The 71236-nt window shown below is 45.3% G+C and overlaps 4 protein-coding genes and 1 pseudogene across 4 annotated transcripts; 3 read left to right on the top strand and 2 right to left on the bottom strand.

Annotated features, from left to right (window-relative positions):
* The first annotated feature begins 17350 nt into the window (after positions 1-17350).
* Positions 17351-21619, top strand: LOC117052017 (probable G-protein coupled receptor 33). Its single transcript, XM_033158744.1, has 2 exons — positions 17351-17402; positions 20540-21619. Exons 1-2 carry the CDS (start codon positions 17364-17366, stop codon positions 21617-21619), a joined length of 1119 nt encoding a protein of 372 aa, XP_033014635.1. The 5' UTR covers positions 17351-17363.
* Positions 21620-27588: 5969 nt separating this feature from the next.
* Positions 27589-28121, top strand: LOC117052016 (annotated as a pseudogene).
* A 972-nt stretch (positions 28122-29093) lies between these two features.
* On the top strand, positions 29094-30065 carry LOC117052015 (probable G-protein coupled receptor 33). Its single transcript, XM_033158742.1, has one exon. The coding sequence runs from the start codon at positions 29094-29096 to the stop codon at positions 30063-30065; it is 972 nt and encodes a 323-aa protein (XP_033014633.1).
* An 11479-nt stretch (positions 30066-41544) lies between these two features.
* LOC117052014 (sialic acid-binding Ig-like lectin 5) lies at positions 41545-50961 on the bottom strand. The gene is made up of 7 exons (XM_033158741.1): positions 50922-50961; positions 49608-50021; positions 45550-45678; positions 44169-44420; positions 43189-43497; positions 41983-42031; positions 41545-41784 (listed from the first exon to the last, which is right to left on the bottom strand). The coding sequence occupies exons 1-7, from the start codon at positions 50959-50961 to the stop codon at positions 41685-41687; spliced, it is 1293 nt and encodes a 430-aa protein (XP_033014632.1). The 3' UTR covers positions 41545-41684.
* A 9576-nt stretch (positions 50962-60537) lies between these two features.
* Positions 60538-61667, bottom strand: LOC117052376 (chemokine-like receptor 1). Its single transcript, XM_033159251.1, has one exon. It carries the CDS (start codon positions 61628-61630, stop codon positions 60563-60565), a length of 1068 nt encoding a protein of 355 aa, XP_033015142.1. The 5' UTR covers positions 61631-61667; the 3' UTR covers positions 60538-60562.
* Between the last annotated feature and the right edge of the window lie 9569 nt (positions 61668-71236).

The following is a 71236-nucleotide window of genomic DNA, read 5'->3' as shown; positions in this document are numbered from 1 at the left end:
CGAGACAGTCAGCAGGCAGGTAGGGTCTCAGCCTGCGTACCAGATGGAGCTGGTAGACAGCTGCCCTGGACACAGAATTAACCTGCACCTCCATGGACAGCTGCGAGTTCAAAATGAAGAAGTGTGCATGCACACGAAAGCTCATACCACAAACAAACTTAGTTGGTCTCTAAGGTGCTACTGGAAGGAATTTTTTAATTTTTAATTTTGTTTTGACAATATTACAGAGATATGGTAGAACCAGTGCAAAGTTTTAAAATAGCAATAGAAGTATAGAAATGCAAAAATGCAGGGCTGGGGGAATCTCTCGCCCTCCCAATGTTGCTGAACTCCAACTCCCATCAGCCTCAGCAAGCATGGCCAATGGGCAGAGATGATGGGAATGTTAGTTCGGCATTCTTTGGAGGGTCAAAGGCTCCCCACACTGGTGAAAAAGCACATTAATAAATAATACCAAAGGAGAGAGGTTAGCTCAGGGATCAGGGAAACCCTCTGAAAAGAACCTCCAAAAGATCTCTGAAGCACATCGCAGAAAGGGCCCCGTTACAGGTTACCCAGGCCCATGCAGAGGAGGGGGCAGCAGGGTATACTTGACCCAGGCATCAGAGGGTTCAGCCAGCTGGGGTGCCCCACCAGGGGCTTGGCAGACTTATGTTGTCATGCCAAGAACCCCCCGGGCCTGCCAGCCAACAGGACTCCCACCTTGGATTAGACAAGCTATGCACAGGCTTGGGGTGACCTCAATAAAATGCATGTAAACTTCAAGAATTGCCCATATTTTTTAAGCAGAACCAGTGTTGTTGTTGTTTTAAAAATTGCCATCCAGATCAAGGAACAGGATAAAATGGGAATTAGAAAACACCTGTGCAGGTAAGCATTTGACTAAATACAGACTAGGATGGCCAGCTTACAGCACCTGGGTCTCTTTAAAACTGCTCCTGGTGCCCCTTAGCTCATAACAGGATACAAAAATAGAATAAAGGGGCTGAGAATAAGATTGGGCCTGAGCATTTGGAATGGAGCTAATTCCCATTATTCTCCTTCTTCCAGGGTTCCGTGGGCGAATAACCAACATATCAGTGATTTGACTTCAGTTTTTACAATGCATGTTGATATTTTCCATTCAATACAAGTGAGGGTCATATAAGAGGAATCAAGCATGACAAACTGTATATTATTTCATGTTTCTATTAGCGCCCCATCGATGCACAGTTTAGATTAGATGATGGAGCTGATGGAGGGTAGGGTACTTTCCACTATACTCGTAAATCAAAAGGAGAATCCATTTTTGGCTGCTGGAACCAAAGGACTGAAGGGAGAGGAAACCAAGAATGGATTATTTATCAGCGGAGGTGTCTCAGAGGAAACCTGCACCTGGCTTCTTAAATGGGTAGAGAGGCAGGACACAGCAGTTTTTCATTTTTTATTTAAGGAGGGAATGACACTCCACATATGTACAGAGGTATTTTTCCTCACTACTTAAAATGGCTCTCAGTCTCAGTTCTGTAAATCCTGCTTCTTTATTTTAAAGGTGGGGAGGGACCGTTGAAAAGCACAGTCCTGCTAAAAAGCACAGTGTGTTTTAATTGATCTGTTTTTGTATTGTTTAAATACTATAATAATTTAATCACTTTTAAACTATTGTTCTTTTCTATGTTTTCTTTATCAGCGTCGTTTTAATCTGTGTAAGCCACCTCAAGTCCCAATATTGGAAAAAGGCGGGATATAAATAGAATAATAGAATCATAGAGTTGTAGAGTTGTAGAGTTGGAAGGGACCCCGAGGGCCATCTAGTCCAACCCCCTGTTATGCAGGAATCTCAACTAAAGCATCCATGACAGATGGCCAACCAACCTCTGCTTAAAAACCTCCAAGGAGAGTCCACAACCTCCTGAGGGAGCCTGTTCCACTCTCGAAAAGCTCTTAACTGTCAGAAAGTTCTTCCTGATGTTTAGTCAGAATTGCCTTTCTTGTAACTTGAGGCGATTGGTTTGTGGCCTACCATCTGGAGCAGGAGAAAATAAGCTTGCTCCATCCCCTTTGTGCCAGCCCATTAGATGTTTGAAGATGGCTATCATATCTTCTCCTTTTCAGGCCAAACATATGCAGCTCCTTCAACCGTTCCTCATAAGGTTTGGTTTCCAGACCCTTTGATCATCTTGGTGGTCCTCCTCTGCACACATTCCAACTTGTCAATATCCTTCTTAAATTGTGGTGCTCAGAACTTGACACAGGACTCCAGGTGTGGTCTGACCAAAGCAGAATAAAGCTGGAGCATGCAGGATATAAAGGATGTTTAGAAAAGGAAAAAAGCACTGTGTGTGTCTTGAAATTCAGCCAGTGACTCTTTCCTCATCACTGCCTTTTCATCTCCATCATAAAAAGGCGTGAGTTATTTATTTATTTATTTATGTGGTTTCCTGCTTGTTTCATCCTTTATAGGCTCAGTAATGTATTAAAGCAGAAAACATTGCATGCATAGCATCATCAAATCATCAGAGCATATGCTGGATCAGGCCAATGGCCCATCTAGTCCAGCACTCTCTTCTTACAGTGGCCAATCACAAGCAGGACCCGACTGCAACAGCATTCCCCCCACTTGTGACGCCCAAATATTCAGAGGCCGACATGGTGCTTTCTCTATGCACTTGTCTAATACTAAGTACTTGAGACATACTGGATGTCTAAAGACATCCAGCTTGTTGGTCAACACTGCTTGTTGTCTTTGAAGATGCGTCAGAATTTACTGCAGAAAAACATCCCATCCTGCCCATGAGTCTGCAATGATGTGTTTCAACAAATGAATTAACACTGCCGTGTCCTGCTAAGTCCTGGCCAAATCCCAGATGCCTCCTTGTTTATACTGCAGGCCTATGTTAGGAGCAAATGCTGTACAACCAATTTGGTTGAATCCCCAAATTCCGAACCTTACTGGATTCAAATCGGAGGGTTCCCATCCAATCCTGAGCTCAAAATATTCTCTAAGAAAGCCAGGTAGCCGGCAAAGTGTTGCTGATTTGCAAAACACCACCTTAAAAGGAGAAAGACCAGGTAGGAAGTGGAAGAAGGAAAGCTGGACTTTTTGCTCTCTCAATATTAGAAAGAGTTTGGTGGCATTTGCTTAGTTTTTCGTTTGTTTATCCTTTACAGCAGTACCTGCGTGATAGCTTCCCAATCATTTCCCAATCAGTCTAGTTAGCAATGTCATTTCCCCAATCTCTCCCTGCCTACTGCATTTTGGCCTTAGATGATTGTTGTTGTTGTTGTTGCTGTTGCTGCTGCTGCTGCTGTTGTTGTTGTTATTTAGTTTTGCATTTTATTTACAATTCTATTCTGACTTATGTGTCTTGCCTTTGTTAGTACTTTGTCATGTGTGTGCAAATGCATCAGGAAGTCTTCCACAAACACACACAGCGCATTAGATTATGCACAGGAACAGCCAGCGAACGATCACCATGCAAAAAATGTGCACCTAAACCATAAAGCTTGGATTTGTTTTTTAAAATCTTCATGGAACAGACCAGACAGGCACACAAGAACAGGCAGGCTTTAGCACTCAAGCAACTGCACAATCTCTTTGTCCCTCTCACTTACATTTTGAAAAAAGAGCAATCTTTAAAGATGTCTAGCACGAAAACCTCTGGACTGACCTGTATGACATTTGGCAGGCTTAAACCCCTCTTGAGGGGCTACCATATAACCAAATTTTATGTATCCAGGTAAGGGGGGGGGAATGGCAAATGCATCTGGCAATGCAAATGAACGGAGCTACAGAAGATGTGGGTTTCTGAATTTCAGTGGGAAATAGGAAATGGAGTCCTACAACTTTTGGGGACTTAACACTGAAGAACTCTGCTCTAGCCCATATAATAGACAAGAGTTTTGCTCAATTACTATTGTTACATGCCATTCCAATCTCCAAGCAATGAGAGATTCTGTGGGGTTCTAAGCGCTTCTCCAGGGTTTGGTTTCCTTGGAATGAAGGTCAGCAGAGATTGTGGTCCCTTTAGGATGGGTCAGCAAACATTTTCAGCAAGGGGCCGGTCCAATGTCCCTCAGACCTTGTGGGGGCCCAGACTATATTTTGAAGAAAAAAATGAACGAATTCCTATGCCCCACAAATAACCCAGAGATGCATTTTAAAGAAAAGCACACATTCTACTCATGTAAAAACACACTGATTTAGAAGGCGATTGGGCCGCATCCGGCCCCCAAGCCTTAGTTTGCCTACCCATGCTTTAGGATATACAGTTTCTATATTCACATATATACAACGTGAGCATAGGATTTCTGAGAAACTCAAAAGGCGGACATTGGATCATTTGTATTTCCTCCGATGGATCTCCATGAGCTTTCTTTCTAGTTTGCTTCCTCCTGGCTTTTCCGCTTCCCTTCTTCATCATAATGGGCTTCTATTTCTGGATGGATTGGGATATGAAAAAGAAAAAGTTAGTGAGGAATGGAAAACCTTACAGAGTCCTGGTAGTTGATGTGGCATCATTCTCCATCTGTTATCTCCCTTGCCATTGCTATGAAGCTTCCAAGTTGCTCAAGGGGGTGTCTGAAGTTGTGAAAGTGTTTTTTTTGTGTGTGTGTGTGTGTTTTTTTTTACTAATTACTGCCCTTGGAGTTTTGCCCCCATTCTCTATCTCTTTGCTGGGGAGAATATTCCAGCTGGTCTTCATGATGTCTTTTCCAGCTGGTCTATCTGCTGAGGGCAGATTTTGTGGAAGATCCCAAGATACATGGAGATAATAACAGCACTGGTGAGAAGAGCAACAACAAGAGACCAACAGCAAGAGCAGATGCAATTGAAAGTGATCTGCCATCTCCCTGTAGTACAGCAAAGGGGGATCTGTGACCTTCCACGTGTTGTTGGATTCCAACTCCCATCAGCTCCAGCCATCATGACCAGTTGTCATGGATTATGGGGGTTGTAGTCCAACAACATCTGGAGTTCCACAGGTTCGCCATCCTTGATGTAGAATTTATCCTAGGCTGTATATATACAGCAATATGTAAAATGACTGGAATAATCAGAAATCAGGAAGACCAAAATTTTTAATAAGGAATGGGGCAAATTTATAATTTATCTTTTTTTTATAAGAATTTATTGACATTTTCATAAAACAACATATACCCACACCCACACCTACAAATATAAAACAAATACAAATATTGCCATGATTCTTCTTCTTATTCATATACAGAAAGAAAATTTTCTATTTCTGAATCTTGACAGTTGACTTCCCCTGCCTTTTCATCCTCGGTTTTAAATCCATAATCTACTTTGATAACAACGTCTCTCTAAAAATTAAATTCATTTTAAAAAAAACAATCATCTTAATCTATAATAGCTGATAATAAACAATCATCTTAATCTTTAATAGCTAATATTAGCTAATAATAACTAGTAATAAACAATCATCTTATTCTGTAATAATTGATAGTAAATCCTTAAATCTTAACAAATTATTCTTATAATAGATCTATACTAACTTCTTCTATCCCTTATATTGCTGCTAATAACATGAAATTCCAAATATCCCTTTTCTTATTAAAAAAAGAACAAAGTAAAACTTACAGTCCTCACCCTCCGATTTCAGATTACCATAACAGACCATTTAGATTTTACACTTAATAATTCACCCTACTCCCCCTCTGTCCATTGTCCATTTCCATCTATCACCGGAACCAATCTTCCAATTTTCCTCTTTTCTTATCCATCCACAGATCCAGACACAGTTCCCATCAATAATTTATCTTAAAAACCATTGTAAACAGCTAAAATCATTAGTAGAATTGGAGTAACACATGTAGCTTAATGGTGATTTTTGCACACAATGGAGATATAAAAGATTTGGATTGTCATAAAAGATGCAGGAGGAAATGATTTACAATAGGACCCACAAAGGGGAGGAGGGAAGTCCAGGAGATTCTTTGGAATTTTGTTTTTATGTTGTATGTTGGATATGTGGTTGTAAAATTTTAATCTGAAAAACCAAATAAATAATATATATATTGTTACACACACACACACAGCAATATGTTTCCTACAGTTTATGCAAACTTTCCCCCTTATGATCTCCTACGGGGCCATATCATTGGATGACTATTTATTTATTGAGCAAGAACTGTATAGTGTTTAAATCAAAAAGCAGTTTCCATACAACATTAATAAGAAAATACCACAGGGAGGGGGAATCACACCTAAAAACAAGCAGGCACAATAAAAAAAATCAAAATATAGAACCAGTTACAGGTAGGTAGCCGTGTTGGTCTGCCATAGTCAAAACAAAATATATATATAAAAAAATCCTTCCAGTAGCACCTTAGAGACCAACTAAGTTTGTTTTTGGTATGAGCTTTCATGTGCATGCACACTTCTTCAGATACCTAGAACAAACTTAGCTGGTCTCTAAGGTGCTACTGGAAGGATTTTTTATTTTTTATTTTGTTCAAAATATAGAAGTTCAGTTTCCAGCAATTAAGTATACTTATTATGATCAGCATTTCACTGTACGCTCTGCCCATATTAAGGTATTTTTATTCAATCTAGGTTTATATTAGAAGAAAACAATTATTAGTTGTCTGTGTAGTTATTTTTTGTACATATCTTTTTAGATGGACCTCTGATTCTTCACTACCAGTACTTGCTTCTCCCACCCTTCCTCCCCAGATTGCATCTGTTTGCTAATCTCCATCAACAAACCACTTGCCTTTGGGCGGTGGCCATCCTGTGTGTTCACAGCCCCAGGGTATTTCCCAATCTTAATCCACAGAATTTGTGCAGAGGCCACCATGTTCCCCTGTGGCAGGCTTGCAGCAAAAACAGCAAAGAGCTTTGTAAAGCCCGTTGGTGGTTCTTGACTCGTTCAGTCCCAATTCCCAGCTGCCACCTACTTCCGGGGCCCACCAAAGAGTCACAAGAACATAAGTTGAGCCTGCTGGAGCAGGCTGATGGCCCATCTAGTCCTGCATCCTGTTCTCACAGTGGCCAAATGGATGCCTGTGGGAAACCTGCAAGCAGGATTTGAGCACAAGAGCACTCAGTCCTCCTGTGGTTCCCAGCAACTGGGATTCAGAAGCATTGCTACCTCCAACTATGGAGGCAGAGGATAGCCATCATGGCTAGTAGCCGTCAATAGCCCTCTCCTCCATGGATTGGTCTAATTTGGTTTTAGCGTCATCTATTGTCTCCCTGCTTATTTAACTTAAATGCAGAATTCATGCAAAAGGATAAAAGGTAGCCACATCCTTTTATTCCAAGAGACATGGCCCCACGAAGACTTCTACTTAACAGGGTACAAGGGTTTCTATTTGAGTGTGGCAAGTCTGGGAAACCACAAGGAGGTTTGGCTACTTTTGTTTCTCTGCCCATAAAACTCCAGGCTGAAAAATTCGATATTCAGGCTTCACTCATGCTGGTTATAAAGTTGCAAGCAGCAGAGGAAGCGATAGTGGTGATCAATGTCTATCTATGCCCAATTTACAAGAAAAACTTGGTTGATCAGAGATGGAAGGAAATCCAAATGACGCTTGAAATGCTTTTTGAAAAATATTCTGAAGCCACCTTCCTGATTGCGGGAGACTTTAATGGCCACCTGTCACACACTGATCAAATCTTACCAGTATTCACTAAATATAACAAGTATCCTTCATTACACCTCATAACCACAGATCTTTTACCCAGAAACTTTAAAGACAGCGTTGCCACATATGCAGGTTTCAAATGTATGCAAGCTTTGTTGGCCCTCAACCTTCACCTGCTAAATGGGGCAGTCAGCTCGGACTACCCAGCTGAATTTACTTATTGGACAGGTTCACGCGCATCTACTATTGACTTTATATGGACCTCTTCAGATCTGATCTCTAAGATATCCAGCTTTAAGGTGGCAATGAGGCTAGAGAGCGATCATTTCCCCCTAGAACTCTCATTGACTCTGGCCGAAGAATTGGACAGGTACTCCTTTGTGCACCGAACAAATGATCAGCTGCAGATAAGACATACAGCCTTAAAATGGTCCTCCAATTCGGCTCAGCAGTTGAACAAACTCCTTTGGTCTGATCAACTGCAAATGAAAATGGATTCCCTTATGCAGGCAGAAGAGCCCCTACCAATATATGATAATTTAGTAGAAATGCTAAAACCAACACTGGCACAGGCCCCTCACAAGCCAGAGCTGTGATCTCCCAGAGACTGAGTGATATTGCTAGACAAGAGAACATAGCCCTTGTGAAACCAGGGATGTTCCTGAGGGAGCAGATCTTTCAGGTTACACCAGCTCCTTATCTTGCAGAAATCCACTATGTGGAATACCATAGACTCCTCACAGCGGCTAGATTAAATGTCCTCGAATCTGTGGTATTGTGGGGAAGGTACAGGGGAGTCCCATACACCCAGAGAACTTGTCATTGTGCCCTGGGAGAGGTAGAGTCCACTGAACATATTCTCTTGAGCTGCCCTTTCTATACAGATTTCAGGCAAAATCTTATAGCCCCACTCTTATCTCAACTTAGCTCTCTATCCAGAGAAAGACAGGTTTTATATTTGTTGAATAATGTTACGTGAAAAACAACTTCCTTGGTGGCCGAATTTCTTTTTCTAGCTCTTAAGCATCGTAAGACTAAGATTGATTGCATTAACATGCGTTTATCTGTATAGCTTCATGTTACTGCTGGCTATGTTTTATTCTAAAGTTCCTTTAGATGTTTTAATTCTGTATGGATAAATGTATCTTTTCTGACTGACGGTCGAATAAAGAATGATGATGATGATCATGTGAAAGGGTGGACTGGATGAATCCCAAACCAGAATTAAGATTGCTGGAAGAAATATCAACAACCTCAGATATGCTGATGACACAACCTTGATGGCAGAAAGTGAATTAAAGAACCTTTTAATGAGGGTGAAAGAGGAGAGCGCAAAATATGGTCAGAAGCTCAACATCAAAAAAACTAAGGTCATGACCACTGGACCCATCACCTCCTGGCAAATGGAAGGGGAAGGTCACGAAATTAAAAGATGTCTGCTTCTTGAGAGAAAAACCAATGACAAACCTAGACAGCATCTTAAAAAACAGAGACATCACCTTGCCGACAAAGGTCCGTATAGTTAAAGCTATGGTTTTCCCAGTAGTGATGTATGGAAGTGAAAGCTGGACCATAAAGAAGGCTGATCGCCGAAGAATTGATGCTTTTGAATTATGGTGCTGGAGGAGACTCTTGAGAGTCCCATGGACTGCAAGAAGATCAAACCCATCAATTCTTATGGAAATCAGCCCTGAGGACAGATCCTGAAGTTGAGGCTCCAATACTTTGGCCACCTCATGAGAAGAGAAGACTCCCTGGAAAAGACCCTGATGTTGGGAAAGGAGGACGACAGAGGACGATAGAGGACGAGATGGTCGGACAGTGTTCTTGAAGCTACCAACATGAGTCTGACCAAACTGCGGGAAGCAGTGGAAGACAGGAGTGCCTGGCGTGCTCTGGTCCATGGGGTCATGAAGAGTTGGACATGACTAAACGACTAAATAACAACAAAGTATGATGGCCAGTACTGCCTTCTATGGGGGTGAGTTCCATAACCAAACTATTCACTGACTCCTAACTCTTCTCCTTTAATGTGGCATTCAGATAGTCACAGTGAAAGCCATAACCCGGTGAAAGAGCACAGGCTCTGAGTGCAGAATGCACCAAGTTCAATCTCCATCATCTCCAAGTAGGGCCAGGAGGGACCCCTCTCTGAACGCCTGGAATGTCAGTGTAGGCAGAGCTAGATAATTTACTTACTCATAATTTACTTATAAAGTGCACATACCTAGAAAGGGAGGGGGAAATGGGGACATGTCTGATGATGTTCATTGTTGTGTCATACCACAGCCCCTGTTATGAATGAAATTAAGCATAATGTAGTTGAATATCAAGTTGAAAAGTGTGATGGGTCCTTATCCAAGAGATGTTTGCAGATGATGCAGACTTGACAGCACACTTCAAGGAAGCCCTACTGAGACTCATCAACCATTTTGCCCAAGCCTGCATGGAGTTTTCATATAATTTAACAGAAAACAACAAAACACCAGATGGAGAGGAATTTCATTCCTCACAATTTACAGGCTTATCCATTCACAGTGCTCCTCTTATCTGGACTTCCATATTTCAGTGGTGGACAGGATTGTATCTCAATCATAGTGTTTCCTCCAGCAACTAGACTTGCCCCATATTGCAATACATGCAGAATCACATTAATTTCCCTCTTTGCAGTTCACCTCCCAGTGGTTGGTGGGTTTTTTCCACAATCCAAATGGGCTGACAATGTCTCTGTTTTCGCAGAATATTATCAGAAGAAAGCACATTGCTGCTCCTGGAAGTCAGAGGAGTGAAGGAGTTCATTCAGGAAACTAAGCACGATGCAATGCTAGTAGTTACAGAGAATTCATTTTTAAGATAAATCAGCACTTCATATTTCACAACTTAAAGACATTGCACCCTACAATGCCTTTATCAGTTCATCTTTGAAAGCAGAACTGGACAGCAGAAAGCTTTGAGGACCAGCCTTTTTAGAAAAGTGGATTGATGCCGTCAGGTGATAGGGCGGTTTGTGGAGTGTTTGCAGGTCAACTCTTCTAGACTCTGTTCCCAACTTGAGATGCAGAAGAGTGGAAGAGAGGACATCAGTGTTACAGGTAATATGAGGGTCTGTTGGCTAGAGATCTGAATTGTAGGAGATTCAACATTCTAGGATTTCATCCCTCAGGGGGGGAGAAACTTTGCTACAGGGATGGGAAACTCGTGGCCCTCCAGATGTTGTGGGATGTTGTGAGATCCCACCTCCCCCCATCAGGCCCAACCAGCATGACCAGTGCAAATTCATACTGCTTTAAATAGCCATGGCTCCCCTCAAAGCACCCTGGGAAGTGTTTCCTAAGGGTGCTGAGAGTTGTTAGGAGAGCCCCCCTATATATGTAGGAGCAGGGCTCTTCATGCCCCTTGTGGACCTCCAGGCATCTTTATCGGGCCCTGTGGTGTAGTGGTTAAGAGCGGCAGACTCGTAATCTGGGGAACAGGGTTCGCGTCTCCACTCCTCCACATGCAGCTGCTGGGTGACCTTGGGCTAGTCACACTTCTTTGAAGTCTCTCAGCCCCACTCACCTCACAGAGTGTTTGTTGTGGGGGAGGAAGGGAAAGGAGAATGTTAGCCGCTTTGAGACTCCTTCGGGTAGTGAAAAGAGGGATATCAAATCCAAACTCTTCTTCTTCTTCTTCTTCTTCTTCTTCTTCTTCTTCTTCTTCTTCTTCTTGGAACTCTCCCCAGGCCACACCCCTCACTGGTCCTACTTCACACCTCAGGTATTTTTGCCTGGCTGGAATGTGTCCTTGAACTTTGCCACCCTGGTCTGCTTTGGATGAAAGGGCTGGATATAAGACCTCTTGCCTGCCTGTAAGGAGGATAGTGAAAGGTGTGTGAGTGTGTGTGCTTACTGCACAAAAGTATAATTAGCACCTGTCTTTTCACGCACTTGTGCCTTTGGCCCTGGCCACCACTCACATGGGCCTTGGAAAGTTGCCCAGAAGGGAATGCAGTCCTAAGGCTGAACAGATTCCCACACCTCTTGTTTAAGGTGTCTCAAGACTATTGGTTGGTTCTAAAGACTATCTAAATTACTATCTTATTTTGAGCTTAGAATGTTAAGTTCATTAGCTTAGAAGTGCAGTGGAACTCATTGTTTCTCCAGATCTCCCCAGAAGTTATCAGCCTCTTTGCATCTTATATTCTTTTCATTCTTGCATTTCTTCTTCCCTTCATCTGCCTCTCTCTCCCATCTTCTTCCAGGATCTCATGGAAAAAGGCAATATGGCCAGACCAACAGAAACGAACCTCAGCCAAGTTGACCCAACAGATGAACCTCCTCTGAGTTGGGGCCTTGGTAGCATCATCTTGGTATCCTTCCTGGTGGGTGCAGCCATGAATGGGCACATCTTCTGGTTACTTTGTGTGAAGATGAAGAGGACAGTGAATACCATCTGGTTCCTCCACCTCACTCTGTCCTACTTGGTTTCTTGTTCTTGTCTGCCTTTTTTTGTTGTCCAGAATGTCCTCAATTTCCGCTGGGTCTTTGGTGCATTCTTGTGCAGGGCGGTCAACTTCTGCATTGCTGTAGGTATGCTCACCCCAGTCTTTTTACTCACCATCATCAGCCTGGACCGCTACTTGATAACCTGCCATCCGGTCTGGTCCCGACGGAACCGCACAAAACCCAGAGCAAGGAGAGTGCTTGCAGGAGTATGGACCCTTTCCGTGATCATGTGCATTCCTTATCTGGTTTCCTATGTGATTCAAGATGGCAAAAACAAGGTTTGTGTGAAAATTTTTGCTTTCTTTATCAATGAGGAAAAGAATCAAGCAGAAGCCCTGCACTACAAAATTGATTTGGCAGTCTTTGTGGTTCGGCTTCTGCTAACCTTCTTGTTCCCCTTCTTCATCATTGTGGGCTGCTATCATTGTATGTGTCAGGAAATAAAGAAGAAAAAACTGGCGAGGAGGGCTGGGAAGCCTTTCCAAGTCCTTGTGGTTTCTGTGGCATGCTTCTTCATCTTCAGGCTTCCATTCTACCTCTATTATGCTCTCTCGCTGTTTCATAAAAACCAGAGAACAATAGAAGTCCTGCGGATCATTTTCAGCATTAGCCTCTGTTTGAATATCTGCCTCACCCCAATTCTCTATCTCTTCGTTGGGGAGAAATTCAAGCAAGTTTTCAGGACATCCACTGTTGTTTTGCTAAAGAAAGGTTTCATCATGCCGATAGAGGATACAAATGCTGGTGAAGACTCTGGCCACATGAATGATGGCGGCAGCACGCAGATGATGCCATCTCCATGAAGAAGCTGCCATAGAGAGAAAAGCAGCCATTTCTATGAACAGTTATACCCCCCCCAATAATTACAATAGATGAGGAGTAGCAGTGAGGTGCCCTCCCTCTAGATATTGTTGGGCTGAAGGACTGAAAGGAGCTGGAACTCAGCAACAACAACTTGGATGCACCATGTTGGCTGCTGATAAAAGATGTGGTTGTCAAGACACACTATTGCCCATACAGGCTAAGGCTGAAGGGCACTGGAGAGCAGCGACATATTGAAGTTACCACGTTGACTGTAGATAAAAGATGTGGGTGTCGACTCAGAAAATGACTGTGCTTTGCTTTCCCATTTATTCAATAAAGATAAAGATGCTCTAGTTGTTACACTGATGTTTTCCTGCTTTACACATGTAGATTTTGTTGGCAGAGTAGCTAATTTGCAGCTAGGAAACCCAATCCTGTGCAGGACTGACTATTTTCTTGAAATTAAAACAATGTCCAAACACTCGTCAAGATATTCAAAAGCTTTTACTTTAGAACATACAGCTAAATAAGAATATCTACAAAGTATTTACATTTACCGTATTGGCCTGAATATAAGCCACACTCCCCCCCCCCCCCCAATTCTGACTGTGAAAAGTTAAAGTGTGACATATTTGGAGCTGAGTGCTGGCACCGGCTTGGGGAGCGAGGCGCTGAACACCGGCGCCCCCACCCCTCTTTCCAGTACTTGAACTCATTCTTCTGGGTATGTTACCCAGCTTGGCCATGTAGTTCCCTCTGAGAGGTTTCCACTTTTTCCTTCCAGCACTCCTGACTGGACTTCTGGACTTCTTTCTGTCACATACTGTTATGTATTGAAGTTCTCACCCCAGGCCACTAGGGGTGTGTGTATATAGTTCATTCTGCTGCAGTTTTCACTCAGGTCAGCATATGCAAATGAAGGATTGTAAACTGACGCTCAGGGATTGGGTAGCTGCAGAAAGTTGTTACTGTTGCTTTGTAGCTGAGTTCTATATAAGCAGGTTGCTGAGCCCTTCAGCTCAGTCCTGTTCCAGCCTGAGAATAAACAAGAGCTGTTTGGAAATCACTGTGTCGTCTGCTGTGTCCACCCACGACTTAACACATACATTCACAGAGAAACATTAGCACTCAGCTTTATTATGTTTAGACTCGTAACACTGTCTCTTCTTTGGTGTTTGGTGTTCTTGGCGATGCAACCATTACAAGTCACTTACACACAAAACAAAATGGAGAATGTAATAAGATACCTCCCATGTGACTAAAGTTAACCAAACACACAAGAGTTACTTGGGAACATTTCAGAATTAAACGCACAGTAATGCATTTAAACAATCCCAATTTCAGTAAATCAAATCTCTATATGTAAGAGTTTTGCACTCCTCTGCACATTCATTCATTGTAAAATTTTGTGGCACCTGCATTCATTATTACTAAGAACAAGAGTTTATAAAGCACATATAGTTTTTCAGTGCTATACAATTTTTTTTTAAGGCAGTCCTAATCAACAGGCTTAACAATCACAACACAAGAGTGGTTGAGGAGGAAATTCTACTTCCACTCTACAGTAAATCCCTCCAAAAGATGACTCAAGTGGTTTGTCCTGGGGAGGAGCTAGGGGTGGCATGGGTAAATTCTTGGCCAACTGTCAATGGGGATGGCTTGGTTTATAAGTCTGCTCCTCCCCAACCTTTTCCCTCTTTTTCCTTGTGGTGCCCTCCCTCCCTCCATAAACAGTATGGGCTCTGTTAGCCACCTGTTAAAGGGGCCGTGTAGGAATATCTTGGATAACCCCCCATTGGCTTGGGACTCTTCATTTTTCCCTTCTTCATGGAATCATAGAATCTTAGAGTTGGAAGGGACTCCAAGGGTCATCTAGTCCAACCCCCTGCAATGCAGGAATCCCAGCTAAAGCATCCATGACAGATGGCCATCCTCATGTCGTAGAAAGCATTATGTTCAGAGTGGCAGTTTCATTTGGTTTAATCTGTCTTCTAGTCTGAGCAGCAGAAGATCTTGTGGGGAGATTCTTGTGGCTTTACAGGGTAACAACACTGTTTGTCATCCTACATCACATTTGTTTTGTGCGTTATTTGGGGTGCCCTGTGGTTGGAACATGCATGTCATGCTAAATGCTGAACAGGTGAGGTGACAACACACACAGTGGCGGAACTTCATTCTCCGGCACCAGGGGCAGGGAGCAGGCAAGGGTGGGGTGGGCATGCATCCCAGGGGCCGGGCGCGCCGCCTGCAGGGGCGTGGTGTGCATTCTGGGGGTGTGGCGCGCTGCCCGCGGAGGTGGGGTGCGCATTCTGGGGGCGGGATGCACAGCGCGAGCAGGGGGCAGCCGCGATGGAACCCTACCGGGATCGTGCCAATGGGGGTGGGGCGCACCCATCGCCCCCACCTTCCTCTGCCACTGAACACACGTCTCATTCACAGACCCAAGGCCCTGAGAGCAGGGAGGAAGACTTTGTTCCCATCTTTGCTGTGGGGACACAAAACAAGCTAGTCACTCTGACCATTTTTAAGGGTATTTAGGAGGTAGTCCAAGTAGAGAGGAACAGCTATTTTCATGGAGTTAGAATAGCAATTTGCACAATTTTTCTGCAGAGATAAAAAGTGGTTTTCACACCTCAGACATGAACGGGTATTTCTTAAGTAGATGCTGGTGCTGAGGGAGGAAATGCAGAACCAACATAGCAAGCTGATCTCAAAATCTGAAAAAAGAAGGAAATAAGCAAAATACAATTAAAACCTCCATTAATATGTAGAATGTGAATGCCCATCACCAGGGAACATTGAATGCTCTGCTCAAGACATGTTGATATTTATGGAGATTGGTAAAGACAGATGTGAAACACAAGCCTTAGTTTATTTCAAAATATGTTTATGTCCAAAGGTGTGAAATTAGTTGTTGTGGTCTGAGGTCATAAAAAAAGGCTTAGAGAATTGCTCCTCTGGCTCATCTTCTCTGAATCAGCCTGAAAGAAGGACTCACTACCTCTCTGGGAGAGTATGTATCACATCTGGTGACTATAACCTGTCTTGGCTAAGAAAACTATTTTTGTTGTTGTGTATTTTAAAATAAATCCACTGTGTGACATCCAACTAAGTTTTACTCAGAGTAGACTCATTGAACTTAATCATGCCCATTAACTTCAGTAGTCTATTCCGATCATGTCCATTAATTTAAATGAGTCTATTCTGAGTATGACTATTTTTGAACTGTAATCGTAAGATTGCAAAGGGGGAAAGGTCCCAAAGGAGTTCATGTATCATATTCTGTGCCTTTCTGGGCTCAAGGCAGCATGGTAGAAGTGAAGACAGTGCTCATCCATTTCCTGTTTTTTTGGTTTTTTTTTACAATTTGGAAACTTGGGGAGGGGGACATGATTGTGGGTACATGACTAAATTGAAGGACTGTTGCTCAGTGTTCAAACATCTGTTTTGCAGGTAGAATGTTCTATCCTCGGCACCTCCTAGTAGGACTGGGACTGTTTCCTTGTCTAAGACACTGGCAGTCAGTGTAGACCACTGGTGCTCCACACTCTGAGCATTCATTTTCTTTCTTTTTTGTAGTGTAAGTATTTAGCTCTCCTAGAAAGGAAGTTATGAGACAAAATGTGCAGCTAACTTCTAAGTGATCTCCGTGAGTTGAGAGTAAGCATGGTTTGACGACCTTGTATATTTTTCCTGGTACTGAGGAATGTTACCTGTTGTTATTAGACAGCAACAGCATCAGTATGTTTATATGTGCTTGTGTCTATGCCCCATAGCAGTTATTTTGGGGCTGGTTGCCTCAAGCACATGTAGCAAATCTTTAGAAGTCTGCTATAAGGAACTGAAAACAAGGAAATGCAGTTTGCAGAGTCTATTCGCACGGAGAATTCACGAGAAGTTCAGGCCTTGCGTTCCCACCACCCAACCCTCAACCTATACTAAAAAATACATCACACTCTATTTCTTCACATTTGTTTATATGTATCCACATGAGCCTGGAAAACAGAAGCAAATCATAGAACGCTTGGAGGACAGCCTTTTCTAGACAAGAGGATCAAAGTCACTCAGTGAGTGGGATGTTCCTCAAGGACTTGCTGTGGAGAGGTGGGAGGAAGAGAAGAGCTGGTCAGAAGCCAACTGGCTATGGCTCTATTTGTCACTGTAGACAGGTAAGGTCTCATGCTTGAGAAAATTGGGGAAGGCAAGGATCCGTGTCTGGGGTGGCAAAGTGATTGGACCTCTCAGAAGAGAGTTCTTCCATCCTCACAAGAAATGTTGTGTTTTTATGCAATCTCTTATCACTCAGGGAAGTGGAGCAGGCATGACAGATTCTGCATAATTTGCTAAAAGGAAATGAGACTAAGGAAGTGGGTTTTACAGAAAATCTATTTGGAGAAGTCAAGGTGTTTAATTTGCACCAATACTGAAATACCCCATATTCTCTAAGCATTTTTTTTTTCCAGATTGGTCCTGACAGTTCGGATGACAACCATTTCTAGAAAAGAAGATCAAAGGTATCAAGTGAGTGTTGCTCTCAGGCTAGGTGCAATGGAGAAGGAATGGTTGTATAGCAATAGCCCCAAGTTCAGCCTGAGGTAGGGAAAGATGGGAATCTGAATGCCAAAATTCTGGGGCATGGAAGTTCTACTACTTGGATGAGCTCTGGATGATTGGAGATTCAACAGTCTGGGGTTTTAGAGGCTACATCAGGCAATGCAAGCACCAGGTGTTGCTGAACCACAAGTCCCATCACCCCTGATCATTGACCATGGTGGCTGGGGCTGATGGGAGTTGGAGTTCTGCAACATCTGGGGTACTGAATCCACAGCTCTGTTGTGGTGGACAAAAGACTGCATTGCTGTAATTTGTTGTCGAGCAAGGATATTATGTGCAGTGGGGTGGGGGAGGAAGCACAGAAAGTTGAGAGCCAGCTAAAATCGAGTGAGGTCTTTGGAGATAAAATTGGAGAAATCACATGGAAAAAATAGAGAGAATTGGAAATTCATCTACCGCTGTTCTATCTACAGATGTCCACATTCAGGGACACAATGTATCTTTGAATAGGCTACCATGTACTGGAGACAAACTCAGGGAAGGGTTGCAGCCTTTGTGTCTTGCTTATGGGTACAGATTGAGAAGAAATTTTATTCTCCAGCAAAACTAGCAAAAATGTATAAAAATAGATCACCCATATGCTGGAGATGTAAAAAAAGTAATGGGGTCTTACTTGCACATTTGGTGGAATTGTGTAGTAATCCGAGAATTCTGGAATAACATCTATGATGAAACTTTAAAAAATAAAAATAAATTCAATTTCAAAAAGAGACCAGAAGCCTGCCTTCTAGGCATATAGCCAATAGAAATAAGAAGAGAGAAAAAAAATAAGACTATTGCTCATGTATTCAACAACATCAGCCAGAATATTAGTGGCAAGAAATTGGAAGAATGAAACAATACCTACAATAGCAGAGTGGCAAGCCCTAATGATTGAATACCTCCAGCTGGCAAAGATGACAGGAAGAGTAAGAAGTCATCCAAAACAGAGAGTCTATAAGGAATGGAAAATATTTAAAGAATATTTTTTAAAAAACTATTGTATGAACAGGAATCTCTTGGCAGAATTAGAGTGATTCTTGTAAACAAAAAAGTGTAAATGACATTCTGTGTGGATGTATGAGGATAAACTAGCGTAATACGAGACTGTGCAGTACAAAGGAAAGAATAGACATAGTAAATGAGAATATTTGGAAGTCTTTTTTAGTTTATTTCTAGAAACCTTTTCTCTTCTTTTTGTGAGTTTGTATTTATATGAATTTAAGTGTTAATATGTTATCGTATTTATGTAGAAGAAATGTATTATGTCTTATATCTCTTTGTCCCTTTTCTTTCTTCTCTTTCCTTTTTCTGTTTCCATACTAAACGTTGTTATGTATTTACATTTTTAATCTAAACCAATAAAGATTATTGAGAAGAAATTTTATTGATTTCCCATTTAAAGAAAAAAACAAACAAAAGTAATTTGCACTTTCCAAAAATATATGCGAACTGAAATTCAGCCATCCTTTGAAATTTCCTCTGCTCTGAATTTTGCAATGTGAATAAAAATCCACAGACCAGTGTGAAATGTGCATGCAAATGCCTGAATCAGGGAAATAACAAACATTATAATGGGGAACAATGGTTTCAAAAATTCATATAGTATGGGGAACTGCATGCAAAAATTTGTATGTTAGATGAAATTTGTATAAAATGAAAATGATTTTTCATAAAGGCTTTCTTTCTTTTTTGAGTTGCAGAGAAATGTGGTAATGTGGAGAACTGAATTTAGGTTTGCAAAAATGAGAAAAAATGAAACTGACATACTAACTCACACTCACTTGTGGGTAACAACAGGCATTCTTAAACTTAAGGTACATAATAACCAAGGCGAGTGAATCTTTCAGTTTCTGTTTGTTTCATTTTCTCATTTTCCCAGTCTTAACGCTTTACATTTCTGCATCAGTTTGCAATTGTTATTGCAAATACTTTTTAAAACATTCTTCATGAAAATTGATCAGTATTTTAGTGTGAATTTCTCCTGATAAATTCATATCTGTATACAGTTTTGCCTAATGTACATTTTAAGCATTTTTTTTCCTTGATCAGAACTATAATGTCCAGATAAAGGGAAGTAATAGTGTCACTGTATTCTGCCTTTGTCATACCACATCTGGAGTATTGTGTCCAGCTCTGTGCATCACAATTTAAGAAGGAAATTGAAAAGCTGGAACATGTGCAGAGGAGGGTGACCAAGATTATCAAGGGTCTAGAAACGAAGCCTTATGGAGAATGACTGAGGGAGCTGGGTGTGTTTAGTTTGAAAAAGAGGAGACAGAGAGGAAAGACGATAGCCATCTTCAAGTATCTAAAGGGCATCATATGGAAGCTGGAGCAAGCTTGTTTTCTCCTGCTCTGGAGGGTAGGAACCAAACCAATGGCTTCAAGCTACAAGAAAGGAGATTCCGACTAAACATCAGGAGAATTTTACGACAGCAAGTGCTGTTTGATAGTCAAACAGTCTCCCTTGGGAGGTTGTGAACTCTCCTTCACTGGAGACTTTTAAGCAGAGGTTGGATGGTCATTTGTCTTGGACGCTTTAGTTGATATCCCTGCATTTCAGGGGTTTGGACTAGATGACCCTTGGGGTCCATTCCAACTTTAAAACTATATGATTCTATGATAATGCAGGGAGCAGATCTTTTAGAGCTCATAGCCAAGATGGTCTCAATCAAATTTTCCTCCTATCCCTATTCCTCCAAATGTAACATTGCTTGGCATCATGAACATTTCTATTTTCAACTCCTCCTGGGAGATCTTGTGGTTCTCGATTCAATTTTTAAAAGCTATGCAGCAATTAGAGAAAATGAGTTGGAACACAAGGGGACTAATGTCTTTAGATTTCTCTTTTTGTGGGCTGCCTGTTTCCACTCCAAACAATTACCCACCTGACTAGTTAATTTAATTTTCAGATGTCTACATGTTATGTCCAACATCATAATCCTAGGGCATAATGTTTTCAATTTCCATATCAACAAAAAACTGTTAAAGATGTTTCTTCTTGTTGCCTTGTTCCCCTCCTCTGCTATTAACTCAGTCTACTGTTTTCTATCTTCCTCCAGGGCTTCATGGAAACAACCAGAGTGGCTTTCATCTTGGAGAATGCATCAACAGTACAAACAAATGCCAACCATTCCTTGGTAGCCAAAAGGCCCATGAACTTAACCATTGCCTGCTTTGTCTCATTGTCTTTCCTGGTGGGGGCAGCTGTGAATGGGTTCTTTCTCTGGGTGCTGGGTGTGAAGATGAAGAGATCAGTGAACACTCTCTGGTTCTTCCACCTGATTCTCACCCACTTAATCTCCTCTTGGAACATGCCATTCTATGTTGCCTACATTCTTCTTGGTTTCCACTGGGCCTTTGGCACAGTTACCTGCAAGCTCGTAAACTCATTGGGTTCTCTGGGGATGTTCAACACTGTCTTTCTTCTCACCATTATCAACCTGGACCGCTACTTCCTCACCTGCCACCCCATCTGGTCCCAGCATAACCGCACAATCTCTCGAGCACAGAGACTGGTCATAGGAGTTTGGCTTGTGTCCTTAGCCCTGAGTGCCCCTTACTTAGCTTTCCGGGAAACACGAGAGGTAGAGAACGGCAGGCTTGTGTGTGACAATAACTATGCTTTCTCAAATGACTGGGATGATGAGAAGACAAAAGCCCTAAGGTATCGTGTTCATTTTGCTTTCTTTGTGACTCGGTTTCTCCTGGCCTTCCTGGTTCCCTTCGTGATCATCATGGGCTGCTCTTATTGTATAGGTCAGGAAATGAAGAAGAAAAAGTTGGTGAGGAGAACTAAGAAACCTTTCAGAATCCTTGTGGCTTCTGTGGCATCATTCTTCATCTACTGGCTTCCTTATCACCTCTACCATGCTTCAGTGCTCCTTGAGGGACCTGGAATGATGGGAAATGTACTGAAGCCAATCTTCATCACTGGAGCCTGTTTCAATTTTTGTTTCACACCCATCCTCTACATCTTTGTTGGGGAGAAATTCCAGCAGGTCTTTAAGACATCGATTCTTGCTCTAGCTCAGAAAGCTTTTCTAGATGAAACCACCACATCTGCCTACAATATAAATTTGACAGAAGCGGTGGGGAAGGAAACCATTGACAGGAGCTGCTTGGTACTGACGGTGACTTAAGGCTGTAATCTGCCCAGATTCCTGAGGAAGTAACCTTGGGACTGTACAGACTCTTCCCAGTCTCCTCCCTCTTCTCCCTGTGACTGCTCATCGTTGTCCCACCACCAATCCCTGGACTCTGAGCCTCCTTCCCTTGGGGGTTCCCTAGCTGATTCTTGCCACCATTCCTTTGCGGCCAACCAGTCCATGACATCTGGCTATACTCAAACATATTTCATATCAGCATCAATTTCATCTGGACCCCTGTTTGAACATTTGGATGACTTATATTAAGGTATTACTTAAATTTAGGATCCATGCACTGATTGTGGATTACTATCATTATTAGCATTATTTGTATATTGTTTTTCTTTCTATTTTTTCATTTAATTTTATTCTTCCCCTTTCTCCACCCGCCCTTGTTCCTTCTTTTTGTTTAATTTCCAAAAAAGTTAAAAATTATGGGATGCCCTCCCCCCAGTAAAAATTAATTTTCAGGAGGAATTGTAAAACATTCCTGTTCGGCCATGCATTTGATGTCTGAAACATACTGTGCCTTCCTGCCATCTTTGAAATTAGAAACTGTTAGATTAAAGGGCTGTTAATGTTTTCATTGCTTTAAATATTTTTTAAACATTTTAAAAATCATATTATTTTATAACTTTGGTGTTTGCTACCCTGGGCTCTTTTGAAGGAAGAGCAGGATAGAAATTACATACAGAAATAAACAAATACATGATAGTGAAGTTCAGTGTTATTTTTGTGCTCCTGGGATTTGTTAAATAGGCTGGATACTGTTAATGTGCCTGCTTGTCCACCAGGTTTCTCGTACGCACAGCAACCTAGGTCATATGGGGGGGGGGTGTTACAGTGATTTTTAGGAAGTCACTAGTTTACACCAGGCATCCTATTGGGAAGACCCAGTTCTCTGAGTGCATGTTCTGGAAGTTGGGCAATAGGGGCAGTACAGGATTCTTTCTGGTGTAGCAACCTCCCCGCTGCACCAAGGATTCCTTGCCCGAGCTGGCACTGAAATTTGTGGGTGCCCATGCCCTTCGTGGGGAATTTTGTGGGTGCTGGAACTTGTTGTTCATTAGTAACCTGTCTTCCCCAAACTTCCCCAAATGTTTTGGACCACGGTTTCATCACCCCTAGCTAGCACAGTTGGGGAAGGCTGCCCAAGGAAGTGTTCAGATTGTATGATTCAGTTTGTCTGAATTGGTCTGAGGGCACATGATGCTTCCATTTGGTGCAGCTAAGAAGGTCTGGGTCTGGACAGTGTATGGATGGGAGACAACTGGGAACTCCATAGTTACTACCTTGATCCCCATGTTTGAAGAAAGGTGGGATATACATTCAGGACATAGCTTCTGAATTTGTTTCTCCTTTATCTTTATTTGCTGTTTGTCCTGCTCACCTACGATAGCTCCATCCCAAAGTGTGTTGTGTTCTTTCCTCTGTTTGTGAGATTAGCCAAGAGAATAATAGGTTTCCATACTGTCCATGAAGTGAAGACCATGCTTAGAAGTTGATGCAGGTGAGCTGTGCGTGACACAATATGCAAAGCCAGACAGATACATTTTGGACTGTGACCTTTACACATCTTCCAATCATGAGATCGTGGGGTGGTACAAAGTTATTTTGGCCCCCGTTTCCACTGGGTCACTTTCCCCTCGAAAAATGTTCACCCCAAAGAGACCAAAGGTCACAGACAGGGCACGACAGATTTCAGAGAAAGCAGCAGGTTAGAGAGAGGTCATGGCGTTTAGACAGAGCAAAAGGTCAGACAGAGGACATGGCACTTAGACAGCTGTGGCTTGTCTGTGGGTGGAAGTGTGCTTCACACCTGGCGGCCATTTCCTACAGTCCATGTATATTTTTCATAGCTAGTATTGCCCTGATGTATTACAGATTATGCAGTTCTCAGTTCTCTCAGCATCATGCCTAACAGGTAAATCAACCTATTGTGGCATATATATCATGCTAGCAATAGGGGTGGGGGTGGTTCTGAATAACTGCAGTCTATTTTTTGTCACTTACAGTTGTGCCTTCTCTGCAAACAGCCGGAACTTGCTGGAACTCACTTCCAGCATGTCTCAGGTGAGCGCTGTTGCTATTATAAGGGAACAAGGAAGGTGTTCCTGATAAGTTCCAGCACCTCTTTTCCTAGAAAAACAGCACTGGGTAGTTGTAAGTACCATAGTAGGTGTTCAACCCTGTAAAGTGTGGACTTCTCTGACTATTATCCAGGATTAAGTTTCATGAGGACTTCTTTTATTTTAAAAATCACAAACTGATGAGAAAAGATGAACAATAGGATTTAAGACTGGGAAAGAGAGAGAGAAACTGAGATAGACAAATTTATCCACCTCTAAGCAAGTGCAATTATTATTATTATTATTATTATTATTATTATTATTATTATTATTATCATTCCTAAATACAAATAAAATAATTAAAATAACAGGCTTAGAGTAGCATGGCTTCAAAATTTCTTGGGAGCCTAAAGTGAACAGCAGAGTTACAAAGAGTTTTCAGAAGGAGAAGCAAGGTGAGCTATCCCCTTGGAGTCTTCATTCTGGGACTGATTTCAACCTCCCTTCCTTGGGAAGGTAAGGAGAAGGCTGAGAGGTCAGAGCTATGGGGACAACACAGAGTCTATACTCTGGATTATCCAGTCAGTCCCGTCCCCCGTCCCCCAGTAATGAGGGACAGGAAGAAGTGGGTGTTCTGGAATAGGCTGATGGAGTTTCTTATTGTCTCCTCCATGCAGGTGCTCAGTGCCTTTCAAGGTACAACCTGACGGTCCCTCCTGAAGTGATAGTGCAGGAGGGGTTCTGCGCCATCTCCTGCAAATTCACTTACCCAGCATCAACTGACACCAATTGTGTTAAATTGCATGGATATTGGTATACCCAGTGCCCCCCCAATGTTTAAGGGTACTCTCTTTTTGAATCAAGGAAATCACCATTTTATAGTTCAAATCAGGAAAAATAAATACAGTAAATGGACAAAAGTACAAAGATTCACAAAATGTTTAGGAGTATGCTTACCCCTGCATACCCCCAGAAAGAAAGCACTGGGTATACCAAAGGTAGCAGCACTTCCTTTAATCTTGCAGTGGCCAACAACAATGGGAAGGAAGGGATAGCACCCTTTGTTCATGATCACTTCCATCTGTCAGGGGACTTGGAACAAGGCTTAAAATATACTGGTAGTTACCCCACAGAACCACTTTTGAGAGTGTGTCAGGTGAGTGAGTATCTGCAAAGATGCCTGGCTCTCTGCTGAAGCCTCTGTCTGCCTCTGAGCCTTTGGGATAGGGTGGGCTATAATTAGCAGGGATAAAATATGTGAATGAAGTGGCTACCAGGACCACACAGGCACACACCTCCTCTACTAGGACCCACAGTGCTCCACAGGCATAGGAAGTTACTAATGAGCACAATGCTAAAATTAATAATCTTACCCCTTTGATGTGTTAGGAGTATCTTTCCAAATCTTCCAGTAGTTTCTCTCTACCAGTATGTCTGCCACATTCCACTGTGCTAGCAGCAATGCAGGAAACTGATTGGTTATGCAAGAAAATGAGAAGAGCAGAAACATTTATCAAGACTGTAAACAGTCAGTCACAAACTGTGACAGGAATGATTGTGCAATGTTCTGATGAAGTGGGCTACAGTCAATCTCATGCAATAATACAACAGTACACCTTCCAGATGCTGTTGGACTGCAACTCTCACCAGTCCTAGATAGGATAGCGAATGGTCAGAGATGATGGAAGCTGTAGTCAAACAGGATCCAGAGGGCACCACGTTAACTTCTCCTGTCATAATAAACATTTTAAGACTGTTATTTTGCTAGAACAGACTAACACAGCTAACCCTCTGGAGTAGAACTGTAAAAAGTGTTTTTATCCCTTTCCCAATGCAGACAGCCTTATATATCCAACACACCTGGATTTTATGCAAGGGTCAACTAGCTGTGGAAAGGACCCAAACATTACCGTGACTAAGGGCAACCAGGAGGCAGGGTCACAGCACCAGGTAGGCATCAAGTCTGATGAGCAATCAGACCAGAGAATAAAGCAAAGCCAAAAAGCAATCAAAACTGGAGGGTGATCAGAGAGCAGAACAACTGAATAATACAAGAAATGTAGAACTCATGTAACCTTTGTTACTTAAGCAAGTTTCAGCTAGAAAAGTCCTTATATACTCTTTCCAACAGAGGAGGAGCCAATGATCAGCTTGGTGGGTGGAGACTCGTGGCGTGCAATAATTTTTTTGTAGGGGGACAGTTAGGGCCAGAAGTGCCAGCTTGTGAGGCCGATGGGGGGGGGGGGAGACGTTGCGACATCCTGACATTACGTGTGTGAGCATCGTGCCTCCCTCCCTAATTTATTGTAATAAATTGTCTAGTGCATGTGGCAAATTCATTTATGAGAATGAGAATGAGAATTAAGAATGAGAATAATACACCACCTATTTTCCCACAACTACAGTAGGCTTACCAAAATTGTTGTGGGGTGACAAACAGATTTCTGTAGATTTATTTTTTATTTATTAAATTTATATACCACTCTTCACCTGTAGATCTTAGGGTGGTTCACAATGAAAGGGAGATGATTCACAGATTGTCTTCCCTTTCCCCCTCTGTTAAACCTTTCCCCTCTTTAATGGAGGGGGCAGGTGGTCCACATATTGGCTTGCTGGTCCATTCAGTCTGGAGCTCATCATTGGAGTAACCAGGGATGGGTATCAGACCTTTCAAAGTCTGCTTTAAGGAACCGTGAATAAGGAACTAGAATGGGCAGAGGAAGCATTTTTGTACTGGCCTTTCATTTCCCACTAATTAAACCTATGTGCCCTCAGATCAGTCCCCTGGAATGCTGAAACAAAATGTAGAAAGCTGTGTGAATATGGCCATCTCAAGGCAAATGGATTTAAATCACCAAATGCGTAGGGATACAGTTGTAAGGAAAGTGTGGGCAGAGTAGTTGGAAATATCATAGATTCTGTTCCTGAATATAGAAGGCGCTGACTTGATATGGAAAAAAGTGGGAGTTGGAGTTCCTTTCTCCTGTCACAACCCCTCTTACCCTCCTCTGTTGTTAATTCAGTATCTTTTCTTTCTTTCTCTAGGTCATTATGGGGGGAAACAACGTGACCTTGCTCTGGGGGAATGCCTCAACAATAGGAAAAAGTCAATTTCCAGTAGCCATAATCCAAATGAACCTTTCAATTGCCTTCTTGTGCTCAGTGTCCTTCCTGGTGGGAACAGCTGTGAGTGATCTCTTCCTCTGGATGTTAGGGATGAAGATGAAGAGAACAGTGAACACCCTCTGGTTCCTCCACCTGATTCTCACCCCCTTAATCTCCTCTTGGAACATGACTTTCTACCAGGGGTTCCAACTTGAACAAAATATTGGGGGGAGGGGAGGTAAGCACTGTTGGGAAATTCCATTCCACCTTAAGTTGCTGACATGGAACTGTTGGGTGTCACATGTCTGTTTACACACCAGCACAGCTTGCTGGGAACTTCCATTGTGTATAGCTTTTGCTTTTGCTTTTGACATGTCTTTTATGTCTTGCTTTATGCACAATAAATCTGCTTGTAAATATGCTTAGACAAGCCTCTCTCTCCACTTCTGTTGCACAGGGCGCTCTGCTAATATAGTGTGCCCGGGCTTTGGAAGTCTGGGTCACTGATTTATGTCACACTAGAGATCGGGGATCATCCAGCAGGTTGGCTGGAAGGACGTGATCCAGCTGGGGGCTAGCCAGCTGGCCACCCAACTCCCTCTGGATGCCGACAAGCACTGCCCCACATAGTCGATCACATGACATGACATACACACACTATTTGAATGGCAATGCCCGTTAACTTGGGGGGGGGAGGCCCCTCAAATATTTTATGGGGGGCAAAGACCTCTTGCCCCTAGGAGTTGGCTCCAATGCTTTCTACATTGCCTACATCTTTCTTGATTTCACTGGGTCTTTGGCACTGTTGTGTGCAAGCTCATCAACTCCTTGAGTTCTCTGTGGATGTTCACCACTGTCTTTCTTCTCACCATCACCAGCCCTGACCACTTCTTTCTCACCTGCCACCCCACCTGGTTCCAGCATAACCACACAATATCTCGAGCACAGAGACTGGTCATAGAAGTGTAGTTTGTGTCCCCAGCCCTGAGTGCCCCTTACTTAAGTTTCCTGCAGACACAAGAGGTGGGGAAAGGGAAGGATTGTGTGTGTCAATAATTATGCTTTCTTTGGGAGCAGGATGATATATAGACAAAGGCCGGAGGTATCAAGTTCATTTGACTCTCATTTGGTTTCTCCTGGCTTTCCTTGTTCCTTTCATAATCATCATGGGCTGCTCTTATCAGGTAGGTCAGAAAATGAAGAAGGAAAAGTTGGTAAGGGCTGGGAAACCTTTCAGAATCCTTGTCACTTCTGTGGCATCATTATTGATCTCCTGGCTTCCATACCACCTCTTTATAGCCAGAAATTGGCAGAGAAGCTAGGAAGGTGTTGGAAAAGCTGCTTCATGGAACTCTGATGCAAGAGAAGTGATGCGGTACATTTGCTGCCTGATACTTCACTCTTTGCTTTCCTCCATTATCCTCTGCTTGTATATTTCCAAATATAGTCAATGTCACAAAGGCATGATAATGAGAGTTCAAAGTGGGGTGAGATATTATCTGGACCTAAAACCATCCTTCCCTCCCCCCCCCCTGAAATTTGAAATAGAAACCACCCACATCCTTTTAAAAAATTGAAGTTCTCATAAATATGCTATGCCCTCGAAAGACTTCTTCAGTTCTAAATGCTGAAATGCCCAGTGAAAAGTGCTGAGGACAACCTTTTTAGATGAGCAGATCAAGTGAGTGGACATGCTCAGAAGACTGGGTGGCAGGGTGGGTGGGGGAAGAGAAGGAAAGTTTAAAATCTTTAAAATTGTCTTTGTAGTTATGGAAGATGAAGTCTTCAGATGGAAAAGGGTGGGTGTTGGAACACAAGGAATTGGCAACACAAGGCTCTCCAGATGTTGGTGACTTGTAGTTCCCATCATCTCTGTTCATTGGTCTTGCTGGCTGAGACTGATGGATGGAAGCTAGAGCTGAGCAACATCTGAAAGGATCTTCATGAGGACTTGGGTCAGAGTTCTAAACTGAATGAGATTCAGCAACCTTAGTTTCCAGCTGTTAATGGGAAATAGGTTTGAGCAGGGAACCTACAAATTAGGTCTGAACTCCATACCTGATATCTGTCCTAGTGAAACCATATAATGTATGTGGATGCTGATGTTGTTTCTTTGAAGCTTAGAGTGCTAAGTTGCTTAGTTTTGAAATTTGCTTACTCAGAGTGCATAAACCTGACTGGATAGACACATTTTCCCATTTCCAGTGTTCTGATCTCTCCCTTAACCTCCCCATGTTCCCTCTAACTTTCACCTGCCTCCATCTCAAATCTCTTCCTTCTTCTTCCAGGGCACTATGGAGAAAAATAACACAACTATCACCTTGCAGAATTCCAGCAACACACAAATGGATGTAAGCCACCATCCAACAGACACAAATCTGGTTGTTGCCATCCTTATCATCACATCCTTCTTGGTGGGGATAACTGTGAATGGGCTCTTCCTCTGGGTGCTGGGGATGAAGATGAAGAGAACTGTGAATACTATGTGGTTCCTCCACCTGATCCTCACCTACTTAGTCTCCAGCTCACTCATGCCTTTCTTTGCTGTCTTTGTCCTCCTCAATTTCAACTGGATCTTTGGCCAAATCATGTGCAAGATCTTACTCTTCTCCTTCTCTCTGGGGATGTTCACTACGGTCTTTCTACTCACCACAGTCAGCCTGGATCGCTACCTCTTCACCTGCTATCCTGTCTGGTCCCAGCGTAACCGCAGAATACCTTTGGCACAAAAGGTAATTGCAGGAGTCTGGCTTGCTTCCCTAGCTCTGAGCACCCCAAACCTGGCTTTTCTGGAGACTCAAGAAGAGGAGGGGAAGATGAAGTGCATCTATTATTTTATTTTCTCCCCAAATCAAGACGATTTCCACGTTCATCTGGCTTTCTTCTTGATTCGTTTTCTGCTGGCCTTCCTGCTTCCATTCATCATCATCATGACATGCTACTGTCGGATTGGTTTTGAAATGAAGAAAAAACGCTTACTGAGGACAGGGAAGATTTCCAAAGTCCTGGTGGCTGCCGTAGCATCATTCTTCATTGGCTGGTTCCCCTACCATCTCTACCATGCGTCACAGCTGTTTAAGAATGTACCCAAAGCGACAACACAGGTTCTATGGGATACTACAGCCACTGGAGTTTGTTTCAATATCTGTTTCACCCCAATTCTGTACCTGTTTGTTGGGGAGAAATTCCAGGAGGTCTTCAAGACATCAATTTTTGCAGCGTTTAGTAAAGCTTTTGTGGACGATCCACACTGGCGAGAGGGTTGACCAGAACCATTCAGAGAGCTCAATAGGAAAAAACCATCAGTTTTGCATGCAGAGAGTCCCAGGTTCAAACCCCAGCAGCACCAGGTAAATCTGTGAGAGACTGGTGTTAGAAATCTTGGCGATCCACTGCCAGTCCATGCTCTGGACTTCATGGACTAACTTGCCACAGGGCAGCTTCCTATAGAGAAAGACTGTAGCTTGATGGTATATCACAAATGTTGCATGAAAAAGTTCCAAATCTCCAGTCCCTAGCATCTCCAGCTTGCACTGTGAGATACTTCTGTCTGGATCCTTAAAGAGCCATTGCCCAGCAATGTAGACTCTGACTAATGGTCCAGTTCAATGTAAGGCAGCTTCTTATATACGGGGAAAGTACCCAAAACCTGAAAGTGATTTAGGGGAGCAATCTATCATATCCCTAAAGCATCTACTTTGGACCTTATATAGAGAGGAAGGTGGTTTCTTCAGAATGGGGTGGGGGGCTGTGTCAAATGACCTTTGGTGGGTCCCCTCCCCATGTGGGCTCATGAGGCAGAGACCGTGCTCCCCACTTCACCAGGTGGCTTTTACGGATGACCAAATCTTTGCATCTTGATTTATTACAGAGGTCTTTATCTTTTAAAGATAACAGTCCAGAAAGCTTTTTCAGGTGAAAGGGATAACTTTAAAAAAACAACAACAGGGGTGGAGAAACTTTCTGGCCTCTTTTGGGGCCAGCTCCTTATCTGACCCCATACCTGCAAGCTAACTTTGACAGGTGGGAGAGACAACCCACCTCCCAATCATTTTATTTTATTTATTAAATTTCTATACTGCCCTTCATCCAAGGATCACAGGGCAGCTTACAGTATAAAAACACAAAGATGCCTAACAGCAACAAACAAAACAATACTCAAACCAATGGCTTCAAGTTACAAGAAAGGAGATTCTGACTAAACATTAGGAAGAACTTTCTGAAAGGTAAGAGCTGTTCAGCAGTGTAACACTCTCCCTCAGGAGGTTATGAAGTCTCCTTCCTTGGAGGTTTTTAAGCAGAGTTTGGACGACCATCTGTCATAGATGCTTTAGCAAAGATTCCTGTGTTGCAGGGGGTTGGACTAGATGACCCTCAGGTCCCTTCCAACTCTATGGTTCCATGATTCTAGATGACATTATGATGTCAGATGATTGATAAGGGTAGGTCTCCTTGCTGCCCTGCCAAAATTCCCTGTCCCATGGATATTGCAGATTGTTCATGGTAAAGAGTATTTCCCCGAGGAAAGCTGCAGGGCAAAGAAAAAACTGCTTTGACCCATGCTTTCTATGTGTGGAACACGCAAAGTGTGGACAAGCCCACAGAGTAAGAGAAATTCATCCAGGTGAGGTATCCTCTATCACTGCACCATTTTGTCACAGCAAAGAGGCAGGAGTAGATTAATACTGGACCTTGATTTGAACCAGCCAGCCAAATATTTCGATGTTGAGTGTGTGATTGTGGCTGCCTGAGAGAAATAAAATTAGGGGGGCCAAGCCTCTCTGGAAGGCCCACCCACCATCTACAAGACCTGTTGCTTCCCGGGATTTTTATTATTACTTTTTAAAAGGTTTTCTTGCACGTACTTTTGTAACCCAGTGTTTGCTCTCTCTGGTGAATGGCTGGTGGGAAGGAGAAGCAACAAAGATTCTTGAGACATTCATAGGGTAAATATTGGGTTCAGCCTGGATGGTCTTCAGGCTGCAGACTCCAGAGGACAGCAAAAACAGATTTTTATTTTGAAGTTGCAAAGCTGGTGCAGCACAACCTCAACTAGCAAATGGTTAAGAGGTGACACACCAAATATGAAAGCATTTATATGCTTATAAGGGATGGTTACATCCATATACGACAATACTTACTTCTACTAGTTTATATTGATTTAATCATGAGGCATAGCAGCTTATCTTCTCTTTCCCTCCCTTCCTCTTCTTCAAGTTATTGCAATATTTCCTGTGTCTATCTCCTTCTTTTGTTGTTCTCACATTCCAGCTTTCACTTGCTCAGCCCTTCTCTCACACACTTCCATTTTTCATTCTATAATTTTCATAATATCCCCAACAGCACCTTAAAGACCAACACATTTATTATGGCTAGGGGTTGATGAATCTGTCCATTTCATGTATCCAGAAATATCCTGTCTCTGAATATGGAAGCTGTCTTTCGTGGTTGCTGTCAAGTCTATCAGTTTGGATTTCTCTCACTTGCTCATTCTTCCAATCTTCAGCCTTCCACATTTCCACATCAGTTTGAGATTATTTTTAATAGTCCTCATCCAGTGTGGTGTAGTGGTTAAGAGTGGTAGACTCGTAATCTGGGGAACCGGGTTCGTGTCTCCACTTCTCCACATGCAGCTGCTGGGTGACCTTGGGCTAATCACACTTCTCTGAAGTCTCTCAGCCCCACTCACCTCACAAAGTGTTTGTTGTGGGGGAGGAAGGGAAAGGAGAATGTTAGCCGCTTTGAGACTCCTTCGGGTAGTGAAAAGCGGGATATCAAATCCAAACTCCTCCTCCTCCTCCTCCTCTTCTTCTTCTTCTTGTTCTTCTTCTTCGTCTTCTTCTTCTTCTTCTTCTTCTTCTTCTTCTTCTTCTTCACTATTTCCATGTCCAGTCAATGTCATTGTATGGAGCAACAGTGCTTCTAACCCTTGTTCATGCTGTTTCATTTGAAATAATATTGGTGCACTTTCATTCTGTGAGCCAAGGAAATCCTTGTCTAAACATACCACTGCCATAAAAATGACGGTCCTACCAAAGCTCTCGTATCTGCTTCATGTGTCGCCTTTGAAATGACTTGTGTAGATACTGGGTGCTCAGTGGCAGATCTATATGGGGGCCCTGAAGCTTGAACTGTTATGGGGGGGGGCCCTCCCCAACCAGCAATGGGTAACCACTGTTATCTTCTTCAGTGAGGTTGTTCCATGACAGATCACCACTTTCCCCCCCTTAAAAACCAACAACTGTTACATCTCCGATCTTGATTAAAATTGCTGTGCTGGATTATCTCACATATCAAAGTTATGGGAATGTTAAGGATAGTAGGAGTGGATATATTGATTAAATATTATCCTTCCTTCACTCATGCTAGTGAGTCATGTAGCATAGCAGATTCCCCTCAAAACAGCAGGAAGCTAGTTTGCAGATTCGTTTGAATCTCTTTAGTTAAGCAATCCAGTCTGGCTTGCCCAGATTGGATCAGTCCTGGTAAATTCTCTTTGATCCTTCCTAAAAGAATAAAGACACAAGAGTCTTTCCTTAAAAGTAACAAAAGGTTTACTCCCATTCAGTTCACAGTATGATCCCTGAAGGCAGGCTTTACCTAGTAGTTACAGAACAAAGTGTGTGTTATTCCTATGTGGGGATTGAGCCCATGTGCTGCTGGCTGAGAGCCAGCAGACAGCAAAATACATTAAGAGAACAGCATCAAGAGAAGAAAATGGCATCAAGAGAGCAGCATGGCATCAAGAGAAAGATGGCTGCATGACTCAGCTCTTTTATGGAGTCAGCCAGGGTAACGCCCGTCTGCCTGGTCACATGCAGGGGGAAGATGCTCCAGACCAGTGAAACAGGAAGTTATACTGGCTGGAGTAACATCCCCCTGCCTGTGTCCACGGTAGGGAACCAAGGAATGTTGTATTTGACTGCTCCAATAGATTACATCCCACAAAAGTCACTGGTGTAAATAAATATTTCCTATGCCTTACTATTTTCAAGTTATGGGGGGATTAAAATTAGGGAAATGTTATACATGTGCATGAATTAAGTTGCTTCTGGGGCCCCTCTGGGATTAGGCACCCAGAAGTTTAAGATTCATTAGTTTCACAGTAGATCTGCCCTTGTGGGTGCTTGGCAGTCCAAAGCAGAGCTATTTATTATCCTGAAGCATAGGCCTAGCTAGCTACAGAACACCTTCAGCAGGAGGTTGGACATTCTAAATTTCCAGATTCGTTACGAGGCCTTTCAGATTAGACATCCATTTTCACTTTTGGTTGCCAAAAAAAGTAGCCTACACAATGGGTTAAATCAAGAAGGCTCGTGTGTCAGGGCTGGAATTTCCAGAACAAACTGTATGTTTTAAAAAAACACCCTGGGAACGCAAGCAGTACAGAATATCCCTACTACACAGACAGTCTGGCAGGTTCAGAAAAGGTGGAATAAACAGCTGGCACCTAAAATATATCCACTTAATCAGTTCTGTTGTCATCAAGAGCTGATATAGAGAAGCAGAAATTTTCCTCTCTTACCCCTCAACAATGCAGATTTAAATAATCTCTGTGACTTCTTTTTTTTCCAATTTCAAGCACTCCCAAGGGATTTGCATGTCGATATCCCGACCCCTCCCGTGAATAAATAAGACACAAGACACCGTATATAAGGTTAAATGGAGAATAAAAGGCCACAACTTTATTGGTTCCGGATGTTGAGTGGTATTGGCTTTAGGCATTGGATCTAACTAGACTATATCCGACTCCAGCACGACGTGCTGGCAGTCCAGGAAGGGATAACCACTGTTGGGTGAGCCCTTGCTGCTGCACATCAGCTAAGGACTCACCCTGTGATCACCGATCTGGGGCGTGCCTTAGGCCCTGACCACCCACGGGTCCAGACACGGACACGCCCCCCGGACTCCTTTACGAAGTACCCTTCAGCACTTGGGGGGAGGTGTTGGCCCGTCCCCCCCACCTCCTAACCTTCCTGACCTTATCCAATGCCTAACCGCCAAACCAAAGTTGTGATGAGTTGCTACGAGGTAGGCGAAAACCACAAGGCGGAGCCAATTTGCCAGGTGGAAAAATTCCTACCAGGCCCCTCAATGGCAACCAACCGTGGTCCATAGCAAGGTCAAGGAAAACCTAACCTAAAGGGAGGGTGGGAAGGGAAAGCAGGAACGAACGGGAGCCCAGGAAAAGAGGGCGAGTGTGCTGGCCCCAAGGGTTTGTCCATGAAGCGAGGTCCAGGTCCAGTCCTGGGTCTAGGGGTCCAAAGGAGGTCAGTCCGGCAGGGAGCGAGGCAGGGAGCAGGTCAAGGTCCAAGGCAGGTTCAGGCACAAGGTTGCAGGTTGAGCACACGCTTGCAACTAAGTTGCTCACGCAACTTGGGCTGTGTCTGGCTGGCTTTTATCTGGCCCTATGCTTAGGGCCGCCCCGATCCTCTGGAGACTCGCCTCTCCTCCGGGCCTGGAGGCGAGCACTCCTCCTGCAGACACTTAACTCCCTTCGCCTCTCTGCCCTGAGCCTCTGTAGCTCAGGAGAGGCTGGTGGGTTACTGGACCCAGGGGATGCCTCAGCTTCCTCTGAAGAGGCTGGGAGTGGAGCACCTGCAGGCAATGGGTCCTCCCTCCCATCAGGAGCCAGAGCAGACTCTGCTGATGCCTGCACCTGGGGATCCAGCACAGGTGGGGATCCTTCAGGGTCAAGCCCTGGCCCCGGCTCAGCTGGTTCTGGAGGCGGGGAATCCTGTGCAGGCTGGGATCCCTCAGGTTCAGCATCAGAGTCTGACTCCCAGGCCATCACACCATCCCCCCTCCCAGGCCTCCCCCTCAACCGAGGGGCCGGACCAGGCTTGCTGGGGTAAGCTGCATGGAAATCACGGAGGCAGGCAGGTGCGTGGACGTTTTCCGCCGGTTCCCATGAACGATCCTCAGGCCCATACCCCTTCCAGTCGATGAGGTATTGGAGCTTCCCCCTGCGGTATCGTGAGTCGAGAATGCGCTCCACCTCGTACTCAGGCTCCCCCTCAACCAAAACTGGCTGCGGTCGTGGATTGTCTGGGTGGAACTCGTCGGGGGGGGCGACTGGACTAAGTAGGGACCGGTGGAATACTGGGTGAACCTTGAGTGATGGAGGTAACTGGAGGCGAAACACCACCGGTGACACCTGCGCAGTGATGGTGAATGGGCCGGCAAACCGTGCATCCAGCTTTCGTGAGGGCCGAGAAGGATGCAGGTGACGGGTAGAGAGCCACACCCAATCACCAACATGGAGTTCTGGCCCCTCCTGACGATGTCGGTCAGCCTGGGCCTTGTATGCGTCCTTGGCCTGGCGCAGTTGCTCCATCAATAATTGTTGCTGGGACTGAAGCTCCTGAAGCCAGTCTGTCACTGCGGGGACCGCGGAAGCTGGCAGCACGTCCGGGAACAAACGTGGATGGTAGCCGTAGGAGGCCTGGAACGGGGTCTGCTGGGTGGAGGCGTTCACTGCATTGTTGTAGGCGAACTCCGCCAATGGCAAGTGATCGACCCAGTCATCCTGCTGGAAGCTGCAGTAACACCGGAGGTACTGCTCCAGCACCGCATTTGCCCGTTCCGTCTGGCCATCGGTCTGCGGGTGGTGGGCCGAAGATAGACAGACCTCCGTCCCAAGGGTCTGGTGCAGGGCTCGCCAGAAGTGGGATGTGAACTGGACGCCGCGGTCAGAAACCACACGTTCGGGAAGGCCATGCAGGCGGAAGATGTGCTGCAAGTACAGTTGAGCCGTCTCCTTAGCTGTGGGTATGGACGGGCAGGGGGCACAGTGCACCATCTTAGTGAAATGGTCCGTGAAAACCAGGAGGCAGGTACAGTGACGAGATGGGGGCAAGTCTACCACAAAGTCCAGCGAGACCGTGTGCCAGGGACGTGGTGGGACTGGTAATGGCTGGAGCAGACCGGGGGGTCGCCCAGTAGGACCCTTGGCCCGCCGGCAGACATCGCAACCAGCAACATAGCGTGCCACATCAGCCTTCAGGCGGGGCCACCAGAACTCCCGGCTTACCAGATGAGTGGTCCGGTACCGCCCAAAGTGCCCTGCTGCTGGGGCATCGTGGGACATCTGGAGAACCTCAGCCCGCAATGGTCCTGGTGGGATGTATAGACGACCCTGGTGCAGCAGTAGGCCCTGGTGCAGGGCTAGCCCCGGATATCGAGGGCATGACCCGTCAGACAGTTCCCGGAGCCGTTCCTGAGCCCAAGCGTCAACCCGTTGCTGTTCTCGCACCCGAGCCTGCAGTGGCTTGGCCTCCTGAGTGGCCAGGAATGTGGCTGGTGGTAAGATAGTCGTCGGTACTGCCTGCTGTACAGTGTCTGCGACGTCCTCGGGTTTCCGGGACAGGGCATCCGCTTTCCGGTTTTGGGAGCTAGGGATGTAGCAGATCCGGAACTGGAACCGGGAGAAAAACAGCGCCCACCGGATCTGCCTTTGGTTCAACTTGCGGGTGGTCTGGAGGTACTCCAGATTCCGGTGGTCCGTTCTCACTTCCACCGGGTGTCGTGCCCCCTCAAGATGATGCCGCCAGACCTCAAAGGCCACCTTGATGGCCAGTAGTTCCCGCTCCCACACGGTATAGTTACGCTCCGCCGGAAGGAGCTGCCGGGAGTAGTAGGCGCAGGGTAACAGCGGCGCATCGGGTCCGTGTTGCTGAGACAGGATGGCACCGAGAGCCGTACTGGAGGCATCAGTCTCCACCACGAAGGGACGAGAGGGATCAGGATGCTGTAAAATCGGCGCCCTCTGGAAACAGGCTTTCAACCCCTGAAATGCCACTTCAGCCTCCTCATCCCAGGAGAAGGGCGTCTTGGGGCGCAGCAGTCGGGTTAATGGGGTGGTGCGATGAGCATAATCTGCAATGAAGGTCCGGTAATAGTTGGCGAACCCTAGGAACCGCTGTAAGTCCTTGCGGTTCCGGGGCGCTGCCCACTCTCGAACCGCAGCCACCTTCCCAGGGTCCATCTGCACCCCGTCAGGGGAGAGTCGGTGTCCAAGGAAGTCCACTGACCGCTGGTGGAACTCGCACTTGCTGAGCTTGGCATACAGGCGGTGCTCCCGCAAGCGCTGCAACACGGACCGAACATGACTCTCGTGACGGGCTGGGTCACGGGAATAAATCAGAATATCATCTAGGTACACCACCACGTATTTGTCCAGCAAGTCCTGGAACACGTGGTTGATGTACCGTTGAAACACGGCGGGCGCGTTGCATAATCCGAACGGCATAACCAGGTATTCAAACTGCCCATACCGGGTCCCGAATGCCGTCTTCCACTCGTCCCCGGCACGGATCCGAATCAAGTTGTAGGCCCCTCGGAGGTCCAGTTTGGTGAACATCTGCGCCCCCTGCACCCGCTCCAGCAATTCTCCAATAAGGGGCAAGGGGTACCGGTCTGGGATGGTGATCTTATTCAGGGCCCGGTAGTCATGGCAGAGGCGAAGCTCCCCACACTTCTTCTTAACGAAGAGTACAGGAGCGGCAGTGGGTGAGGTAGAGGGCTTAATGAACCCGCGTTCCAGGTTCTTGCGAAGGAAGTCCTGCAAGGCTTCACGCTCTGGCTCCGAAAGAGAATATAGGCGGCTCACAGGCAGGGGCGCCCCAGGCTGGAGGTCTATGCCGCAGTCGAAGGACCGATGAGGCGGCAACTGGTCTGCTCCCTGTTCCTCGAACACGTCTAAATAGTCCTGGTACACGGCAGGGAGCGTTGACACAGCCTGCCCCATGGGGGCAGCTGCTACTAACTCGGACTGAGCATGGGAACCCGGGTCTGGGAAGCGTACAGTCCGATTGACCCAGTCGATCTGAACATTGTGCGACTCCAGCCAGTCCATCCCAAGCACCAGGGGAAACCGGGGCATGGTGGCAATGTCCAGGGTTCGTACCTCCCGGTGCTGCTGGTAGCACAGGACCAAGGGCTGGGTCTCCTGAGTAACCGCGCCCGAGCGTAGGAGCCGTCCGTCAATTGCCTCCACCTGTACTGGTTCCGGCTTGTTCTGAAGCGGCACCTGATGCTGAGTGGCGAAGGCAGAGTCCATATAGGAGCGGGTTGCCCCCGAATCCACCAGAGCGTGGGTGAGAATCCAGGGCCCACCGGGGGGGTATAGACGCACCGGTATCATGAGGTGTTGCAATTCCACTGGTGAGGGCCCATCATGCGATGCTTGGGGCCCCAGGTAGCCTGGGCCATCGGCTACTGGGGTTGGTTGTGTCACCTGCGGCTGGCGTTTCTCAGGGCAGGTTCGGGCGTAGTGTCCACTCCCACCGCAGTAGAGACACAGGTTCCCCTCCCGACGCCGAGTCTTTTCCGAGGGGGAGAGGCGAGGCCGCGCTGCCCCGAGCTGCATCGGCTCCTCCAATGACTCAGCTCTGGCCACGGAACTGCAGGGAAGCACCGGCGCTGGGAGCCCGGAGTGCCGGCGGCCCCGGGCCTGGCGACGGTCCTCCAACCGATCATCTATCTGCAGACTCCGTTGGATGAGGGCATCCAGTGTGGCAGGGCGATCCAACGTGGCCAGCTGATCCAGTATCTCGTCTGAAAGTCCCTCGAGATACTGGTCCCGCAGTGCAGAGTCGTTCCAGGTCAAGTCCTGCGCCAGCAGCCGAAATTCCGTGGCGTAGGTGGCCACTGTGGACTTGCCCTGTTTCAACCGCCGAATTGCCCGATTGGCTTGACTCCCCATCTGAGGGTTGGCGAATGCGGTTTCCAGATGATTACAAAACCCCGTATAGTCTGTCAGCAAGGGGGAGTCTTGCCGGAGCAGCGGCAACGCCCACTTGGCCGCCTGGTCCTTCAGCAAGCTGATCAGGAAGTGCACCTTGGTGCGGTCGTCGGGGAAATCCCGAGCTCGCCCCTGAATATGCAGCTTGGCCTGGGCGAGAAACATGGGAAAGCTGGCTGGGGACCCATCAAATTTCTCTGGCAGGGCCACTGGGTACTTGCCAGGAGCTGGGGCGGCGGCCCCAGGGGCTGGTAAGGCCTCCAAACGCTGCTGAAGCGCCGTAACCGCATTGCTTAGCTGCTGCACGGTGTGGGTCAAGGCCTGGTTCTCCTGGGCCAATGCCACCAGCGCAGCCGCCTGGTCAGCCATGGCTACTAGTTCCTCCCGAACGCACCCCAGCGAAGGGGGAGTGCGGGTGTGGCGTGAGCAAACTGTGCTGGCCCCAAGGGTTTGTCCATGAAGCGAGGTCCAGGTCCAGTCCTGGGTCTAGGGGTCCAAAGGAGGTCAGTCCGGCAGGGAGCGAGGCAGGGAGCAGGTCAAGGTCCAAGGCAGGTTCAGGCACAAGGTTGCAGGTTGAGCACACGCTTGCAACTAAGTTGCTCACGCAACTTGGGCTGTGTCTGGCTGGCTTTTATCTGGCCCTATGCTTAGGGCCGCCCCGATCCTCTGGAGACTCGCCTCTCCTCCGGGCCTGGAGGCGAGCACTCCTCCTGCAGACACTTAACTCCCTTCGCCTCTCTGCCCTGAGCCTCTGTAGCTCAGGAGAGGCTGGTGGGTTACTGGACCCAAGGGATGCCTCAGCTTCCTCTGAAGAGGCTGGGAGTGGAGCACCTGCAGGCAATGGGTCCTCCCTCCCATCAGGAGCCAGAGCAGACTCTGCTGATGCCTGCACCTGGGGATCCAGCACAGGTGGGGATCCTTCAGGGTCAAGCCCTGGCCCCGGCTCAGCTGGTTCTGGAGGCGGGGAATCCTGTGCAGGCTGGGATCCCTCAGGTTCAGCATCAGAGTCTGACTCCCAGGCCATCACAGCGAGCTCTGGCTGCGAGCCCACTTAAGTGCAGTGGGCACGCCCTAGCCGGCTGCACCGGTTGGTCAGCCAGCTGGGCACCGCACCCAGAGCTCACCCAATAGCACCAGGGGATGCAAGCATCCCCTGTGCACGTGGAGGGCTCGTGCTAACTGCAACCCCCACCTCCTTTCTAAGGGCGGAAGGGGCTATGTGGAAATATGTAGAAATGCCAACTTAAAGAATACAGAATCCATCAGGAGCCAAACTAGAAATTCTAGAATAGGCATTAAGGGACCTTATCCCATTTGAATCATTCTTGGGGGGTCTTCAGTCTCAGCTAGCATGTAATCCTACATCTGCCGTAGACCATCAGCTGTGCAATAAAGTGCGGCAAATAACACTTATGGAAAAGCTGTACAATAAAGTGTGGCAAATAGCACTAATGGAAAAACAGACAAATAAAATAAAATTGGCAAGAAGTTTGAAGCATAAATACGCTTTTGCAAGATTGGTACAGCTTTATTGTCTACATGTCTAAAAATGAAAACAGGATTGCCATCACATAATAAAACATTTTGGTTAGCATTAACTGCACACCGCCTTCCATACATATGTTTGTCAGCGACAGGAAGCTATTATGTTATTTGGATGTTATTTTTGATGTATTGCCTGAACTCCATTGTCCAGGCTAGGGTGGGATATTTTATTTTATGTGTGAATGATGTTGGTAGTATGTTGCAATAAATTAATGAAATCTATCAAAATAAAGATAAAAAACAATATGGTGCCCACTACATTGATTGCACAACAAATGCACAGCCAGAATACTGTAAACACTTTTCTTAGAAGAAGAAGAAATCATCCATCTTATGTTCGTGTATGAAATAGCAGTGATAATCATAGAATCATAGAATCATAGAGTTGGAAGAGACCACAAGGGCCATCCAGTCCAACCCCCTGCCAAGCAGGAAACACCATCAAAGCATAATAATCCATGCTCTTCCTCTTTCATTTGAAATAAACTTATGGATGCTCTTTCATTGCCTGGACCAATGACACCTGGGAGTGCACAGCGATATTGTGATGCTGTCCCTCCACTGAGCAAAGGAACAGCAGGAGATCCAGTCACCATCATTCTTTTTGCTTCCTTCTGCCCTCTTGGGTCAATGGAGCCTTCCTCCGGTTCGAATACCAAAAGGCCAAGAAAAAGAACATGAAACAAAACAAGACCCTAAAAGCAGATGGTGACATAAGAGAGCCATTAGCCAAAAGAGGGGAAGAGGAAACACCTTAGGCTTGAGATCAACAAAGGCTAAGGGGGATTTGGGTGGGCTCATTGCTATCATTACTTCACACAGGTGACCCCCACATTTCAGCCAATCTGTCTCACAGGGCAGATACAAAAATCAGAAGAAGGAAGATTACTTACTTCATCAGGATGAGGCCTACCACCAAGGGAACAATCAACTCGGAAGAAGCTGAAAAGAGGCAAAAATAAAAGTCAATGTGAACAAAGCAGAACCGGCCCACAATAAAGCAAGAGACGGAAAACAGGAGACAAGATTATTTCACACAGGGATGACTAATCTGTTTCTCTCCAGATGCTGCTGGACTATAGCTCCCATCTTTCCTGACCATTGAGCCATGCTGGCAGGAACTGTTGAGAGTTGGAATCCAACAATATTGGGAAAGTCATGGATGTGTTGCCTGGTGATATTTTCCATGAAAAATCAGAAACTTGACAGCTGCCAAGGCCATGGAGCCTTCCACCACCACCCCAACTCAATGCTGCTGAGGAGCAATGCCAGCCATCTGTGGCCACTTTCTTTTTTCTAAGTAGAAGTAAGGCTCTAGAGCTCCTGGTGCTCTTTTGGCAGTGGTGCCCATTTGGACTGGCTGGGAGGGAGGGAGGGAGACCACTAAAAACAGCTGGAATCAGAGAGTGGTAGAGCCAGTTATAGTCCTATCCTCCTCCCCGCTGAGTTCTGTAAGGGTGAAATGGAGACTAAGGAGGAGAAAGCTGGCAGTCTGGGCCACCGCCATGTAAGTAAGAAGGCTGCCAATTGGGACTGTCTGAGGGCAGATTGGGGTAGGTGGGGCAATGCCCCATTTGCCCCAACAGACCAGCCTGCACAATCTGCTGGGAACGCAGGGTCAGCAATGACTGTCCAAGAGAGGGTGGCTCTCCCTCATCCCAGGGTGTATCTACACACAGGGGGAAAATGCTATAAGTAAGTCATAAATTAAATCATTATAACAAAAGAAAAAATCTCTATGTAAAATCACTCTAGAGTTTAGTGCTCTCCAGCACCATCAGGTGTTGCATATTTATAGCACATTTAAAATGCTGGGTTGTTTTTTTTTTTTACTAATGTAGCTGAGTCCCCAGTGTACAGACAGACAGAGCAAGATTTAAAAGCATTTTACAACAAAACATTGCAATGCTGTGATTGAAATCCAGGCTGTGTGTCTTCTACCCCTGCTTGGATCCAGATTTCCCCCAACCCCACATCACTATTCTGTTCCTATCACTATTGCAGACATTGCTGCATTTTTTGAAAAAGGCAACAGAGGGGATTTTCTAACATCGGCAGGGCTGTAAAAGTCAGGATTTCTCAGTCTGGTGGAGTCTCACCTGTTTTCAAGGAACTAAGGTGGAATTGCATTGTGTAGACTCCCAGAGAATTGTTCCCAAGACAGATGATGCTGAGGTTGCCATCCGGACTACCTGTCCAAATTAGGGAGCTGGTGACCTCATTCTTCTGGACTGAGGAAGAGACTTTCAGGTTTGCCGTGCTGCTGTTATCAGCAACAGTCATCCCATCCAGTTGCCAATGGATCTGAGGTGGAGGCTTGGAGTGCAGGGAACAGTTGCAGAGGATGCCATTGTCCTTACGCCAACAGGTAGTGTTTTTCTGGGGTTTTTTGCTGAGCTTGGGGGCATCTGCAGAAAACCAAGTAGTGCATCCTGAAACTAACTTCTTAGAAAACTTCTGCAAATATGTAAGCTCATGTGAGGAGACCGAGGCATTACAGGGTCAACAGCTCACAGGATGTTACCGTTCTGTCACTGGGGGGTGTCTGCCCGCATAAGGCACTTTCCTTTGTTCTGCTTTACCTTCTGTTTTAACTGACAAGGGAGAGGTCATGAGTTTGCCTTCTCCAGGCTAGTTTGTTGTTTTATGCCGCTGTGCAATAAAAGCTTCATAGATTAGCAGAAGCTGTGCACTGTTGATTTATGTGACTGCTGAAATTCCGACACCGACGAGCGGAAAGCTAAGAGCGCAGAGGAAGCCTGCCGGACACCATTGCTGTTGGTTACCACCCCGTAACTCAACAGCTCATCATGGGGTTCCTGAACTTGTGATGAAGCTGCTGAAAGCTGCATCACACACTGCCAGGCTGACAAACTGTGCAATGCAGCCAACAGCCATGTACATTTGCAGAGGTCCCCTTAGTGGATCTCAGCATGACTGTGAAACAATATTATTATCAAGTGATGGAAAAACTAAGTAGGGAAGCTTGCTGGTATTAGTTGCAGGTCAAGTCATTTAGCATACAATGGAGTTTCCCAGGTTAATGTCCCCAAGGAACTTCACGTTCCCCATCTCTTACACTGCACAATCACTGAAAGATTCTTCCTGACTGAGCCATGTGGATTCTCTGCCTGACATCCATACATCCCAGCATCCTCTGATTTAATGTTGGACAGTTGAAGAGTATCTTTACTGCCATGAATATGGTTGTTTTGAGTCTTGGTGTTCTTCATCCATGTCACGGAGGGAATAGGTTTGCCCTGAGCTTCACAAAGCAGGCTGAAGGTGTCACCTTCTCGGACCACCAGCGTTTCTTCATGCATGGAAAAATCTGTAAGAGAAATACAATTAGATCACAATAGGTCCTGGGATGCCTGATGCTAGGGAATCCTCACTCGATGCTGAGATGTCTATTTTGAAGAAGGATGGATGACACCAGGTCTGCAGAAGTAGGGATTCAAATCTTTACAATGATTATTAATTATAATTGGTTGGAGACAGCTTTGGGCCATAGTTTTGCAAAAAGAGAGATAAATCCCCTCATTTCTCTGCAAGTTCAACTGGCAAGACAAAAAATAATAATATCTCCAGTTTTGCCTTCCACAGGGAAGACTTGGGCCCATTTCTTTTCCTTATCGTTCCACTTTAATACACCACTTAATGCCAACATAGGATTCTAAATGGCTTACAAAGTACAAAAACCAGTTATACAGACATTAAAATATAAACAGCCACAATTGAAATATGCAATAGAACAGTCCCATTAAACAGAAAACCCACAGCAATTAAAAGAGGAGACGCAGGTCAAGAGCCTGAAGGGTGCTAAGGTGGGGAGTGAATTTTGGTTCAGGTGCAAGGATGTGTGCCTGGCATGGCATGGTATGGCTGCTGGAAAGACCCAGTGAGCCCAGCTCCTCCCTGTTACCATCCAGTTTGTCTTCAACTCCCCTCCCCCACCATCCTGGTCTCTGCCCCAACTCCCAGCCATCTCCAAAACCCTTCCTCCTAAACAATCCCCACTCTGAGATCCCTAAGCAGCTATTGGCTGCCCAGCAGAGCTCAGTGAGGATGGGAAAAACACTTAAGAGTTTTGTATCTCACCAGGGTGTCCAGGCCTTGTGATTCTGATGTCCTGAGGTGGGTCTGAAACATAAGAAAACAGTGAGGGAAACTTGAAGGGAAGGTGCAGGGAGTAAATTACTGTAGCTTGCATAGGGTAGAAAGAACTGTTGGCCGTTCATGGGAGGGGGAAGCAGTAGTGAGCTATGGGAGCTACTCACAGACCACTTCAAGATGGATTGTATTCTCAACTGTTTTCCCAACTGCAGGGTATCTGACACTGCAAGTGAGGGCTCTGCCTTGAACCTGCAGAGAGGGTGTGAAGGTGAAGCCAGAAGCAAAGGTCCAGCTCCCATTGCTGTGCTGATGGTTCTGTGCAGTTATTGTACTTGACCTAGTACTCCATGAAATCTGAGGCTGGCTCCGTGATTCTTTCCATGGGCAGGTCCCTGGCGCCTGGCAGATGAGGGTGACGCTCTTCCCCAAAACCACCTCTGGGGAGTTCAGGATCTTTGGCTTCTCTGTCAGCTCTGAGAAAACAAAAGTCCCCAGGATGGTATCAGAAGAAAATTCACAAACCAAAGTATCTAGGGAACAGAATACAGGAGTCCTGAATTATGGATGGTCACGCACACTACTTTACCCCCCCCCCCATTGCGGCAAATATTGCCATTCCTTTGTTTGTCCTTTAACGATAATTATATGTATCTCCCTTGGTAGCCTAATTTCCCATGCAATGTCCTGCTTTCTCTACCAGTGTTGGTCAATGTTTCTGCTCATTGTGGACTCAACTTGGAGAGGGAGAAATCTCAATGGCTGCCACTATGCTGCTGAACATGGTGTTTGATACTTCAGGATCCTGCAATTGGAGGACAAAGCCAGATGTGATTTGGGAGAAACAGGAAGGAAAGAGGGGAGAAATGACAACTTGAATGTAGCAGCCATAGGAGGGATTTGTCTTTCATCAAAAGAGGGGCACAGGCTGAGGAGGGGTCACCTTACCCTTGAACTATTTTTTTCTGAAGCAAATGGACACCACCCAGACTGCTCACTTGCATACAGGGGAATAGGAACCAGGTCTGCATATCTTTTGCCGTGGGATGGGGAGCTTGGGGAGGACACTTTCTAAGGGTTTGTTGTTGTTCAGTTGTGTCTGACTCTTCGAGACCCCATGGACCAGAGCACGCCAGGCACCCCTATCCTCCACTGCCTCCCGCAGTTTGGCCATGGATCACTGCCTTGTCGTGGCGATGGGGCTTGAATAACTCAGGGAAGCTATGAGCTATGCCATGCAGGGCCACCCAAGATGGACAGGTCATAGCGGAGAGTTTAGACTAATTGTGATCCACATGGAGAAGGAACTGGCAAGCCACTCCAGTATCCCTGCCAAGAAAACTCCATGGACAAAGACAACAGGTATATAAAAGGGCTCAGTTATACTGTTGCAAATAAAACATTTCAAATGTGTTGCAAAGTGCAATATACAAATGTGACACTAGATGGCGATGGTGACCCATGGAAAATTCAGTACCTTTTTCAAAACTTTTTTTAAAAAGCATTTCCTCAGGTTTTTTTTAATATGTGTGTAGATTCCACCTAGGAAACATGGAAACAAATCCAGAACTCCCCTGGCCACACTCCCCCGCCCTCTCCATGCACACACCTTCTTCCAGAAATGGGTTGTTGAACTGCAATAATATGTCCAGCTTGCCTGGATGGAAAGAGGTGGATGACCATGTAGAAACAGCGGACATTTACCTGAATGCCATGTAGCTGACACAAGCCTGGCTTGCATATCACATTAACCCTAGCTGAACTATTGTTTGAAGGCGAATGCACAATGTGTTGGTGCAGGGGACCCAAATCAAAGGTGTTTTGCTCCAGGAGCTAAGCCATGGTTTGGCAGAATGTGAATCTAAACCAGTGGTTCCCAATTAGCTAATTACTAAGCACCCCCTATATTTTAAAAGCCAAGCCACAGATGCCCTACTTTTGAACATTTTGATAGCTCTATGGTAGTTACCTCTGCAAAGCAATTTTTTGAACAAAATGTGGTGTAGCCTCTAATAAGCAAAGGATTTCAGGTATACTAAAAAAACAGTCTAGGGCTGAGAGATATCTGGTTTTCAACATCATGATATATCAGCAGCTAAACATCACAATGTTCTGATATATCACAATTTCTGAAATTGGAGATTGGGCATGGGGATGAGGGAAGGAGCAGCCGCAGATACTGGATGGCTGGGGGGAGGAGAGGAAGCAGAATCACGCCCATGGTATCAGGGGCTGCTCTTCCTCGTGCGAGGAGTGATATACTGCTGGTTGAGAACCGTAACAATAAATCTATCTATCCGCTACGTATTGCTGGGTCAAAATTGTTATCGCGGTGTGATTTCAAAACCAATTTTAACCAATATATTGAAAAATTGCAGAGTGCTAAAACAGACCATAAAATTTGTGATATTACAATGCAAAAATGACAAAAAAATTAGTTGGGGGGAAGGCAAGGGATGGGGCCGCGGAGCCCCTGTGTGTATTCCACAGACCCCTAATTGGGAACCACTGGTCTAAACTCAGGTTCATGATTTGTTTCTCTCCAATAGAAACCATGATCTGTAGAATAGGCTTGCTTTTTAGCTTACTGCTCATGGTTTGTTTGGGGCTCAAACATTAAGCTGAGGCTTAATCTCCTGTACAACCGCCTGCCCCACACCAGCAAGGGGGTTCTCCACCTCCATGCTTAGCCAAATCAAGGCTTAGCTCTGTGCAGAACAGCAGCAGGAGAAACAGGGGAGGAGCAAAGTGCCCCTCATTTTAGCCCTATGCCTCAACCCACTGTGCACTCACCTTCAAACCAGTCAACTATGGAAAAGTGACCTGGTTTGAGGCCTGGACAAAGATAAGACACACACCTGTTGCTCTGCCCACATTTGCTTGTGACAGAGGCGTAGCAAGGTCAGGTGGTGCCCGGTGCGGAATTTTTTTTGTCAACCCTCCCCCACAAACATTAAAATTATTAAAAGAAGGAAAAATAAGATACTTACAGTTGCAAGTGCTATTTTCTGGTTTATTTACTTTACATTGTGAGCATAAATACTTAAAATGTTTTCCCCCTAACTTTGTTCTCACATCCCACCTCTCCTCCTGTGTGTTCCAGGGTTTGGGTCCTGAGTTGAGGGAGCTTTTGCTTCTCTCCTTCTCTCACCCCTCTGCTTGTTTGCTCGCCTGCCTCCTTCCCATACTCTCCCTGCCCGCCCTCCTGCCTCCTCCAGCAGCCCAGGAGTGCGGGGCAACAGCATGCCACCCGCCCGCGACTCCCAAGCCTCCCCCGAGCTGTCAAAATGAAGGGAGGAGGGGGAAGGCCGCCGGCAAAGCGGTGCAGCTCCCCCCTTCCCCTGACGGCTCAGGGCAGGCTTGGGAGTCGCAGGCGGGCAGCTCACCGAATGTCGTCCCCCCGCGATGTCTTCTGGGGTGCTCCACCCCCACCGCACCTCCCTTCCTACTCCTATGGCTTGAGGCTTCTGGCCCTGGCCACCTGGAAGGTTTCCCCTAGATGAATGAGGCCCATGAACAGAAGAAATGTCCCCCACCCAATGCACCCTCTGGTCCTAGAATTCAGGATGCAGTGGATGAGGGCAGCGTTCCAGATCTGCACTGAGGCTGATTTCAAAATTGGCAAGAGAATACTTCTCTGCTTCTCCTGCCACTGAGAAAGCTGTGGAGGGATGCTGGGGGAAGAAGAAGAAGCAGGTGGTGGGATGGCGGCTGGAAGTGAAGGAGAAGATGCCTCCTGTTTCCTGTTTCTCCAGATTGTCAGCATAGAATCCATGAGAGATTTCTTCCCTCTAGTGAGCTGTGTAAAGTACCATATTTTCCCATGTATAACACGCCCCCTATTTGGGGAGACTCCAAATGGAGAAAATTGGGGGGGGGAGAGATTGCCCAGAATTGTGGAGCTTTTTGGGGGGGGGGATTGCCCAGAGTTCACCTGTCTGGGTTACAAAACCATTATCACGTATGGCCAATCCCATCATCACCACCAGCAGCAGCCAATCGCCCAGCCAATAGTCACAGCGACAGCCAATTGACGCCAGACCTGGCCGCAGCCACCAATCACCCACCCAAACACCACTTACTATTTCCAGCTCAAGGCAGGAACCAATCCCCCGTCCACCCAATGCACTATCTGTGTATAAGACAACCCAAAAATTTTAACATAATTTTATAATAACAAAACCTCATCTTATACACGGAAAAGTACAGTATTCAGACATTTTGGCATTACAATAATGGAGAGGAACAGGAAGCACGGAGCCCTTGTACCCCCTGTCCCTTTCACATCAGCATAATGTCCAGAGGTTTAGGCATATTTGTAGGCAGAGCCTTTCCCCCCTTTACAGCACATAAGAGCACAAAACAAGGAATGAGGAAGCAAATAAAGAAGTAGGAAACTTCTTACCTGTCACAGAAACAACAGGTAAAATATAAGAATCACGATAGCTGAATTTTATCTGTCCTTTCTCAATTCGAAAATAGTACTGCCCTGCATCCTGATTCTGAACATCATTGATCCTAAAGGAACAGTCACCTTCTGCTGGGTTTCCAGTCAACTGGAAACGATTCCCAGCAAATGGGGCAATGCTTTGATCTTTGTCACTACTGGCAACAATACTACCAGTATTTTCATGCCTGGTGTTGCGAATATAGGACTCAACACGATCATTCTTAACCCAGTAGACGTATAATTTCACAGGATACAGATCCTCAGAAGCTGGATAAGTGAAGTTGCAGGGAATGTGAACGCAGAGTCCTCTCTGCACGGTGACAGCCTTTAGCGCTTTAAAGTCGTATCCCGGGAACTGACTCTGCAGACCTGCCAAAGGAAAGAAGGAAGGTGTTCACTGGTTTTTGGGCAGATGCCTAGAGAAGGCCAGTTTTGCAGCTGACCCTCTTGCCAGCGTACTGTACACCTCAGGGAGCATCCTGCACAGTCAGCAGCACCAAAACATCAAGGGTTGTCTGGAGCAGCAGTGCCTGGGGATTATGGTGGGTCTCCAGTCCCAGGACTTCCCACCCACCCACCACAGTAGCTGAACCTCAGGAGGCAGCATGTCCTGGGCTGGTGAAAGAAGCAGGAGGACATTCAGGTGTGAGTGTCTAGCAGGTGCCACACACACTCTCAGTCAGAAGTAGGAAGGTGCTCTCAGAAGCCTGACCAAGGACCCTGAACCCAGGGACATTCCTGTGCTCCTTGGGCCTCACACTGGAGCTCTTCCTGCCATTTGTACTAAATGATAAGAACCCTATGGAGCTCCTGCAGTGAGGAGGGAGACTCTATGAGGAAGGGGAATGTGTGGAGGGTGTCTTGTTCAAGGACCACCCAAAATCTGGACCTGATCAGAAGCTGCCTTATGCTGAGTCCATCCACTGGTCCACCTAGTTTTACTCTGATGGGTGGTGGCTTTCCATGATCCCAGATTGGAACCTCTGTCAGCCCTTTCTGGAGATGCTGGGGGTTGAACCTGTATCTTTTTGCATGCAAGTGGTTGCTGCTGCTGCTGCTTATTTATACCCCACCTTTTTTGCCTGACAGGGAGTCAAAGTGGCTTACAGATAAAAATATAAACAGCTGGGCGGGGGGGGGGGGAAACAGTCACTAAAAAAAACAATCAAACATTGGTAGAATCAATCCACACACACACACACTTGAAACATACATATAAATACAATGAAAACAGCACAGCACCATCCCTTTCATTTAAAAAAAACACACCAGTCAGTTTCCAAAAGGAAGTGCTCTTCCACTGAGCCATGGCCCTTCCCTCTTCGGACACAACACTCAGAAGAGCAATTTTTTTTCTTTTCTGCACACCAGAGATGGATAATATGTGGCCCTTCAAAGGTTGGGGAACTCCAGCTCCCACCATCCCTGAGGGTTGGCCGTGCTGGCTGCAGGTTCCCCAGCCACCATATCTACCTTTGCAGAGAAAGGCAAGAATCAACAGTGTCACCGTGACCATGGATGAGGCTGGGTTCTTCACCCCCCAGGGAAGGTTCATGAGTTGTCTGGTCCTTCTGCCTCTTGGCATCTTTTCTGAACTGGAGGCTTCTTTCTGAGGATGGAGCTCTGGGGCAAAGAAATAAGAGAAGAGGAGCATGAGGCACTAAGTGAGCAGTGCTGGCTGAAGCAGGGAGGGTGCTTGGAACTCATAGATTCTGGAAGAATAAAAATATGCAAGCAGTATTCGCCACAAAGTCTCCCATTCCAATTTGACCATCTGCCATGAATTATGATGCCAGGCTCATAAAGGTCCACTAGCCACAAGCCTCAGTTTTCCTGTTTATAATGCAGGGTAAATTTAGCCAAGCCAAGGGTTTGAAAACCTCAAGCAATGGGGGGGGGGGAAAATGTGGCCCTCCTGTCCTCTGTATCTGGCCCTTGAAATTCTTACTAGGCTACACACCTTTTCACTTCGCATCCTTCTTGAGCATTAGCTTGCCTGGAATGTGCCTCTGGATAGTAAGAATGCCTTTTTGCTTTCCTGGATTGAGGAGAAATGTGCATGGAGTGGTAGTGGCTATAGAAACCTCTGGGGTTTTTTTGCTGTACAAAGGTAAGAATTTCGTCAGTTGCCCCATCCACTTTGATCCTGCCCACTGCTGGCATATGAGCCCAGGAAGTTTGTCCATGAGGGAGTGTGGGAGAGCTGAGGGAGTCTCCATACTGGTACACACACACACAATCACACACCGAGTGGAGCCAGTCACTTTCCACAGGCACCCAGGCAACAATAGAGTCATGCTCCTGAGGTATCTCACACAGGAATGCAAAGGAAGCTTGCACCCTGGTGAGAGGGCCACTGTGGAATCTGAGCTAAGGAGCCAAGTGCATCTGTTTGTGTGTGTTTGTTGGGCGGCAATGAATGGAGAAGAAGGAGAAGACTGAAGAGAAAGAAGGACCCAATTGCCACCCCTCCCTTTGATAGTTCCAAGTTGTTTCCACAGGTGAAATTTCTCATCTCAGGTTGCTATTTGTCACCCTTGTGAGACAAATAGCAGCTTGTGGGGGAGGATGAGCCCTCACTGATGTTGAGAAATGAGACACTGAGAGAAACCAGGGGGAGTGCTCCGGCAGGGAGCTTGAAAGTGGAGATCTGTACCTAGAAACACAGCACAAAAACCATGGATGAGTCCCTTGCTGTGTGTAGCTGCACCTGCAGAATAAATGCAAGAAACAGGAGAACAACCCGTCCCAGAACCTTCCCATTTCTGCCTGAGTTTTGTTCTGCAATAGTCGCCTTTGGGGAAAACAGCCTCTTTTGCCCCTTTCTCTGAGATTGGGAGAGAGAAAAGAGAGAGAAACAAAAAGAAAGCTGCCTTTAACACCACGGCAAGCCTAAGACATTTTGGTATTTGAGGTGGAGCAGGACATGGCAAACACACACACACACACACACACACCCCAAAACAAAAAACAAAAACAAGGTGCATAGTATTAAAGGCCAGTCAAATTATTTTGACACAACACCTTAAATCAGCTGTCTGCCTGAAGCAGCTCCCTCACCCTGCCCAATAGTAGGGTTGGCTCTGCTCACCAACCCTCAAAAGAACCTCCCAAACATCTGCTTACTGAATCACTTCTTGTGAACTGTGAATCCTCAGAATGGTAGCTTACCCCTCACAGAGCTACAGATATTAGCAGCTTTAAAAAAAATAACATTTCCTGGGATACTTTTGGGGGTGCTTTAAATGTGTAGTGTGTATGCAGCCTTTGATTCAGGTTCAGTTCTGGCTCAGCAGACATACCTCTGTCTAGACTCAGAATTCCCTTTTTTCTCCTCACCTCTATGATTCAACTTGAAGCAGTGAGCGAGGAACCCCTTTGTTGCTTCTGCCTTTCTGTCTGTGCTTCTGAACCTCTGGGAGAATTTTGCTAAACTTAGAAGGGAATTAATAGGAACCGGAAAAGCAGAAGTCTCAGAAGATGGCTTAGTCAAACAGGATGTAAGCAGGGTTAGATTCTCAGGCATCTTCCCCTTCTATTGTTATGGGAAATCACTTACAAAAATCTGCATGGAATGATTCTGTGACTTGGGGGCAATGTCCCACAGGGCCTTTTCTGTCCCAGCACCTGGGATGTAGCAAATTATTTTCTTCCATGGAGGTGGTATTTCACTAGCAATGGTGCGCCACACCTTGGTTTTTCTACTACTTAAATTTATTTTGGAATGTTCTTTAGATTTTTAAACAGAGCTTGGCTCTCAGCTTTTTAAAAAAGATTGTTTTGATCTTCTTTTGTTAATTAGAATTCTTGTTCAATTCATTTGGAGTTAGCCATTTTGGCAGAAGGTAACAGTGGGGAAATGTGGTCAGTGTTTTGGACTCCCACTGGATAAAAGCCCTAGTTCTGCTTCTGACTTCTCCATGTCTTCTGCCTCTCTGATTCTTTCCACACAGGAGAAAATGGTAACAGTTTTGAGGCGGTAACAACAACAACAACAACAACAACAACAACAACAACCTGAGTCAACATTAAGCTGTTTATTAGGATTCTGCACACAACATAAAAAGAAAAATGGGCTTCAAGACAGACAGGGTCAAGTAAAACAAAACAACCTCTAACCTTGCCACCCATGGCTGCCCCAAGACATTTGTCTGCCTGAAGCAAAGAGCAAGATTTCTTCCCCACCAGCACCCCATGCTCTTGTTCCACATACAGAAGCTGACATGACTGGCAGTCAGGTCTTACTTCAGCACTGGGGATGGGACAGCAACCACCCCAGTACTTGAGGCAGCAGGCTAACTTAAGGAGCATAGGACACACTTCAGAGAAGAATCCTAGATCAATGGCAGAACATCTGCTTGGCATAGAGAAGGTGCTAGGTTCAGTCCCCAGCATTTCACCACAGGGCTGGGAATGCTCCCTGTCTGATTCACTGCAGAGCAGTTGCAGCAGTCCGTGTAGGCAATATTGGGCTTGCTGGAACAATAATATGATGCAGGAGAAGGCAGCTTCCTATATTCCTCTGCATGGAAGCTTTTCCTCCAGCATCACTTGCTGCTCTGCCTGCCATCTATTGTCTACATACTCAAAAGAATTCCCCCAGCATGCATCAATCGAGTAGATCTGGCATGCCGAAAGGCTGTGGGATCACAGTCATGCCGCCAACTCTCTGCACATCACAGTCATGCCACCTGGTAGGCAGTGAGAGAAGATGGCAAAGTGTGACAGCTGCTGGCCTAAGCCAGCAAGAAACAAGCACTGGAGGATCCCCAGACAAGGATGGGAGAGAAACTGAGCACTGCCAATTTCACACTTTCCTAAACAATATGCAAACTGAAATGCAACTGTCCTTCCTTCAAATTCTAATTTCCCCAAATGTTGCAATGCAGTTCTCCAACTGAATGTGGATGTGAAAGCATTAAAGGAGACTGTTTGCAAAAATGTGCATTAGGCCACATGGTGTACAAAAGGAGGAATGCACTCTAAATTACTGGCAATTTTTCATGAGGACTTCAAAAAGAAGAAGAAGAAGCCAAATGATGCCAAAAGAACTGGACAACTCGACATGACTGGCAAATTGAAAATGGAAATGGACAGATTATTCCATTCCTAGCTCCAAACCAGTGTAAAGAATTATCAAGGACAATGGAGTTGCAGTCAAGGAACATCTAGAGCAGGGTTTCCCAAACTTGGGTTTCCCGCTGTTTTTGAACTACAACTCCCATCTTCCCTAGCTAGCAGGACCAGTGGTCAGGGATGATGGGAACTGTAGTCCAAAAACAGCTGGAGACCCCAGTTTGGGAAACTCTGATCTAGAGGGTCAAAGGTTTTCATCCCAGTTATAATCCTAAAAGCTGTCCAAGGAACAATCAGCCTGGTTTGTTATAATGGCAAGAAAATACTTCAAAACAAGGTAATTGAGTACTGCAGTCTTTGTCAACTTAAGGAAGAAGGATTCAGACATTAAAACCATCTTTTTTTTCTTCACTGTATGTTGTCCATTACATCCACTACATCACAAACTCGCATCCAGAGTACTTAAAACATTTTTTTGTATTAAATCCAGTTGATGTCTGTGTATGGAATAGCAGTGCTAATAATCCATGTTCTTCCTGTTTCATTTGAAATAAACATATTGTTGCTCTTTTTTTGCATGGGCCAAGGACATCCAGGAGTGCACAGCTATGTGTGTGATGCTGCAGCCTCCACCGAGCAAAAGGCAACATCATCCTCACTGCTTGCTTCCGCCCTCTTCTGTTAATCAAGCCTTCTTCTGGTTTGAACAGCAAAATGCCAAGCATCTCTTTGCAATAGAGCTTAGAAGTCCATGTCAAAAACTCGACAAATGCACACTCTCACACACAGCATTTAAAGAGTGGTAAACACGTTATAATATATTGGTTGTATATGGAAGAGTTCACATTCATGATGGGACAAAGAGTAGCAATTTAGCCCCATTTGCTGTGAAGCCAAACAGAAATAATTTGTCCAGTGGTGGATAGTCCATTAGAGCTAGCAGCTTGAAAATGGAAGGAACCCAACAGTAGGTGGAGCCAGTGTGGAAATGTTGAGGATAGTAGGAAAGGATATATTGTGTATTATCCTTCCTCAGTCACACTAGTGAGTCAGTAGCAGAGTACATTCCCCAGTATATAGCAGGAAGCTAGTTGGTAGATTCGTTTGAATCTCTTTAATTAAGCAATCCAATCTGGTTTGTCTAGATTGGGTTTTGTTCATTGTAAATTCTCCTTTTATTCCTCCTAAAAAGAATAAAGACACAAGAAGCTTCTTTAAAAGAAATGATAAGAAGTTTGCTTACGTTCAGTTCACAGTAGGTTCCCTGGAGGCAGGAATTAGCCTGTAGTTACAGAAAAGAGAGTGGGTTCATCCCATCTAGGGAAAATGAGCCTATGTGCTGCTGGCTGAGAGCCAGCAGACAGCAAAATACATCAAGAGGCAGAAGTCTCTTGATACGTGACTTAATGAAAGAAACTGTAAGATGCATATATTAAGTCTGTGAAAACGCACAAATAATAACAACAATAATAAAAGATTGTTACTACTGTTATTTTTTGCTATTTTTGTTATTCCTGAATTCTGACTTTTGTGCGTTATTGGGGATCTCTGTTTTAATGATGGTAATTTATCATGCTGGTGTCCTATCTTTATATACCGTTTAGAGCAGGGGTAGGCAAATTAAGGTTCGGGGGCCGGATCCAGCCCAATCGCCTTCTAAATCTGGCCCACGGACAGTCCGAGAATCAGCGGGTATTACTTTTTAGGCTGCAAAATCTTTCATCCCAAGGCAGGTGATGTTCTGGCCGTTAATCCAGGCTCTGTTTCCAGCACAGGAAGCTGGTTGCACCATTTTTCTGGACCCAAAAACTAATCTGCAAGGGTCCTCAGGTACTGTTTTCAAAGAAGCAGGAGTGGAGGCCTGCAGTGGTGTCACAACGGGGCCGGTGTGCCCTGGGTGCCATGTCTATGGGGGTGACAAGAAGGCACCCCTTCTTCTTCCTCCTCTTTTATATGTGTTGGGACCACTTATAGTGTCTGGAGCAACCCAGCTAGATGGGCAGGGTAGAAATAATAAAATTGTTGTTGTTGTTGTTGTTGTTTTAATTGTTAATACTGCAATGAGTCAGATTACCGGATTCCCGTCAGTCAGGAGCAGCAACCTATATTTGCCTCTTTGAGGTTTTCAAATGCTGCAGGCAATGGATTCAGGTTCAGCTGGGGGGGGGGGCTTACCTATTGTAATTTGGTTGAGTAGGAACTTTGTAGGCCCCAAGAGGATCCGTCCCAAAGCAGGTGGAATTGTGATTCCCCATCCAAACTTTGTTTCCGGCACAGGAAATTAATGCCATCATTTGCCTGGACTCAACAAGCCACCTTCAGGGTCCCTCTTGGGCTATTCCCATAGCAGGTCTCTCCATCCACTTGCCACTGAAGCTAGGGTGGAGGACTGGGACGAGGGGAGCATTTCTTTGATTGCTACTGAGCCCAGGAATGGAACAAAAAGCCAGGGTGAGTGATGGCACCATCTCTGGGATATAAATATAGGCCCGCAGTGCCACTACAACTCACTAGAGGGCAGTGCAAAGTGACTGCAGTTAAGCAGTGACAAGGCTGTCCTGTGCAGCAGATGAGCTGTGTATTTGTGACAATAAATAGATTAATGCTGTCTCTTGGTCAATGGAATCCTGACTCTGGCATTTGGACAGAGGTGGTGGGAAGTAATGGGTAAAAGCCTCACCTGCTGAATTTCTGCCTGTTCGTGCAACTACGAAAAGCACAAGAGAAGGAGAGACAGAAGCACATTTAATCTAAGGATACTGAAGTAGGGCCAGTGTTAGGGTTTGGCATCTGCAGACCCTGTCCCTATTTTCCAGGGACAAAACCAGGATTTACAGAAGCCGTCCCAGTTTCTGATTTGATCCCAAAATGTCCCGCTTTCCCTTAAAAAGGTAAAGGTAAAGGGACCCCTGACTGTTAAATCCAATCCCTATTTTCATCGGTTGGTATGGAATTATATGACCACCCAAACCAAGGAAATAAGTAACTATACATCCTTTAGAAGACATCTGAAGGCAGCCCTGTATAGGGAAGGTTTTTAATGTTTGATGTTTTATTATGATTTTATATACGTTGGAGGCAGTCTTGAGTGCCTGGGGCAACTCAGTCAGATGGGTGTGGTGTAAATATTGTTGTTGTTGTTGTTGTAAATAGCAGTTCCTATTTTCATTGGAGAAATGTTGGAGGGTATGCATCTGTGGCCAGCATGCTGAAACTTTACCACCCTGGGAGGAAATGCTGGCAACCCTGGTTCACACTGGCTCATGTAGAAGTGCCTCTCCCGTTATTGCTATATCTCAAAATTTTCTTGGGAGGATAGATAGATAGATGATAGATAGATAGATAGATAGATAGATAGATAGATAGAGCCCTTTAACAACTGTAGCAGGGCCTTCTTGGTCATTCCCCACCCCCAATTGTGGAATTCCCTCTTGTTGTAGATGCACTCATCTCCCTTGCTTTCCACTTTCTGACACTAGGCTATAATCAGGGGCACAGAATGGGACTACCCACCTGCAATGCAGATGCTCTAGCACTGAGCTTTGGTCCTTCATATGCCTACCCAGCACTCTATCAAGTAGTCCCACTAGATCAGAGGTAGAGCACCTGCAGCTGTGCTAATATTACCAAAGCCACCAACTTCCATTGACACAAGTCAGCATAGCCACCTGTCAGGGAAGAGGGACATTATAGTTGAGCAGCACCTGAAGGGACGCAGTTTCCCCACCCTGGCCTAGATCAGCAATGATTCAACTCCCACCATTACCCATCTGAAGACCACATCTTCCATAGTTGAGAAGAGAGTCACTTCAAGCAGGTCCCCATATGTTGTTGGACTACAATTCCCACCATGCTTGACCTAGGCTGGCCAGGGATGCCTGGCCAGACATCAACAATATCAGGGGACCCAAGGTTGAAGAACGCTGATCTAGGAGACCAGGTGTCCAAACACACCTTAGCTACCTCTGGTGCCCAATCTGTGTGGTCCACCCTTACTCACTTGGCAACTTCACTCATCTCAAAATTGTTGGGGCTTTTCGAACTCTCCAACACATTCAAAGATTGCAAAGGCACCAAGTACTTGAACGACTGAAACTGAATGACTGATATGTTACAGTCATTCTTCTTGATAACTGATTCTCAGTCAATCCTACTTACTTATTTTTGCTCTAAGAATCCTTAGTGTATTTACTTATAACTCAAAGAATTCTTATGAGCTTACACACATTGTTTTATGTAAGTTATGCTTATATAAATGCCTTTCAGATTATATAAAAATAAAAATAATGTATTATTTATACCCTGCCCATCTGGCTGGGTTTCCCCAGCCACTCTGGGCAGCTTCCAACAAAATATTAGTAAAGGTAAAGGTGCCCCTGACCATCCAGTCATGGATGACTCTGGGGTTGCGGTGCTCATCTCGCTATATAGGCTGAGGGAGCCGGCGTTTGTCCGCAGACAGCTTCCGGGTCATGTGGCCAGCATGACTAAGCTGCTTCTGGCGAACCAGAGCAGTGCACAGAAACGCAGTTTACCTTCCCGCTTATTTATCTACTTGCACGTTGACGTGTTTTCGAACTGCTAGGTGGGCAGGAGCTGGGACTGAACAACGAGAGCTCACCCCGTCATGGGGATTTGAACCGCCAACCTTCTGATCGGCAAGCCCTAGGCTCAGTGGTTTAGACCACAGCGCCACAATATTAAAAACGTGATAAAACATTAAAAACTTTCCTAAATAGGGTTGCCTTCAGATGTCTTCTAAAACTCAGATAGTTGTTCATTTCCTTGACATCTGATGGGAGGGCATTCCACAGGGTGGGCGCCACTACTGATAAGGCCCTCTGCCTGGTTCCCTGTAACCTCATTTCTTGCAGTGAAGGAACTGCCAGAAGGCCCTCGGAGCTGGACCTCAGTGTCCGGGCTGAATGATGGGGGTGGAGACGCTCCTTCAGGTATACTGGGCTGAGACCATTTAGGGCTTTAAAGGTCAGCACCAACACTTTGAATTGTGCTCGGAAATGTACTGGGAGACAATGTAGGTCTTTCAGGACTGGTGTTATATGGTCTCGGTGGCCACTCCCAGTCACCAATCTAGCTCTCACATTCTGGATTAGTTGCAGTTTCCGGGTCACCTTCAAAGGTAGCCCCTTGTAGAGCACATTGCAGTAGTTGAAGCAGGAGATAACCAAAGCATGCACCACTCTGGCAAGACATATATTCTAGCAAAATCTTGCAAGATGCCACCCTACAGGAGGGAAACAGAGATGGAAGGATTCCTCATCTTGCTTATAACATAAACACACCTAGCTTGGAAGGGGAGACTACATTTCCACCTAAGATTACTTTAGCAGATGAATGACAGAGAGATATGCAGCAGGTATATCTTTTACACGAATACTGGGGATGGTAATTTCTTAAGGGTGCTAAGAGTTCATAGGAGACAACTCTTCCCTTCACAAAGCTACAGTTGCCAGATTGATTTAACAATCAATTCCTCTTCGTGGGGAGCTCTGGGAATTGTAGCTCTGACAGGAAGATAGGGGTCTCCTTACACATCTCAGCACCTTTAGCACAGCACAGTTACCAATGGCTTCAAGTAACAAGAAAGAAGAGTCTGACTAAACACCAGAACTTTCTGACAGTAAGAACTATTCAGCAGTTGAAGGGTCTCTCTTGAAAGGTTGTGGAGTCTCCTTCATTGGAGGTTTTTAAGCAAGGGGTGGGGGTGGGGTAGCCATCTGTCATGGATGCTTTAGTTGGAAAAACAGAGACACTGTATGTTTTTTTTTTAATTCAAGAAAATCTTTAATAAAAACAATTGAAAAAAACAGTATTCATGGCTGGGCATCAAACTCAATCGAGGACTTGTCCTTGGTTCTGGAAATGCTCTGGCTGCTGTCCTCAGAAAAGGCGCTCTCAAAGGCAGAGAAGAGGGAGTGTTTCAGCTTCTCCTTGAAATCGTGTCCCATGAAGACATACAGGATTGGGTTGAGGCAGCTGTTGATGAACGTCAAGCCGGAGGCAAAGGGGTAGCCAATACGCAAAACCCCCATCAGCTCAGGCTGCACAAGAAGTTTTGTCTCGAGGAAAGAGAAGACGTGATAAGGGAACCAACAGATGAAAAAGGCCACAATCACAGCTGTGATGACTTTGAAGGGCTTGCTCGATTGAGCCAAACTGTCCCTCCTCAGCTTCAGGACAATGGCCCCGTAGCAAACGAGGATGGCGCTGAAGGGAATGGCGAAGGCAAAGATGAACCGGCTGATGATGAGAGCTTGTCGGTTGAGATTCACTTCCTCCCTGGTCTTGCCATAGTTGTTAAAGCAGTTGATCACATTCTGATCATTGGGGGATGGGGCGGTGTCCCTGAAATGTAAGTAGGGTGAACACAGCACCAGAGCCAGGATCCAAACACCCAGAGACACAAAGGAAGCCAGCCGGGGCGTCCGGTGATTGCGAGACCATACAGGGCACCACACAGAAATGCATCGGTCGATACTGATGACCATGAGGAGGTAAACACTGGCAAAAAGGTTGAAGAAAGCAAGCGTGCTGATCAGCTTGCACATCACTAGGCCAAATGGCCAATGAGCATCCAGGGCAATATAGACAACAGTCAGGGGCTGGGGGAAGGTGAAGGTGAAGTCAGTAATGGCCAAGTTGAGGAACCAAATTGTGTTGACCGTCTTCTTCATACGGAAGCCGGTGATGAAAATGACCAGCCCATTACCAATCACTCCCAGCAGGAAGGCGAGGCTGTAGATGATCATAGTGATAATATTGATCCACTTGTATAAGTCATAGGTCCCTCCGTTGGCCTTCTTCCCCAGAGAGGGGACAATCGAGGCATTAGAAGCATTGTCAGGAACGGTGAAAACTGGCGGTAAAGTTGTGTACTCCATTCCCTCCAATGGAGACTCGGCAGTTGTGTTTTCTTTCTTTTCCTACCTGGAAAGAGAGAGAGAGAGAGAGAGAGAGAGAGAGAGAGAGAGAGAGAGAGAGAGAGAGAGAGACTGAGAAGAACATAAGGAGCTGAGCAAGGGGTTGGACCAGAGGAGCTCCAAGGTCCCTTTTCCTTGGCTGGATCAGATTAATATCCATCCATTTCCCACAGAAGACAATCAAATGTCTCTAGAGAAGGGGTGGGTAGCCTCCAGTCCCTGGCACTAATTAGACTCACCACGCCTCCCAATTTCGCCTGTAAGGCCATTTTATCCAAGATACATCCACTTGCCCTATAGGACACCAACTATGTGGCTGGTGGAAACCTGGCTCAGTCAAAAGGGTGTTTGCAGAGCCCCTTTCACAGGAGTGTAGTGCTAAATTAATAAAGTATAGGGTCCCTTCATGATACTTGCAGCCACGTCACCTCACAGCCATGCCCCCTCAGTCATCCTCCTTATAGTCACAGCCCTTCTAGGATTGTTTTTGTTTTTGTTTTTATTTATTGAATTTATAAATTTATTTGCAGAATAAAATCAAGCTATAAAACCACAAAATACATAACAACAACAACAACCCAATAGCCCCAGCCCCCCACAAAACCCACACATTTTAAAGGGCATAGGAATATACAGCCATCTGGGTTGGTAGAGACTCGTACCCGAAACCCTAGAGAGCCATTGCTAATACTGAGCTAGATATACCAGTGGTCTGACTCTGTACAAGACCACTTCCTGTGTGCCTATGATCCATTCTCCAGAATTCATTTTTAAAAAGGTAAGTTCTACATTTTGCTTCAAGAGATGCTGCCTTCTTCAAGTTGATGATCTAGGGCAGGGACGTCCAACTCCCAAGAGACTGCCATCTACTCCCGGGGGGGGGGGAATAGCAGTGGTCTACCCATGGGGGGACAAAGTTGTTGAGCTATTTTTAGGGGGGTCAAGCCAAAGTTGTTGAGTATTTTAGAGGGGACGCACCATAGGGGGCAGGGCCGGATGCTCTTTTTACCCCTCTATCACCCAGGGATTGACCTATCGATCACAGTCGACTGGTTGGACATCCCCGATCTAGGGCAACAGTCCCTAATGTGACACCCATGGGCACCACGACATGTCAGAAGACTTGCTGTCTTGCCCATGAGGCTCTCCGCCTGCTTTTGAACTGTTTCTTAACTTTCTTTTCCATCACAGCCACTTGGGGGTGTTGCAAAGCATAATGCCAACTGAGATTCCAGCCACCTAAATGATGTTGCACTTAACTTGACACCATGCCCAGATCCCCTGTAAAAACGCCAACAAAAAGAAAGGGGGGGGGACAATTCCTAACATCTGCTAAAAGAATTTTTTTTTATTGGGAGGAGAGTGGGACGCTAGAGTCGTTTGCTATTTGTCAGTTCCAATGGCAACTGGCCAGCTCTGCACCTCCTGAGTTGATGCCTTGGAAAGGGGCATCATTACTTCTGATTTTTGCTATCTGGCTGACACCTCAAGAAAATATCAAATCCCACCCAAACGCATGCAAAATTAAAAGTAATCATTGTAAGAGAAAAAAAATTCTGCCCATGCCTTATTCTGTGAGGAAATGCTTTCAAAAATATGTACGTAAATGTGTTTTCCCAAACCTGTGCTTTTTTTAACAGCTGCATTTGGGATAGAGGCAGTTTCCCCCCTGAAGGGGATACAGTGATGCGCGAAGTTGCACTTACTAAATTTCTCCTGTTGTGCATCAGGAAAACGGGAGATGGCAACCCTCCCTCCCCACCTTGATGTACTTACGTTACACACGAGGATGACGAGTTCTGCTGTGTCTCTGACTTCTATCTGTACACTGGAAATGTGGCCGGATTCTGCTAAAACAGCACACTTTAATATTGCGGAAAACAGGAGGAAGAAGCAGAAAGAGGAAATAGGAAGATGATTTACATTGTTGTGCAATTCAGTAAAAAATCGAATGCTAAAACAAAGTACAGGACACACTGTTCAGTTTTTGGCCCGGAAAGCCGCAACGGAATGTGGAGGAAAGGGGTCAATTAGGTAATTTTTGGGTTTTCTACTTGTCGCTTAGCCACCATTGCTCTGACTCAAGTGCAATTGCATACATAAGCTAGTTGTTAGATCTCCAAATACTGCAATTACTGCAGTCAACTGCACTGTAAGCACCTTGTTGGAACTCTTAATATTGCATAATGAAGGGAATCATATTATGTCACATAGGATTTCTGTCTTTGCAAAATATATACATAAACGTTTCTCTATAAGGAAGTCAAGTGAGGTTATTCCATATTTTTAAATACGTTTATAACAGAACTAAGGAATGATGGGCCACACAAAGCTATAAAAAGTTAAAATGCGCAAGATGTTTTGCTATGAGCAAACTTTTTCAGCAAAAGTCTGAATATAAAATATATAGAAATGCTGTAATATAGAACAATACTTTTTTCAAGACGGAGGGAAGGATGGGAAAAGCAATTATCATGTTATCCAAGGAAATCTTGGCATTAGTTCATTAATAATTAGGACAAGAGGGACGCGGGTGGTGCTCTGGTCTAAACCACTGAGCCTCTTGGGCTTGCCGATCATAAGGTCAGTGGTTCAAATCCACGTGACGGGGTGAGTTCGCATTGCTCGGTCCCAGCTCCTGCCAACCTAGCAGTTCGAATGCACATCTGTGCTGGTAGATAAATAGGTACCGTTTCCATGCACTCTGGCTTCTGTCACTGTTTCCCATTGTGCCACAAGCGGCTTAGTCATGCTGACCACATGATCGGCGGCTCGTGGGGCTGCCGCGTGCAAAAAGCAGGACGGCCTTATGCTTGCCACTCACGCTCAGCGGCTTGCTCAGCCTCTGCAGGAGCAGCAGCGCCGCCCCGGAGGACTGTGCATGTTCAGCATTCCACGCATGCGCAGTGCGTCCTGGTGTGCGCCGTGATGTCACAACACAAGCATCAGGACGCCCTGCCCCCAGGGGTTGCCTCCATTAGCCGCCCTGGGCGGCCAAAAGGCTTCTTCCGCCCCTGGTCAGGTAGTTGTTTATCTCTTTGACATCTGGAGGGAGGGCATTCCACAGGGCAGGTGCCACTACCGAGAAGACCCTCTGCCTGGTTCCCTGTAGCTTTGCTTCTCGCAGTGAGGGAACCACCAGAAGGCACTCGGTACTGGACCTCAGTGTCCGGGCTGAATGATGGGGGTGGAGACGCTTCTTCAGGTATACTGGGCCAAGGCCGTTTAGGGCTTTAAAGATCAGCACCAACACTTTGAATTGTGCTTGGAAACATACTGGGAGCCAATGTAGATTTTTCAGGACCGGTGTTATATGGTCTCGGCAGCCACCCCCAGTCACCAGTCTAGCTGCCACATTCTGGATTAGTTGTAGTTTCCGGGTCAACTTCAAAGGTAGCCCCACGTAGAGTGCATTGCAGTAGTCCAAGTGGGAGTTAACTAGAGCATGCAGCACTCTGGTGAGACAGTCCACGGGCAGGTAGGGTCTCAGCCTGTGTACCAGATGGAGCTGGTAGACAGCTGCCCTGGATACAGTGGCGTAGGGAGCCGCTTTGCCGTGTCGTGATGTCATGATGCACGTGCAGCATCCAGGGTGGAGTGCGCATGTGCGGACATGTGCACTCCACCCAAGATGCCAGGCTCGAGCGGCTGGCACCCCTTCCGTGCGGGCGCAGCGGCAGCAACTTTTAAAGCTGCAGTGCATGAGCAGCAGCACAGGCCTGTCTGTGCTGCTGCTTGTGTGCTGCAGCCTTAAAAGTTGTTGCCGCCGCATGGAAGGGGTGGCGGGTGGTGGCTTGGGAGTGGGGGGGGGGTGCCGAGTGTCACCCTCCCCCCAGGCTGGCAGCCAGGGCGCTCTGCCCCCATCGCCCCCCCCTTGGTACACCACTGCCTGGATACAGAATTCACCTGCCCCTCCATGGACAGCTGTGAGTCCAAAATTACCCCCATTCAGGACCAGGGAGTCCTCCACACCAGCCCTCCCCTTGTCCCCCAAGAACAGTACTTCTGTCTTGTCAGGATTCAACCCCAATCTATTAGCCGCCATCCAACCTCCAACCGTCTCCAGGCAGTTCTTCCTGTTCTCTTATCCTATATGTTAAGTCTTGAAGCTGTGCATAGTCTATCAGCTTAAGTTGCCATTCATCTTTAGTTGGGACCTCGCTCGTTTTCCATTTTGGGGCTAACAAAACATGGACCGCAGTAGTGGCATACATAAATAACCTTTTTTGACACCTGGGAATTTGCATCTGAATTATCCCCAACAAAAAGGACTTCTTGTTGTTGTTGTTGTTGTTGTTTTGAAAAGTACTTTTGGAAGATTTACATACTTTAGACCATGGGTAGGCAAACTAAGGCCCTGGGGCTGGATCCGCCCCAATCGCCTTCTAAATCCGGCCCGCGGACAGTCTGGGAATCAGTGTGTTTTTACGTGAGTAGAAGGTGTGCTTATATTTAAAATGCATCTCTGGGTTATTTGTGGGGCATAGGAATTTGTTCACCCCCCAAAAAATAGTCCAGCCCCCCCCCCCCAAGTTCTGAGGGATAGTGGACTGGCCCCCTGCTGAAAAAGTTTGCTGACCCCTGCTTTAGACCCTTAGTAGCCATGAGCTGGCTAGCCTAGAATCACAGAATTTTAAAACTGGAAAGAACCTGAAGGGTCATCTAGTCCAACCCCCTGTAATGCAGGAAGCTCAATTCTCCCATGTGATTAGGAAGTATTCTGGCAATACTACGAGTTACTATGACTTCATTTAATTCTATTGTTTTGGTGGATTTGTTGCTGTTTGCTTTATATACTATTGTGGTTGATATTATAGTGATTACAATATTTGTGGGTGTTTTTTTAATGCTACCGTGATCATTGTGAACCCCTTTGAGCTCAACATTTGTTGTTGGTAAAGCAGAATACAAATATTAAATTAACTCAACTGAACACCTGTTCCAGAAGTCATCGATGGGCTGGTGTCAGGGATGTTACATCACAGGTAGCCCCAAATCTTGCCGACTCTTACTCCTGAAGCACAAACAGTAAACTCAGACAAGAGCAAAACAGAAACTCTTGACAGTAAAGGGTTGGACCCTTTTAGGATGTGCCACCACTGCCTCCCATGAGAGAGAGTTCCATAATTTAACTATGTTCTGCATAAAAAAATTCTTCTTTTTTGATAATAATTTATATTAATTTACAACTACAATCCAATAATAGTCTCATTATAACAATGCCAATATATAATACAGTTACTAACACCAATCATTTAGATACCAAATTATATAATTTAGGTGGCCCCCCGCATCCTAGAATTGATGGTTTTATTGTTTTCTTTATTTCTGCATTCCAAAATCTTAGTAATTTCAATTACATTCCAGTCAAAATAATAATCCCTTATGCAAAAACTGCAATATGAATCACTTCTATTCGTGTTGGCACATTTTTTTTAAAAAAAAATTTATATTGAAAACTTTTAACTTCCACACAAATTATCAAACAATGCAATTCCATACAATTTCCCCTTTTCCTCCCTCCCTCCTCCCTCCCCCCTCCCCCCCGGACTTCCCCTAGCTTCCATAACTGCCTTGTTAATTCAATATTCTTTCTGCATATTGTCCATTCAAAATTTTGTTTTCATATTATTATAAGTCTTAATTATTAATAAAGTTTGTGTATGTTTATTCAAACCCTGCCAGCGAATCTAAATCTGTTCGTTGTTTTTTTCAAATAATTTGCAAATAATTCCCAATCTTCTTGGCACATTAAATGATTTATAGAACTACAAATGAGACACTCCAACTATATCCTTGTTCTTCCTGCGTGTGGCAATGGTTCTGTCTGTGGTGTTTCTGTTGGGTTTTGAGTAATCAAGTTGCACCTGAGCCGGTCTGGTGTCAGAACTATCAGTTTAAGAAACAGGTGCTGATACTTAATTGCAATAAAGCATATGCGTTACTGTGAGTATATAAGTCTCTTTCGAGAAGCAATTCTGTGGGAGTGTGAATGTTTTGGTAAAGTGTGTTTGAAACTAGCTTAAAATCTCTGGAAGAAGGTTTATTGCTAGAAGAGATTTCTGGGTTTGTTTGTTTTATTTCTTCCTTCTGTTAAAGCAAAGCCAACCATTTGTTTTTGTATCCTAATAAAGAAGGAATTGCAGGAAATAAAGACTAAGCTGGAAAAGCCTTTGGACTCCTGGTAACCTGCTTCAGACAAATCTCTTCTGCTGTGCATTTAAACTCTGCCGGAAGCATACTTCCATGGGCCACTGGGAAACTGGGGTGTGAGTTTTCTTTTATCACCTCCAGAACCCAGTTGTTCCCAAAGGTTTCTTCCCGTCCTTGTAAAATGTTATGTCTATCTTTTCCCAGTTGTTGCTGTTTTCCATCATGCCTTGGGTGGAGCTGACATCCCATTGTTGTTTCAGAAATTTCTCCATTGCTCCGTCTCATGCTTCAATGTTTTGCAACTATAACAACAGAAAATAATCTATTCTATCTTTCCTGAATCTTTCAACATTCAGCTTCATTGCATACAACCATAGAATTTCAGATTTGGAAGGGACCCTGAGGATTATCTAGTCTAGTCCATGGGTAGGCAAACTAAGGCCCGGGGGCCGGATTCAGGCCAATCACCTTCTAAATCTGGCCCGCAGACAGTCTGGGAATCAGTGTGTTTTTACATGAGTAGAATGTGTCCTTTTATTTAAAATGCATCTCTGGGTTATTTGTGGGGCATAGAAATTTGTTCACACACACCCATATAGTCCGCGTCCGCCCCAAGGTCTGAGGGACAGTGGACCGGCCCCCTGCTGGAAAAGTTTGCAGTTCCCTGGTCTAATCCAATCTCTTGAAATTCAGGAATATGTAGCCATCCCATATGGGGATCGAACCCACAACCTTGGCATTATCAGCACCACGCTCTAACCAACTGAGCTACCCAAGCATCTCCACAAGTTCTAGTGTTATACAAGTGGGAGAAAAGCTTTTCCCTTCCCACGTTCTCCATGTCACGTGCAATTTTGTAAACTTACATCAGATCCCTTATTACTCATCTTTTCTCAAAACCACTTCATCATTCTGGTTCCTCTTTTCAACTCTGCATTATCTTTCCCAAGGTGACGTGACCAGAAATATACCACGGTCAGTGCTGGATTTAAGTATAAGCTAAACAAGCTATAGTTTAGGGCCCCACTCTCTTGAGGACCCCCCCCCCCAAAAAAAAATTTTTTAAAGTAAAAACAACAACTGGATGCACATTTCCAAAATATAAGATAAAAAACATACATACAGCAACAGTGTTTTGTGTTGTCTCAGGACCGCTGGTATTAAATTTAGGGGATAGCACACATTAAAATGCTTCTTGCAGAGCTGATTTTTAAAAGTTATTTTATTTATATATTCAGTCAGTCAGTCCATAAAATTTATACACCATTTGTTAAAAACCACAAAGCACTTTACAAAAAGATAAAACAGTAAAATCAAGAAGAATTCACAACCGTACTTTAAAACATACAAAACTTTACTGGGAAATGATATACAAGGAATTGAAAAGGATGTTTAAAATAACTTTTATTTTTTAAAAAACAACAACCCAGAAGCTTTTCTTTTGGGAATTATAGGGACAGAACTACCTAAATTGTATAGAAATTTATTTATGTATGCTACTTGCCCAAAAGTGGAATATGCAGAAATGGTGAAACTTACCAGAAGATTACCGTAAGCAATCAAGATAAAAAACTGTTTATAAAAGAATGGAAATTATTTATTGAATATTCACAGATAAATTCTAAACACATAGAAACATTAGCAGGATTACTTTAATAACCTGCAGTTTCATAAGAGTATATATTTACAGTAGACAATTAAATGAGCAAGTTAAATGAATTTGGATATGCAGAAGACATTAAAAAATAAATTTAAGGAACCACAGAAAGAGGGGGAAGGAAGTCAAACTTTGAAATGTTAAATTGATTGTAAAACTAATGAAATGTATAAACTTGAAAAGTATAAATGAAAACTTTAAAAAATAAAATAAAACATACAAAACTTAAAATACTAAAAACAGTTTAAAATTACTTCAACTTCCTAACCATTTGGGTTGGTTTGTCTAAACAAGAATGCTTTTAGCAGGCACCAAAAAGTACAGTGAAGGCAGCTGTTTGATCTCAAGAGGCAGGGAGTTCCAAAGTGCAGGTGCTGCCACACTAAATGGTTGAATATTTACAAATGTGGAATGGGTATTTTGTGGCAGCTGGAATAGTGCCAATTCCACCAATCAAAGCAGTCAAGTAGGCACAGGTGGGGTAAGGCGATCTCATTGGTAAACGGGTCCCAAATTGTGAAGGGCTTTATATTCTGAAAGTAACACCTTGAGCTTGGTCAGATAGCAACCAGCGGATCTCTGAACACAGGTGTTATATGCTGACAAAGCCTCACTGCTGTCAACAATGGGGCTGCAGCACTCTGCATTAACTGCAACTTCTGGCTCAAATGCAAAGGAAACCCCAAATAGGAAGTGTTTCAGTAATCAGTCTTGAAGCAACCAGCGCATAAATTACTTTAGCAATGGTTTTTCCGGTCCAGGAATGCCTTGTAACTGTCACCAGCCACAGTTGGCAAAAATTCTAAAATATAAATAGTACACACAAAGAGGAAAGGACGTAATCATTTGGGGGGGGGGTAAGTTTGACTGTGCTTTCGTTTGACAAAATTGTGAGGGGAAAGCGAGGAAGGTGAAAACTGGAGACGCACATGGAAGAGGGCACAAGCTTGTTTTCTCCTACTCCAGAGGGTAGGACTCGAACCAATGGCTTCAAGTCACAAGAAATGAGATTCTGACTAAACATCAGGAAGAACGTTCTGACAGTAAGAGTTGGTAGACAGTGGAATGGTCTCCCTCAGGAGGTGGTGGACTCTCCTTCCTTGGACGTTTTAAGCAGAGCTCGATGGCCATCTGTCATGGATGCTTGATCTGAGATTCCTGCATTGCAGGGGGTTGGACTAGATGACCCTTGGGATCCCTTCCAACTCTCTCATTCTATTTGCCTGTATTGTGGACGTTGTTGTTGTTCAGTCGTTCAGTCGTGTCCGACTCTTCGTGACCCCATGGACCAGAGCACGCCAGGCACGCCTATCCTTCACTGCCTCCCGCAGTTTGGTCAAACTCATGCCAGTCGCTTCGAGAACACTGTCCAACCATCTCGTCCTCTGTCGTCCCCTTCTCCTTGTGCCCTCCATCTTTCCCAACATCAGGGTCTTTTCTAGGGAGTCTTCTCTTCTCATGAGGTGGCCAAAGTACTGGAGCCTCAACTTCAGGATCTGTCCTTCCCGTGAGCACTCAGGGCTGATTTCTTTAAGGATGGATAAGTTTGATCTTTTTGCAGTCCATGGGACTCTCAAGAGTCTCCTCCAGCACCATAATTCAAAATTGTGGACAGGGATGGGCTTATTGTCAAATGAAGGACTCATTCAAGAGTGTATTTTTCAGGGCATCAGTCTTCAACTTGGATGAGATGTTTAGTAGGAAGGGGCAATATTGGAGCAGAATGGGAAGATGTTTGTGGTAACACGATCAATGAA

Source organism: Lacerta agilis, chromosome 8 (genome assembly GCF_009819535.1).
Source record: "Lacerta agilis isolate rLacAgi1 chromosome 8, rLacAgi1.pri, whole genome shotgun sequence".
In the NCBI taxonomy this organism is placed as follows: Eukaryota; Metazoa; Chordata; class Lepidosauria; order Squamata; family Lacertidae; genus Lacerta; species Lacerta agilis.
This window is presented reverse-complemented; position numbering and strand designations above follow the sequence as displayed.

Coding starts and splice junctions, on each gene's coding strand:
- LOC117052017 (XM_033158744.1), top strand. CDS start 17,364: ATGACAACCATTTCTAGAAAAGAAGATCAAAGGTATCAA. Junction 17,403..20,539: donor AAGAAGATCAAAGGTATCAA/GTGAGTGTTGCT, acceptor ATCTTCCTCCAG/GGCTTCATGGAAACAACCAG.
- LOC117052015 (XM_033158742.1), top strand. CDS start 29,094: ATGGAGAAAAATAACACAACTATCACCTTGCAGAATTCCAGCAACACA.
- LOC117052014 (XM_033158741.1), bottom strand. CDS start 50,961: ATGGCTCAGTGGAAGAGCACTTCCTTTTGGAAACTGACTG. Junction 44,421..45,549: donor CCAGCCTCAGATTTCATGGA/GTACTAGGTCAA, acceptor TTTCTCTTACAG/ATTTTTCCATGCATGAAGAA. Junction 43,498..44,168: donor TCTTTCAGTGATTGTGCAGT/GTAAGAGATGGG, acceptor GGTTTTCTGCAG/ATGCCCCCAAGCTCAGCAAA.
- LOC117052376 (XM_033159251.1), bottom strand. CDS start 61,630: ATGGAGTACACAACTTTACCGCCAGTTTTCACCGTTCCTGACAATGCT.